Source organism: Sarcophilus harrisii, chromosome 2 (genome assembly GCF_902635505.1).
Source record: "Sarcophilus harrisii chromosome 2, mSarHar1.11, whole genome shotgun sequence".
In the NCBI taxonomy this organism is placed as follows: Eukaryota; Metazoa; Chordata; class Mammalia; order Dasyuromorphia; family Dasyuridae; genus Sarcophilus; species Sarcophilus harrisii.
The window spans coordinates 644,844,526-644,916,614 of NC_045427.1; the positions used below are offsets into that span (position 1 = coordinate 644,844,526).

The following is a 72,089-nucleotide window of genomic DNA, read 5'->3' on the forward strand; positions in this document are numbered from 1 at the left end:
TTCAAGACCAGGCCACAGCCTGCTTAACCTGCTGCTCCAGCTGGCTCAGGAAAATCAGACTTTCTGTCCCTTAGCTGATGCTTTCAAGGAATCAGGGAGGCCATTATGTCTTCCAAACTCTAAACCTGAATCCTGAACCCTTCAAACTGGAAACTGTGAAATTATTCTTTCCATCTTTTGGACTTTTTTACTCTTTGTTCATTCCCTCTCACCACGTTCTGCCTTTCTCTTCTCTCTTCTTTCTTTTGTTTTCTCTTTCTCTCTGTCTTCATCTTCACTCTGTCTCTCTCACATATACTTATACATGGAAAGTGACACAAATATACCACACTCACAAACATATATTATATTTATTATATACATACACATACCCATCTATACCACATCTAGCTATCTATATACACACATATATGTATGTATATATGTGTGTGTCTGTGTATGTGATACATATCAACTGCCCTGTTACTGACACAAGTGAATCAAGGATTTTTAAAAAAGAGATAAAGCAAAGCAGCTTATTAAAGCATCCTATGGAGAAAACAGAATCTGGCCTCATCATAGACTGGGCACTCAAACCTGATCAAAGTCAGAAGAGAGAAAGAGATGGAATAGAAAACCAAATTATGGCCCATCAGCTTCAATTAAATTTTGTCTGGCATGGGGAAGTATATGCCGGGGACTTATACAGACCTAGCTATAGGCTTCTTATTTTCAGCACCTTTCTGGCAGCTGGTACAGCCACTCTGATAAAGCCTGTCTGTCCTCCTCCCACTCTCTCAGTCCTTTTCTGATTAGGATTCAGTTCATATAAATTCTGATCAGTTCAGTTCAATTTAAGAAGCCTCTATTAAGAGCCTTCTATGACAGGGGATTTCAAGGGGGAAAAAAAATGGAACAGTTCCTGCCTTCAGGGAGTTTGCATTCGTTTGGGCATGGGGGTGGCAGCAGTGTAGCCCATCCTGGTTTGCATGATTGCTCTGAATTCCCTCTTCTCCTTAAGCTTTGGTGAACGAGAAAGAAAGGAGTCAGTCCTTGAACACATATGGATAGAATAACTGCCCCATGCTAAGTGTTACTGGAGGCAGAACACCATGGAAGGAATTCTTATTGCCTCATTGGAGCCTCATTTTGCCTATTTGGGGAGACTTGGTATACAAGGACAGTGAGATAAGTGCTGCTATAAATTGAAAAAGGATGAGGATTAAAGGCTCTTTTGCAGATTAGTGCTCTTGGAATCCAGAGAAAGGAGAGGTCATATAGGGTTGGGACAATAAGGAAGATTTTAGAGAGAAAGTAGAATCTGACTTTGTCAGGAGTAAGATATTTTGTTAATCAAATAGAATAGCTTTTTAAAACATGTCAATAAATGCCTTTCCCCCGTGCCTCAAAATATGGGGCACACTCTCCCCCAAATACATAAACCATCAGTCGGAAGAATGAACACACATAGAGAAGATGTGGCTAGGATATGTTCACTGAACGGTGCATACAGAAATCATATTAAGTCCAGGTGTGCACGTGGAAGGATAATTCAAGCCCTTGATGTTATGAGAACAGGTTCTCTTCTGGTGATATCATCAGACTGTCTTTTCCAAATCAGCCTTTTGATTGGTTTCTTGTGGCTGATGTATTCTCCTGTAGTCTAGCTAAGTCCCTTTCCAGCCCTATTTACCGGGTAACTCTCAGTGTATCCTAATGTCCTGTGACTACTTCTGGCCATTGTAAGTGAACCATTTGTTCAGCTTCTCTGCTTTTAGTATCTATTTTCAGCTGGAATAATTGCTTAGGATAGCATTTATCAGCATGAGAAGAATGGACTCTGCCATGCTTTTTTAGCTTGGAGTCCAGAAGTTTTCTCCAATGCTTTTAGAAGACCAGAAATCTTTACCACACTAAGCCATTAAACTAGGGATCTAGGAGAGTAACCAATCAACTAACTTTCTTGGGAGTTTCCCCTTAAGGATCCTTTTGCCTGCTCCTTTTGGTGCTTGGACTAGTACAGGCTTTTCTCTTTCATCAGAAAAATCTCTGTCCTAAGGGCTACACTCTTTAAAACACAGAGTAATTTAAAATACTTCTTTGGGAGATAAGTAGGCTTCATATATTCTTAAGCTAAATATCCTTTTGGAATTGAACTTTTTGGTTATCTGGGTTTGCCTCTCCATTAAGATTTATTTCACTTTTAGTTTATTCCTTATATTTCCTAATTCTCAGCTCTGAAGCCTAGACTTATCTAATTAGTAGAATTCTGCCATCCTAATGAAAGGCCACAGTTTTCAGATGATGGGATCCCCCACTTACTCAATCCCCAATCCTATTCAATTCTCCTATGTAGAAGAATGAGTGGCTGGAGTTAGGATCAAGGCATAGAGGCATAATTTTAAGGCTAATTAAGCTCTGGTAAAGTAATTAAGAGATGATTCCTTCTTTTACAATATTTCAGTGTTCTCTTCTTCTCTACTGGAAGTTCAGGAAAGCAGAAACTTTAGAGTTTTGTCTTCTGGTCTGTTTTATTGTAGCAGGGTAGCTTCTGAGCTTCTTTATGGACCATGGTGGGGTAGTAGCAGTTGTCACTGAGCAGAGCGGCTTTAATTCACCTTGAAGATTCCTTACCCACTCCTTCTGTGTGGGAGACTTCCCCACCCCTATGGCCTTTAAGATCATCTGGCTCAGAACTAGAAATGACCTCATAGCCACTAAGAATGACTTTCCATTGTTACACTCACAGCCTGTGCTTCAGCACCTAACTCTTCCCACAGACCTGCATTAGGCTCTTGAGGTCTGCAGATAATTGAGACTCCAAGAGGGCTCATTTCATTGGCTTTGCATGAATGAATCTGGGGATTCAGGACCTAAGTCTCTGGCTACCTTCCTTGCTTCTCTCCCTCCTGTGAGTCATGATTAGAATGATTTCCCATTTCAAAACACCCAAGTTTGCCTCTCTAGAGTAGAGTTCTAGGCAGGGATTCACACCTTTATTCATTCAATTTATCAGCAAATGTATTACTGGGGGCCATCAGTTGTCCACATCTGTGTTTTGCCATTGGGCTTAGAAGGCTCAGGAGGAGAAACTGAGGCTCAAGATTTTGAACAGCCCTCCCTCAGTTAACTCCAATTCACTTGCATGTTATGGCCTCACCTCCCTAATGAATGATGTCATTAGTCTACTTTGAGAATAAAGGATAAACAATAATCTGTAAGTGGTACTAGCTGCTCTTTGGGGACCCAATTGGCCACTTCCAGTTGTTCAAAGCAGCTCCTTCCTTCCTCCTTTCCTTTTCTTTTTTCTTCCTTTCTTTTCTTTTTCTTGCCTAGCCTCCTTCCTCTCCCTCTATCCACGTGGGGTATCATATCTTGACTAGTGGGTACACTACTCAAAGAAACAAATTTTGAACCCTTAAATCTTGCAAGGTATTTTGGGATTCACAGACTAGATTTCTTTTTTAAGGACCATGTCTTAAATCCAAATCACTATAACTCTCATGATTGGTCGACATTATGTATCAGCTGCCTCTGAGTAAATAGTAACTGTTTCTCTTTTGGCCAGAAACTCTGAGGATCTTCCCCTCCCACGTTGATTTTTTTTTTTTTTGACTAGATAAAAGAGGCCATTCTTTACCTCATTTCTTACTTAGCTTTAATGACCAAATGGATATCTCCTCACTCAAACTGAAACTTGGGAAAAATCTTAGTTTAAAAAAGGCCAAGGAAAGTCTCCCACTGTATCCAGAGCCATCTCTAGTCATCCTGATCTTTATCTTACCATTGGACCCAGATGGCTCAGGAGAAGGAAGTGAGAAATTGGTGACTGTGTACAGCCCTCCCTCATTTACATCAAACTTATTTTCATGTCATGGAATCACTTTCCTGAGGTCATGATCCTCTTCTAGAACAAAAGACAACAACAATCCATGAAGAATAGCTAGTGTAGGATATACTGTGACGTATTTAACATGTATAGGATTGCTTGCTATCTGGGGGAGAGGGTGGAGGGAGGGAGGGGAAAAGTTGAAACAGAAGTGAGTGCAAGGGTAATGTTGTAAAAAATTACCCAAGCATGGGTTCTGTCAATAAAAAAGTTATAATTATTACAAAAAAGAATAGCTAGTGTTCTGGCTGGCAGGATAAGGACAAATAATTTTTTACTTTCCCTTTATTTTATTTTTTTGCCTTTTTCCTGTTAGGACTTGTCCTGACAAGGCATGCTCAACTAGACCTTAAGGCAATAATTACTTGCCATTTTCCTTTAGAAAATAGATACATATAAATCTAGAAATTTAGATCCCAGAGCTCATCTAGTTCTTGTAATTTTACAGATGATGAAACTGAGGCATCATATTAAGGGGATATAACCTGCCCAAGGTCCTATTGATAGCAAATGACAAATTGGATTAGAATCCATGTTCCCTGCTTCCAAATTCAGTACACTTTTCAGTTTCACAATGCCTCCCAATAATTGTGTGTGTGCCTTAAGGGTTATTACTAAGAATCGTGTTTTCATTACATAAGTAACATTTTTGACACTAAGCTAGACATTTTTCCTGGTGGTCCACGTACTGGTAGATGTCAGTTTAAATTGAATTATTGAACTAAGAATTTCCCATGAGGCCAGTGTGCCTGTTAAATCTCATGAAATAACTCTCTCTCTAGAGCAGGAGTTCTTAATCTTTTTTGTATCATGCACTTATCTCATGAAGGCTATGGACCTTTTTGCAGAATAAGGTGGTTTTTTAAAAAAAAAAAGATGTAAGATTAAACACACAAGATTACAAAAAAATAAAATGTATTGAAATACAGTTATCAAAATATATCTAAAAATGTTCACAGATACTAGATTAAGAAGCTCTGCTCTAGAAATAGAAAGCATGTCTTTAGTGGATTCAGAGTCAAGGTATTCTCTTGAGCTCTTCTGAGAAGACCCTGGGCATAATATCTCCAACAACTTTGGGAGCTGCACACTCATGGGGTCATGGAAGATGAGACATAAAAGACTCTACAGGACTTATATAGTTCAAACTACACCTGCAAAAGAATCCCCCTTACAACTTTCCCAACAAATTGTCATCTAACTCTTGCTAAGAAGACTGAGATGGTGCCTTTGAACACTATTTTTCTTTCTTTCTTTCTTTCTTTCTTTCTTTCTTTCTTTCTTTCTTTCTTTCTTTCTTTCTTTCTTCCTTTCTTCCTTTCTTCCTTTCTTCCTTTCTTCCTTTCTTCCTTTCTTCCTTCCTTCCTTCCTTCCTTCCTTCCTTCCTTCCTTCCTTCCTTCCTTCCTTCCTTCCTTCCTTCCTTCCTTCCTTCCTTCCTCCTTTCTTTTCTTCCTTCCTTCCTTCTTCCCTTTCTTTCCTTCCTTTCCTTTCTTTCCTTCCTTTCCTTTCTTTATTTTCTTTCTTTCTTTCTTCTTTTTTGTTATAGTCTTTTATTTACAAGATATATGCATGAGTAATTTTATAGCACTAACATTTGCCAAACCTTTTGTTCCAATTCCCCCCCACCCCAGATGGCCAGTTGACCAATACATGTTAAATATGTTAAAGTATAAGTTAAATACAATGTATGTATACATATCCATACAGTTATTTTGCTGAACACTAATTTTTAAAGGACTACTTGGTACCTGTGTTTACCTCATCTGTCAGAAACAACTGTGCTTAATACTTAATTAAATAATAAGAAACTCTCAAATGATCTGATACCCCCTTATCATTCAGGAGCTCTCCTGTGGCCTATCTTTTAGTGGGAATCCATCCAGTAGAGACCCCATGGTGTCCAAGATTCGTAAGTAATATTCCCCTACCAAAAAAATCCCCCTGAATCAAATTTGTCTTTGAAAGCTGATTTGAGAATAAAAAGTGTCCATAGCTATCTGTGATATTTAACCAGCCATTACGTCTTTCTTGCATAACCCAATGTCACGCATCCTTCTTCAAATACACAAATCAGAGGGAAGAACAGAACTTAGCTGAACATTTCCCCTCCCTCTTCAGCTTGTCATCAGCTCCAAAACTGACCATCTGAAGTTCCAACCTGTTTAACCAACTCGTAGCACAGCTATTTCCTGACATCTCTATTTATATTCTTAGGGGAATAAGGCCATCTCAAGGCCTGGCAAACACTTAAAAAAAAAAAAGCAAGCAGGAGGAAATTGAACATCTTAAGTGGAAACCCATTTTTATGAGTGCCTCAAGTTATCAGAAAATAACCTTTAAAAAAATGTTCTTGTTCCTGAGACTGCTAGCTCCTTGACACAGACATGAGTCACCTAACTACTTCCTCTTCCCTGGGCCATTGTGCTTCATATTTGTAGTACAGTATTATTTGTCACTAAGTACCTTTTACCGCTACATGGAAACAACAGAGCTGAAGGATGGATTCTCGGAGCTGTTTCCCCAAACTCACACTTAGAGAATCATTAGGTATTTCTGCATGCTCCCCTAAGAAAATGAGGCACTAAAGATGCTATTCAAAGAGACAAGGTTGGTCTGTGTTGTCTGAGATCATAATCATTCCTGATATCAGTGTTTGGGAGTTGTATCTGAGCCCAGATGAAGATGGAAACAGATGCTTCTAATACAGACAGGTATTAAGTCTATCCCCGGGCAGGCAATAAACACCCCTTAAATCATTATCGTAAAAACAGTTTCTGGTTTCAAATAAAAACAGAGCTGAAAATAAGCCCTGTGAAAGAGGTCAGGAAAGTTAGGGTTTTGTTTCACCTTTTTCATTGCCTACCTAAGTCATCTTAGATGAGTCACTTACTTTCTGAATCAGGTCTGTCTTTTTGTTGAATGACTTTCCTCAGAATTATAATAAGCAATGGGTAATTGAAGATTTCTCTTAGATGGAGACATGCAATGTGGAAGTTACTTCTATCCCATAGTGGACCCTCATTGGCTCATACCAGGAGAAAAGACCATCCATAGAATATCCCCCTCACTCGTACATTGTTGCCCCTCTCCTGGAACCCCCCCTTTCCTCTGCTTTTAGCACCTTCTAAGGCTGCAGATAGGGGGGTGCCTTGACCATGTAGTGAGGTGACCTTTGGTATTATTTCCCTGTGCAAATGCAGGGGTGATTGGTCTTCTGTGGCATTCTTCACTTTAGCCCAATGAAATTTGCAGCAAGTGGAAGAATTTCCAGTTCTATCTCTGAGGGTTTTTCCCTAGAGAGGAGGTTCAGTGTTAATGTAGCCAGAATTCTGCTTGTGAAGGCATTTAATTGGTTTGGGAGACTCAGATGATGGGGAGGTAGGGTGTGACATTGGAAAGAGCACTCACCTTGGAGGAGAAAAAAGGTTTGAGGCTGAATCTTGGCTCAGCTCTGTGAACATGGGTAAATCACCTACCCTATCTGTTTCTTCATCTGGAATAGGAAGTTGGAGTAGAGATGATTTTTCTTGGTCCTTTCAGCTCTGAATCAATGATCTTATGGATCTATGAATTCTACCAATGGGTTCTAATTCATGGGACTGCTGAAGGACTTGGAGCTGGAAAAGACCTTAGAAAGGTAATATCATGGAATGGAAAGAGTCTCAGAAATCTAACCTTAGTCTGTAACCTTAGTCTGACTTTGCCACTTATTGCTAACTTATCTTAGACAAGATACTCAATGGGCAGACTATTTGATGGAAGGAAGACCTGAGTTCCAATCTTACCTCAAAACCTACTGACTGTGTGACCCTGGTCAAGTGACTTAATCTTTCCACCTCAGTTCCAAACATGTGCCGGAGTCCATAAAAGCTCCTGAGAGCTTGTTGTTAAAATTCTAGTGTGAGCATTCACATTGCAGAAATTGGCAAACATTACAAATCAGGACTTGGTTTGTTGATGTGTTAAATTCCTAAAAAAGAGGTAGAGAAAAATGTGAATATTGTAGATTAAACTCAAAAGTGTGTCTTAAAGTTTCAGAGAACTGGTTATTAGCCTATCACAGTTCAGTTTCCAAATTGCATAATTGGGAGTGGTGATAGCATATTTTTTTACAGGGGTGTAATAAAGATCAAATGAAAAAACTTAAATAGAGTGCTTTGAAAAATGTAAAGGGCTATATAAATACTAGTAGTGTTGTTTTTAGTATCACTATTATCAACCTTTCAGGGTATCAGTTTCTCATTTGTTAAGTGGAGATGGCCTCTGAGGTATCTTTAATTCTCTGATCCCTTGAGGTTATTTAGTAGAACCCCATCTTCTGACAAACAAGGGAAAAAGGATATGATTTATCTCAATTCATGCAACTAGTAAGGGGGAGAGCCAAGATTTGTGCTCTGGTCCTCTACCTCTAAATCTACTTCTCTTCCTCCCAAAGACAGTCCAACATAAAGCATTTATTAAGCACCTACAAGGCCTCCCATGTACTCTGTGACTGTGTGGTCCCCATTTGGGAACAAGTTCAGCTCCCCTCTTGGGAGCAGACTGATTAGGGGAGAAGCCAGCTCTTTACCAGTGGCAGAACATAATCCTATCAGAGAAAGCCCAAATTACTGGAGGCTTGGTTGCATTTGCAGCATTTACAAGCCTGGAAATCTGCATTAAAATGAAAAATCACCTGGAGCCAGAAAAGAAACAGACCTAGCTTCTTAAAGCCACAGCAGCAGTTGAGGTCCTCTTGGTTGGGAGCAGAAATGAAAGTGACTTGTGCTGGAGACTAGAGGGGATTCAGTGGCAGCAGCCCTGCAGATCCTGGGAGGGATATTTCACAGCTCAGCTCAAGGCACAGGTTCTTTTATATATGATGGTGTATCTCTTCTGCTTTAAAGAGAATGTCCCAATGAAAAAGTGACAGCGTTTTCTCCTACAGAAATGGGACTGTCCGAAAAAGTCAGCACAGGGAGGGACAGGGGATTTTGAAAGGAGGTATCGAGCTGATGTTTGTTCAATCAAATTAGAGGTGGGACCCAAACTTCCCTTGTTTGGGAGTTCCAGGCTGAGATGAAGTCAAAATATCCACATAGGTAGGAGAAAAACCTATGGAGTCAGTTTTCCCATTAGTCCCCATACAATATCTTCAAGATGGATTAATCTTGGCTACATCATAAATCCAGTCTTGCTTCCCCATGTCAACCATCAGTCAGTCAATCAGTCAGTTAGTTACCGAGAATTTATTGTGAACACTATATTCTAAAGCATTGTGGGTCTGATTTGCTTTCTCTTACTGACTCTTGGTGGCAGAGTGATCCAGGGTTACTTCCAAAGGGATTCCTGAATTGTCAATATCGTAGAGGTCCTTGAGAGTACATCATAATTCTATTCTACTTGACAAATTACATGACAAATAAATGACAAATTTATTTATTTTTAATTTATGGAATAAAACTAGAATTTCCATAACATAGCATAATAAAAAAGATGATTGCACATGAAATTGTAATTCTATTATGCTCAATTTGCTATTGCTTTAAAATATTTAACAATTATCATGCAAATGTCTTTTTTGTAATCTTCCTTGTAATTTTAAAGAATCTGTATAGATACTTTTTGTTGATTTATTGATCAGTTGTGACAGCTCTGCAACCACAGAAAAGTGATCTCATTGGAACTTATTCTGTCTACAATCCTGCCTTTGTCCCAATTTGTGTTCATTCATTGAAAATCCACCTGGTTTTTAAGGATCACCTCAGTAACTCATCTCATCTGGGGACTTTTCTGTGATGTCTTTCTATGATCTCTTCCCCTCTCTGGGGAGTTTAGTATCTTCCTCATACCCTTTTCTGAATCTAGTTTGGAGGGGAGTTTTGGAGCATTGGGGAAATGTATCATAAGGTAGCATAAAATATGGGATATCCAAAGGTAGGAACTGAATTCAGATCCTCACTCTGCCACATCCCACCTGTGTTTCCTCACACAAGTCACTTAAGTGTTTCTTGATTTTACTTTCCTCCTATGTAAAATGAAGAGGTTGGATTAGATGGTGGTTCTCAAAGGGTAATCTGGGTATTTTTGAGTGTCCCTGAGATCCTTTCAAGAGTTTGTGAAGTCAAAACTATTTTCATAATAATATTAGGGTGTGTTTAGTTCTAATTTGGAAAATACTGATGGAGAAACAAAAACTCCCTGAGGAAGGTCCTCAATCGTTTTTATGTGGGTCCAGGTGACTTGAAGCCACGAAAAATTATAAGATCCTTGAAGTTTCTTGCAGTTCTGGTTTTGATGATCAAATCTTTTTTCTAAGTACATCATAAATTGTACATCTTTATCTTGCATGTGGTAAGCACTAACTCTACCATTTAGGAAGGGAGGCTTGTATTCTAACCAAGAGGATCCTTTTATCCCCAAAGTGGATTGCTTCTTTTCCATGCAGTATGCTTTCATAGCAGTATTCCAAAATCCATTCGCAGTGTTCAGTGATGCCTTGAGGATCCAGACTGCAGAAAGCTCCAGTGAGGCAGTAAGCCTGTGGAATGGATTGAGCAGGAAAGATGTCTGGGGGAAAGTGGATGGCAAAATCCTGCATTCTATAAACAAATTCTTAGATTGCTGAAAAGGAGGAAAGTCTAAAGATTATTTATGCTCCAATTCACACCTGTAGGTGGGACTTATTTGGAAATTCAAGGAACAAGCAATCCAGGAATCGCGTCGGTAACCAAGGAGTGGGAATCAGGGCTTTGTTTCAGAGTAGCAAAATGCTGAGAGGGCAAAAATTTAACCTAGCTGCTCCATCAGTACAAAAGTCAGTTAAGAATACCATCAAAAGAATCTGCTAATTAGTTCTTGTTATTTTCACATTTTTGACTACAAAGTTGATTTCATGGTTCTTTATGTTTCATGCCCCCAGTACAAAAATGACTCAGAACTCTGAGGGAACAGAATAGATAGTGAAACAGATGAAGGTCACTCCTCTATCTGCCTTACTTCTTCTTGCCTTTTGAATTGTGATGGAGATAGCGGCAAGAGATTCCAGATAATAGGATCAGATGCTATTTCCAAGACTGGGTAAGGCAAGGTTGTGGTCTCACTTTGCCTTAGGGGTGGGAGACTTACTCTAAAACTGTCTTTAGTTTGGGTGCTGGGACTATCCTTCTAGAAATCCCAATATCAGTTCCTTCAGTGGTCCCCTATCATTACGTTCCCTATGGTGACTTGATATTTTGGCCATAGGCATTTTGCTTATCCCTTTATAAGGATGAGAACTAGCCCCTAGTATACAGATACAAAAATATTCTTAATCTCTGTAGCTGAGCTAGAGTTAGGATTTTAAAGTAGCACATCATAAATTGTACATCTTTATCTTGTGTGTGGTAAGCACTAACTCTACCATTTAGGAAGGGAAGCTTGTATTCTAACCAAGAGGATCCTTTTGTTCCCAAAGTGGACTACTTCTTTTCCATGGAGTAGGCCAAAGCCCAGACAGTGTTCAGTGTGTCTTTATAGGTCTAATTAAGATGCACTGGGGATCCTACAGAAGAAACAAACCAACCAGTGATGCTGTGAGAACTTTACTTGGCACATTTTAGCACACAGAATAAAGGTTCTTAACTAGAGCCATGTAGAAATAGAGATATATAAGCATTCAGGGAAGGGCAAGGATACGTGCAGCCTCTTAAAAGACAAGGGGGCTAGGAGTTAATCATAGGCCCCAAGTATACCAGGGGCCTTGGACTAAGCTGATATGGAAGCAAAGGGGAAAGAGAAAAGATGATTGCAAGAATCTTCTTATTTTAGATTCCATACCTCATTTTCCATATCTTCAAGATGCCATGGATCCTAAAGTTCCTTTCAACTCTCCATCTCTAATCCTCTTGGTGACCCTGGGAGCTAAGTTAAGTCCACTTGTGGCTCCTCTCACTGTTCTTTGTGGGCACAGCTGGTTTGTCCCCCCACAAACATTGTGGAAGAGGCCCAGGTGCTTTCCAGAGAATGGCAGAGTCTTGCTTAGATGTGTCTGGTTTGATTCCTTTCCCTGTTGTCACTGACAGGTAAGTTGTAATGAACTGTGAAATTGCAAGTTTCCAATTAAGACAGATTCTAGAGATGAGAGATTCTTGAGACTCAGCCGGATGGGAAAACCAAGCAGAGGGAGGGAGGAGACATTTCTGACATAGAGAGGTTTTGAAAAGAGAAAGCCAGAGATTTTTCAGACTGTCAGACTAACTAAACATGGATACTCATTGATTTTCCCACTTAATTCTGAATCATTGCACGATATAGGGGAAAGAGAATAGGACTTGGAATCAGGTGATCTTGGAACAGATGCTGGCTCTGTTCTGTCCCCTATGCCTGGATACTCATTGATTTTCCCACTTAATTCTGAACCATTGCTTGATGTAGAGGAAAGAGGACTTGGAATCAGGTGATCTTGGGATGGATGCTGTCTCTGTTCAGTTCCTTATGCCTGGGATGCATTGTTTTCTCACTCTCCCCCCTCCTCTAAAATTCCTCTCCTTCAAGATGCAGCTCAAATGCCTCCTTCCACAGGAAGGTTATTCAAATCCCCGAACTACTGCTACCCACTGCCTAGTTACCTTATATTTAATTACCTTATAGTTATGTTCATTTTACTCATTTTTATTCTATTTATGACAAAGTGTCTTTTTAGTAGGAAGTGCCTCATGAATGCCAGATTCTTGGGCATTGTATTATTCATCATACTTGGATCTCTTCTACACTTCTATTGGACAAGAGGGCCTTAATAAGTGACCAATGATTGATTGAGTTGTGTGATTTAGGGCCTGTCAGATTTTTTCTTTTGCATTCAGTTCCTTGTCTATGAACTAAGAAGGTTGGATGCCATCAACTCCTTGCAGATCTAACCTTCCCTGATGTCCACTTTCTAAGTTTTATAGTTGACTCTAAGTATATCTCTCTCCCCCTTCCCAATTTTGTACCCAATTCCATAACTTGCCCGGTTCCTTTATGCGCCCATTTTGACCCAGCATTGGTCTGTCCTAAGTCCATGCTTTACATTCATGAAATATTGGGTGTTTAGAATTTAAATCTTTTCATGCTCTATTTGGTCCTTCCTATCTACCAAAGAGTTTCTCCTGTGCGGCTACAGATATGGTCATAACGAACCCATAAAGATGCAGATGCCATACTGATTTATTTCCCAAACTCTGTCCTCTTGAAATACATTGAGTGAATCAGATTTCCACAGATATTTGATTACTGTACTGGAAATGATAAGAAGCACAAGAGTTATTCAAGCACAGATATTAAAATAGCCACACTGCTACAGGCTCTGATACTTGAACTAGCTTCTTTCCTTCTCAGGGAGTGAGACAATGTATGTACTTGTGTGGGGAGTTCGATGGGGAGGAACAGTAGGGAGTATTTAAAAAAAATAAGTATGTAATGCACATCAAGCTCTTTGGAACTCATGGAAGCTAGATTTTATAGCATTCTCATTATAATAGGATAATAGATCTAGAAAATTAGAGGTCTAGAAAATCTAGATCTAGAAAATCTGAGGCAATTGGGGTTAAGTGACTTGCCCAGAGTCATATAGCTAGAAAGTATTAAGTGTCTGAAGCTGGATTTGAAATCAGGTCCTCCTGACTTCAGGGTCAGTGCTCTACCCACTGTATCATCTGCCTCTAGCTCCCTCATTTTATAGCTGAGGAAACTGAGGCTTAAAGAGATGGGGTAGAATTGCCAAGCAAAGGTCACCCAGATAATAAATAGATGGCAGAGTTAAGATTTGAACCTAGGATATCTGGCTCCTAATCCAGCATATTTTTCACTCTAGTATCCTTCTTACTTTGAAAAATCTGGAGAGGCCATTCAGTGGCTTATGAATGGAACTTACCTTGGGGTATATTTCCTTTTCTGATATAACAAGTATAGTTATTCTTTTGTGACTTTGATGAACCTTGTTTGCTTGGCTTTATTCAATTCTTATTGAAGAGACTTTGCTTAAGACAGTGACTGAGGGCTGAGTTTCCAGGCACAGTACTGGCCCTGGGAAAAGTGATAAAGTGGGCCAAGATTGGCTTTCCTGTCCATCTCAGATGTTTCCTTTGTCCTCTTCTACCTGCAGACCTGGTCATTCTTTGCTTTGCTTCCTCTTCTCATTGAGGCATCCCTTAGTGCCATTCCATTGTTTAAAAATGAACTGTCTATACTCCTTGACTCCACCTTCTGTCCTTTTACTCATTTCTGAACCCATAGGGATCTGGATTCTAATTTTACCATTCTCTAGAAGTGGTTGTCTCCAGAGCTTGCTGATCATTTCCTGAGATTACCTACCCCTGTGTCTCCTGTACCTCACCTCAGCTGCTTTCTGTTTTTTTTCCAACAGCCCAAGTTTCCCTTTTGAAATTATGAGTTCAATTTTATAGATTTCAATGATATTGATTTTTCTTCCTCCCACATCCTCCACAAATGAAAAAAAAGAGAGAAACAGAATGTTTATAACAAATATGCAGAGTCAAGCAAAATAAATTCTTGCATTGAACATGTCCCAAAATATGCATCTCATTATTTTGTACTTAGTTCAATCATTCCTCTGTGAGAGGTGAGTAGCATGAACATGTTTCATCCCAGACCTTTGGGACCATGGTCACTCATTGCATTGATCAGAGTACTTTTGCCCTTCAAAGCTGTTTGCTTATTCAGTACTGATATTATTATGAGTTATTATCATCATCATCATCATTATTATTTATTTCCTTACTTCCCAGTGCTGTTGTGAAAAACAAATGCAATCATTGTAAAGTACTTTGCAAATATTAAGAATTCTCTTCAAAAAAGGCTGGCTATAATTAATTCAATTACATTGTTATATATATAGCATGCAATAGGCTATTATTTAATTTTGGATTGAGTGAATTATTATTATTACTTGACAAAAGAGCAATTTGGAAATGCTACCTGGTTTGCCAATTATATTGTGAAATTTTGTTTTAGGCTCAAAGAGTAAGTCCTTAATGGAAGGAACACATCAGTTAAACTTGGGTCCAACAACCCACCAGAGTTGAGAAAATAACTTTAAGGATAGAATTCAGGACCAGGAACAGGAGTAGGGAAGAATTAGGATTAACTTCTTATTCCAAAACTAGTGTAGATTCTGGCCAAGTCACTCAACCTCAGTTTCTTCTTTTGTAAAATGGGAATCACAATAACTGTAGTATTTGCTTCACAGGGTGATTTTAAAAGCAAATTAATAAGAAAGCACATATTAAGCACCTACTATACACTGAGAATTGGGGAAGTGATAAAAATAAATCAGTCCTTCTCTTGCTATATTTCCAGTGACTTTGTCAGTATTCAACTCCTAGTATGGAGATTTCCTTTATTGATCCAAGTCCACAACTTCTTGGTAATTTATGGTTTCAGAGAGTTGCCTGAGGACATGGAGTGGTTTAGTCTTTGTTGAGGGTCTCACAGCTAGTAGGTATCAGAGATGGAATCAGAATCTAGTTCCACTTGACTTAACAGTCCTGCACTCTCTTCCCTATTGCACCACCTTGCTACACATTTCTAGCCCCATGTAAATGTTAGGCAGCTGTTTTTTGAAATGTAACATCCCCTAAGTCTGATGGAACACTGCCTGTGACCTTTCTGAAGGTAAATGATTCTTCTTTTGTCCAAAAAATCTTAGAAAACAAACATTTAGAGGCCTGCCAGGGCTGCTGAACATTGTTGGATTTGTGATGGTCAAATGGAGATTTGGCACTTAGAATTATGGCATAGAGAATAGAGATCCTCCTTTAAACTCGGGGAACCTGGGCCCAAGTCCTGCCTATGATTAGAAGAGATTCTGGTTAGGTCATTTAATGGAGGACAGGAATGGGTTCATTTGGAAAGGATAATTTTATTAACTCCCCTCCTCACCCCATTGAGGAGTAGGTACTAAATATCCTAAAGCAGGCAGTGCTTTAAGCTCTAGTAAATGTGGTGGCTATAGCACACAGCTTAAAGTTGGGAAGCTTTGGGTTAGAATTCTGTGTGGACCTGAGCAAGTCACTCCGCATCTCTTGACCTTTGTAAAATGAAGGGGTTGTACCCAATGACTTTTAAAGTCTCTCCCAGTTGTAACTTTAAGATTCTATGGGACGATGCATGCTTACAAAGCATCCGCAAGGTCGAGTTACTCCTTATTTCCATGTGGGGATATTTGGAATGTTCAACATTTCCCAACCATCCTCTCTAAGCCTGCCAGTATCACATTTGCTTTGGGGATTGGTATTCTTTGAAGTTGAACTTTTTTAGAAAATCTGTGAACTTGCTTTTGGAGTTTATTTTATGTATTGATTGTCAGTCTCTATTTTATGAAAAGATGGCTTTTTAACTAGGGTTATGGTTTCAATTTTCTACTTTTTATTATGTTTTATTTGAAATAACCTACAGTTTTCCATTTTTTCTCATTTGTCTGACCAGACTTCTTTTAAAAAGAGAGAACAAGGTTAAGATAGGAACTTGCATGAGACATCATCTTTTTTTTCTCTTTAGGAGACATTAGCTGGTATTTCTTCACACAACTTCTATGGCTGTTGAGGCTTGTCCAGCCATATAGTGGCAATCAACTGTAGTCAATAGAGATATATCAAAGGGAACAAACAGGATAATGGAATATTGTTGATTGTAGCTTAAATATTTAATCAGAAAAAAATGGATGAAGGGGAAGATAACACATAGAAGGTGAATCATAATTGATGTTCAGTTGGTCAACAAGTCAGTTGTTGATAAGAACTAATTAAATGCTTACTATGTACAAGGCACTGATCTAAGCATTGATGATATAAATACCAGTTGGTCAGACAAGCCTTGCCTTTGGGAAGCTCAGAATTAATATCTATGGAGGCTTAGAAGGTAATCTCAGAGGGAAAGTAGTAATAATTGGAGTAGTTTTGGGGAAGGGGAATGGAAAGATCTCTTCACAAAGAATGAAGAGAAGGTTTAGGCATACTGGGGTGCAATAAGAGATAAGATGATATTAAATGATTACAATCATGTAATGGATTTTCAGAATCCTTAATCTTGGAAATGGAATAGTCATTGATGATCAGAAGAACAAAACTAAGGCCTTCCCTTATAAAGCTGAAGTAGAGTAGAAACAGGTCATGGAAGGTGAGTAGATTTAGGAACTGAAAAATTAGGGAACTTCATAATGTATGTTAATTTCCCCTAGTATACGAGTAGGAATTGGGTTCGAGAGGAAGATGGGTACTAAACTCATTGGAAAAAGAGAAATATTCTGGGGGTTGAGCAATGAATGTCACAAACATCTGGATTTGTTGATGCTTTGGATGAAGGGAAACTCAAAAGAGGGATGGTTACTTAGTGATGGAGGGAGATGAAGAGTCCAGATGTGAGAACAAAGAACAAGGACTGCCCCTACTCTTGCATCAGGACCAGTGAGTTGGGGTAGGAGGACAAAGGCAAGGCTATTTTTTGAAAAGCTGATTTAGCATGCCTTTGAGACAGTACCTTTATCAGATTCTAGATGCTCGAACTTTTTCAATCTAGGGTCATCCTTGTACAATAAGGAAGAAACAGAAGATAAATTTTATGGATAAGTTCTTAGTCACTTATGATTCTGTGCTGCTCTTAAGCAGAAAATCAGATATGGCAGTGATTGTCTTGCATTTGGGATCAAAGGATTTAGATCTCAACCTCAGTTTTGCTCCTAGGGAAAGGCTACATATACATTATAGCAGAGGAATTACTGGCTTTAGCGTTAGAGAACCTGGGTTCCAGTTGTGCTTCTGATACTTGTTACCTGGATATTTTTCAGCATGTTATTAAACTTCCTTTAATGACTATTGTTGGGAATATCATATAAGGAATTCTCTATGATTTTAGTTATCCCTTTCAACTCTTAGATTCTATGAAATAATTCCTCCTTTCTTTGACTACAAGACATGAAACTAACATTTTTCTCAGATTACTGACAGATACTAATTGCTCCGTAGCCTACCAAAGTTTCATGGGGACATTTGATGGGTAGAACATTCTAATTCGCTTAAGGTCTTATTGAACTGTACAATGGTAATACACTTTGATGGATAATTCAAGGTTTAATGCTATATCAACTGTTTATAATCCTAGAGGCTCAAACAATAGATGACAATCAATAGCTTGAACATTAAATTTTATGTAGGTCCTAAAGACATTTAGATGTGGTTTATGATATGTATTCCCCCTTTATCATCATGAAAATCAATATGTGGTTATGGAATTAATTTGACTCCATTTTATGTTTTAAAAAGGTTGAGATGGGACTATGTCTTGGACAGAGCACACTCCGTACCACCAGTTTTTTGGAAATACATAGATGGGAACATGAAGGGACATTTAAAAATAATATTTTTGGGCATAGTATGTAGTAGTAGTAGTAGTAGTATGGGGCATGATGTTATACACCTATCATCTTTGTTATGGGGAAGACTGAAACAGGGGGATCACTTGAATTTAGGAATTCTAAGGATTAATGTTAATCAGTTGTCCACACTGAGTCCAACATCAATCTGGTGAGTCCCTAGTTGTGGTTTAGCCACCAGGTTGCCAAGAGGGGCCATCACACTATAAATGGATCAGATTAAAGTTTCCTTGCTAATGAGGCTTGGGTATTGTCAATTGCCTGTTAGACTGCACGAGATAGGAAGACCCAATCTCAAATAATAAAAAAGAAACAAAAAATTGAAACAGAAAAAAGTATTTTTAAAAAAAAAACAGCAACTTGATTCTAATTGCAAAGAAGCCTAGAAATACTATTTAACCTTTTTAATAATAACTGAAGTAATATGCAGTAACATGAGTTTGATCTAAGCATTCATAGGGAGAAAAAAATAGATAAAAATGTCTAACATAAACAATTGGGTGAACAGTCTATAAATTTGATAATCTTTTTATCTATTTATAGAATTGATTAATTTACCTATATTAAATTGCCTATATGAATAAACCTATCTCTTATTTTTTTCATGTTATAATTGTATCAGTACATATACCATTGAATTTCACAAGTATCCAAACTTGATAGATATTAATTAATGAATCAACTCCAATGCCACAGAGTACTTAGGACTGAAGTTTTGTAATATGGTTAGATATGATTTTCCCCCTGAAATGTTAAATTTAACTAAAAAGATATTTAATGAAATAATTTGCATGTGAATGTCTAAGCAAACACACAGGCCACCAATATTACCCTTGCAGTGCAATGTTTCAGGCCATCTGTTTCTTTCAATCAGCTATTGGTAGTTTGACACCCAAATTAGAAGTTTAAATAAACTTTGAAAAAAGGGCAATTAGCTGGGACCAGAACTGAGTAACAGGATAAAAATTAGGCTGCATTACATTTGGGAAATAATGTAGAATTTTTGTGATCGCCAACTGCTCATTACTAGAAAATCTCATCTCTTTAAGTCCACTATTCTCCCAGTGATGCTACATTTCTACAAATCATGGATTGCCATTCTCTAGAGAAACTAGATTACAAATAACTGAAAATATGATGAAATGATGTGTGGCATGTAAAAGGAAGCTGGGACATGATCTATCAACAAGACTGAAATAGAGGAAAAGACACCTGAGTAGATATCGGGTATGGGTAGTGATGAAAATTGCTAAGGGCTGGCTTCATGAGACACATTAGGAAATGACACATTTCTATCTTAAGTTGTTATTTACATACTTTACCAGTTTAGCACAAGATTTATCATGGAAAAACATTTTCAAAAGCAAAATATTTTGAAATTAGTAAATACTTGCTTAAAGATATTATTATGGTTAGTAGTAGTAGCAGCAGTAACAGTAGTATTAGTGTAAATAAGTAATGGTAGTAGTAATGCTGGTGGTGGTAGTGGTAGTAGTGATAGTAATAGTAAAGTAATAGTAATATTAATGGTGTTGGTAGGTCCCATTTGGTATGAATAATGAATACTGTAAATATTCAAATGAACAATATTTGAATTTGTGATGATATAAAATATAGTAATTGGTTCTAGCCCATTGAAATATATAGTGTAAATTTAAATAATGTGACCATTATTGCCCATTTCATGGGATTCATTATTCCAATTAATAGAAGGACTTCGCTGTAGTATATTTGGAAGCAAGAGCCTTTGTCCTTATTGAAAAAGGAAGTAGCAATTTGAACAGATGCTAAATATGTTCAATGAGTGTCCTTGTTTAAAGAGATAAAAGCAGGAAATGCTGTATTTCTTAGGACAACTGGAACTGGGCAACTGATGTATGCTTCTTTGACGGATATAACTCTTATGCAAGTTTCATAACGGAATATTGGTGACTTTTAAACTTTTAAACAATCAGTAATTTGTTAATGAATTACTTTGGGTGAGGCCCTGTGCTAAGTGAAGAAAAGGCAAAGAAAAAGTCAAGCCTTGGTGACCTTGACAAGCTTACTTTTTAATGAAAGAATAATATGTACAAATGAGGATATGTAATTAGCAGGAGGACAAGTTTAAGGAAGGAAGTACTTGCAAGGAGTCAGGGTTTCTGAGAGCAAAGGTGAAGAAGGGATCCATTCCAGGCAAAAGTTTGTGAAGATTCCAGAACATCCAGTTTATAATATCCAATTATTGGTGAAGTGGGATTTGAGTTCTAGACAGAAATTATAACTTAGCATAGTGTCTGACACATAATCATTGTTCAGCCATGTCTAACTCTTCATGATCCCATTTGGATCATCTTGGCAAAGCTAGCGCAGTAATTTGCTATATCCTTTTCCAATTCATTTTGTAGATGAGGAAACGGAGGCACATGGGTTTAAGTGTCTTGTCCAGGGTCACCCAGCTACTGTCTGAGATTGGATTTGAACTCAAGTCTTTCTGATTTCAGGCCTGGCTCTCTATTCATTGTACAACTTAGCTGTCCCAATTGCTATTATTGACACAGAGTAATATACCTGATTAATTCTGCATCTATCTATGTATCTATTTTGTGTCTATGCATCTACTACCACCATACAAAAAAGGGCATTGTGGGCAAAAAGAAGCTAACTAGCTTGTTAATTTGCATTTATATTTAATACATAGAATGTCAAGATTTGGACCCAGATCTCCTCATTCAAACTCAGTTCTCTTGCTATCTTTTTGACAAAAGAAGAAGCATTCACGGCCATACCTGGTACATATTTATTTATAGAAAAGTATTTGTTTTTCACATTTTCTTGGAACAGTCACTGATTTCTAAAGTGACACAGAAAAAGCAAATTGAATTTTTTTCTTTTGCATTTTTAGGAAAAGTTCAAAGAATTTGAGGGATCTAATTATAAGTCCATTAATTCTAATTGGATTGGAGATTTAGTTAGTCAATCAGACAACAAACATTTATTAGGCACTTGCTGTATGCCAAACTCAGGAACAAAGGATCCAAAGAAAACCAATAATCTAGTTCCTTTGCTAGAGGAGTTTACAATCAAATGGGAAGACACAAAACACAAATGATGACAAAATTCTATTTACCTATCTGTCTATCTACCTATTTATCTCTTTGTATATATCTATCATCTAGCTCTTTCTATTTACCTATCATCTTCATCTATCTCTTTCTATATCTATCTATCTCTCTTTCTGTTTACCTCTTTCTATCTACCTATTTACCTATCTCTGTCTCTTTCTATCTATCTCTGTCTATCTATCTATCTATCTATCTACTTATCTATCTATGTCTATCTCTTTGTCTGGCTATCTATATCTTTCTTTCTATCTACCTCTCTATTTATATCTTTCTTTCCATATATCATCTACCTTTCTCTTTCTGTCTATCTGTCTGTCTGTATATCTATATATCTATGTCTATCTCTTTCTATCTATATCTTTTTTTTCTATCATCTACCTATCTCTTTTTGTCTGTTTAGCTATCTATATCTATCTAATTTCCAATTAGTCTTTGCATACATAAATGTGTATATATATACATGTATAGATATATTCATACACACACACATACACACAGAGAGTTGGATTTCTTAGACAGGACTTCAGAGGACATCTAGTCTTGAATCCTCCTTTGATCTTTTGAAGAACTGAAGTTAAATGAATTCTTCAAGTATTCTAGCAGATGGATAGAACACTGGCCCTGGATCAGGAGGACTTGAGTGCAAATCCAGCCTTAGACACTTGATACTTACTATTGGGTGACTCTGGGCAAGTCACTTAATCCTAAATGCCTTGACAAAAAGTTCCCTAAGGGAATTAGGGTAAGGAGCAATATTTGAATGGAGATCCTTTGATGGAGAAGCTAGTACTTTTAAAAACATCATCATATATCTCTTGGAGACAGAACAGAAAGAAAAGCAATTTCACTATTCATACACAGTAAGTTTATGAAAGGATCAGTTAGACTGTAAATTTCTTGAGGGTAGGGTCTATACCCAATAACTCTTGGAGATCATCTATACTACCCAACCTAGGACTGTGCACATAATAGAGGGTCATTTAGTAGATATTTCAGATATATTCAATAGTAGAATCAAATCAAATCGGTTGCTTCCTTGAACCATACCATTAACCTCTCTTTAAGAAAAGAATAAAAAGGTTCCTTGAAAAGATTGGATGGAGAAGGACATTGATCACCTTTCATATGGCTTTGACTTGGTTGGGAAGAGTTTTTCACCTGGAAAGGCTGGCAGAAGGACACTTAATTCCAGAATGGTCCCAATGGCAGAATAGGATATCAAGTGAAAAGTGAGATTCCAGCTGGAAGAGAAGTCCAAGAACAGATTTGTTTTTTTTGTGCATCTTGTGCTTTTATTTTTAGCCAGACCTTGTGTAATATGTCTATATTTGAAAGGAGAGAAGATAGGCAGACTTTTTTTTTCATGATGCCAATTGCAATAGCTCATAGTTCTTTTGTATTTTACAGTTTACACAATGCTTTCCATATATTTTGATCTTTGAGACTCAAAACAGCCTCAAGAAGGAGGCTTGAGCAAAAGTACCATTCTTCCCATTTTATAGATAGAATCAGAGATATGTAGTGATTTTGTACAGGACAGAGCTTTTGAAAGTTGAAGGAATCCCTGGTGGCCACTAATCCATTAGTCACCAAGTCACCCAAAATGAACACTTACATGTTTACTATAGGTACCTGGTGGTAGAAGGAAATCTTTGGCCCTCACCTGGGCTAATATGTAAAAATTTGTTAAGTACACCCTATATGATAGGTACTCTGTAAAACACTGATAGTGAAGTCATGCATATCCTCAAAGAGCTTATATTTTAATGTAAGAGGTAAGCTATGTCCTAAAGTGTTTTTTAAGGAAAAAACATGGGTACCTGGGGAAAAGAAAGGACTATATATAGAAGGTGGCTCTTGATCTGAGTCTGGAAGGAAATTCAACTTTCCTGAAAGCAGAGGAGAAAGTTCTAAGTACCAGGGCAGCCAGTACAAAGGTATGGTGCTGGGAAATAGAACTTGTGTGTTAGAGCCACATTTCTAGTATAATTGAACTGAAAAGAACATGAAGTAAGATAGGAAAGGGCCACATTGTGACTGGTTTTATATACTTAACAGAGCAGTATATTCTCTCTCTTTTTTTTTATTTAATAGCCTTTTATTTACAGGTATATGCATGGATAACTTTACAGCGTTAACAATTGCCAAACCTCTTGTTCCAATTTTTCACCTCTTACCCCCCCACCCCCTCCCCTAGATGGCAGGATGACCAGTAGATGTTAAATACATTTAAAATATAAATTAGATACACAATAAGTATACATGACCAAAACATTATTTTGCTGTATAAAAAGAATCAGACTCTGAAATATTGTACAATTAGCTTGTGAAGGAAATCAAAAATGCAGGTGGGCATAAATATAGGGATTGGGAATTCAATGTAATGGTTTTTAGTCATCTCCCAAAGTTCTTTCTCTGGGCGTAGTTGGTTCAGTTCATTACTAGAGCAGTATATTCTCAATCTGAAAGGTAATAGGAAACCACTAGAGTTTATTGAGCAAGAGTGTTACATTATTATACTTGAGATATATGAAAAAAAATCACCTTAGAAGATATGTAGAGGGTGGATTAGAGAGGGAAGAGAATTAGGGCAGACGGACCAATTGGGAGACTGCAGTAACAATCTTAAAGAAAGATGGTGAGAGTCACAAATCCAAAGCTTTTCTGCACATGAATCTGTTAGGGTTAGAGGAAAGGATAGAGATCACACAGAAGAGGAAAAACTCTAATCAACTACTAAAATACTTGCCTGCACACTTTATAAAGAAGGAATTTTTAGTACTGAATATGCTTCTACTCAGAACTGACTTCAGAGAACCATATTTTGAGATTTTCTAGGAAACTGTTACTCAGAATCCTTACCTTTCTAAAACTTTTCACTTATAATTCTGGTGAGTTCTGAAATGTAGCCTTTATATTTCATTACTGATTAATATCCTTAATTACAGAATCCACTTAAATCACTGAACCAGCCAAGGAAAGAAAAAGCCATAGGAAGGCATCCTGTGAATAAGAGATTCCAGTTATCTTGAATCTAGAGAGACCTCTGATGCTTATAGGAGACATGAATGTCTTACGTGCATGCACTTAACTATAAAATGACACAGCTTCTTGAAGGTCAAGCAAGAGCTTCAGGGACCATTTGTGTTGCTTGTACCCAAACTCAGTCACCCAACTCTTTGTTATGCAAAAGCTTCCGAGTGAGAGAGAAAGCACCAACTCTTGAGGCAGCCCATTAGATTTTGGAATAATTTGGATTTGTCAAGATATTTCTCCTTACTTCTGGCTTAAAGTTGCCTCTTTGCCTCTTCCATCAATGAAACCTTGTTCTGCTCAACAAAGTCAAACAAAATGACTAAAATCACCAGATCAAATGAAAGTGCCTCAAATGCTAGATACACTCTTTTTGATTTTTCTCTTCTTCAGGCTCAATATACCTTATTCTTTCAATTGTTCCTCATATGGTACAAACTCAAGATCTTTTATCATCCTGGTTGCCATCCTATGGTCTTCTAGTTTATTTCCCCATGTATATATATATTGTGTCAAGAACTGAACGTAACAAGATTTGATCCAATCAGCATCAGAGAGACTATTACTTCCTTATTCTAGAAGCTATGTCATTTTTGGAGATAGAGCACTGAGTTTGGAGTTAGGAAGACTCATGTTCCTGAAATCAAATATGGCCTCAGACACTTATTGTAATGTCCGAACTAGCTCACTGGTAGGCCTCAGAATCAGTCACAGTAAGGATCAAAGTCCTTGGTGTTTAGGAGGAGAAGTGAAGGAGGCAGGCAAGCTGCCACGTGACTCATCAAAGGTGGATCCTGAGCTCTGGAGTCCAGAGGCTGAAGTCTTCCCTGCTGAGCAGGCTGCAGCAGAGAGACTCTGACTCTCTCCCTCAGTTCTCCAATCCTTCCCTATGATTACCTCACCACAACACATTCAGCAGGCACCAATCATGACAAGAGCCATCACATCATCATATCATCTATGTATATGTTTATAGAACCTTTATCTCACATTGAGTAGGTACTTAGCCTTAAGTACTCTGTTGTCTTAGATTCAAGTACATCTTTTTCAGAGTTCTAGCCCTCTGCAATTTTTTTTTTTATTTAATAGCCTTTTATTTACAGGATATATACATGGGTAACTTTACAGCATTAACAATTGCCAAACCTCTTGTTCCAATTTTTCACCTCTTACCCCACCCTCCACCCCCTCCCCTAGATGGCAGGATGACCAGTAGATGTTAAATATATTAAAATATAAATTAGATACACAATAAGTATACATGACCAAAACGTTATTTTGCTGTGGAAAAAGAATCAGACTCTGAAATATTGTACCATTAGCTTGTGAAGGAAATAAAAAATGCAGGTGTGCATAAATATAGGGATTGGGAATTCAATGTAATGGTTTTTAGTCATCTCCCAGAGTTCTTTTTCTGTAGCCCTCTGCAATTTACTAATTATGTAACAATGGGCAAGTTACTTAATCCAATTTACCTCAGTTTCCTCATATGTAAACTGAGCTGGAGAAGGAAATGGCCAACCACTCCAGTATCTTTGACAAGAAAAATGCAAATGGGGTTATGAAGAGTTAGATATGATTGAAAAATGACTGAACAATAGCAAAATATCTTTCTTACTGTAGCACAATATTCCATAGCTTTCTTGGATTCCATATCAAATTATTGACCTATTAAGTCTGTGGTCCACTAAAGCTCCCAGATTGTTTTCAGATGAATTGCTGTCTATTGCTGCCTTCCACATCTTAAACTTATAAAATTGAAGAAAAAGAAAATTCAGATGTGGCAATTTCCATTCATCTTCTTTAATATTGATTTCTGTGTTCTAGTTCAAATTTTGGGTCAGTCAGTGGGTCAGTTCACACTAAGTGTGCAATAGGGGATATAGGTCTGTACTTGAAGTCAGGAAGATCAGGTCAAATTCTAGCATAGGTCACGACTAGCTAACTGACCTTGAACAAGTCATTTAATCTCTTTAACTCAATTTCCTTAATTATATAATGAAGAGGTTGAAGCCACTGGAGAGAAAGGTCCTGTTTAGGTCAGCATCTCTTATTCTATTATATCTAAACCGTCTAGCTTAAAAAGCCCCAAACATCTTCAGGCTTACTGAGCATGACATCTATTTTTAGATAATTAATTAAAAATATTAAACAGTGCAGGGCCAAGTAGGTGTCCTTTACTGGAGACTTCCTTCCAAGAAGGAAAAGATAATATCTAAATAAATTTCCACTTACAAGATGCATACAGACCAGGAAAAAGATAGACCAAAAGTCTATTAATAGGGCACTGATACCTAAGTTACATAAAAGAATATCTGTGGCTTTTGGCAAAGCCAGGTCACCCATCCCAACTGATATTCATCCTTAGGGATCAAAAGAATTACTGGGTGTGATTACTAAACCAGGTGCAGTGATATTTGTAGGATCTTTGAGAAAGGAGAGCTGCCTGAGGCCTGGAAAAAAGAGATATATTGCTTTGATTTGTAAAATAAAGAAGAGAATAGACTCTATAAACTATATACAAGTAAGATTGATTGATTCATGTCACAATTTCAGAATAGATTATATTAGAGGGATGGAGAGTAAACAATCCAAAAGGGAAACAGTCATCACAGAGACAACAAGACTCCATCATGGCCAGAGCATGCCAGATTAATTTTATTATCCTTTTTTATTGATTACTTAATGAGACAAGGAGTATGTAAAATTATATAGCTTTAATTAGCAAGATTTTAGTAGAGCATTTAATGAAGGTGCTCATTTTATGGAAGGATGGAGTAATGTGTTTTATACATTTATACAGATAGATTCAAGACTGTTTGAATGCCTGGAACCAAAAGAGTCATAGAGATCTGGGTTCATGACTTCTGATACATACTGTCACCTTAGACAAATCATTTGCTTTTCATTGTTCTGGGGACTCTTTATGACTATAAATGCAGTAAAAGCACAGATATGCATTGTTGGTGGTGGTTTTCTCACCAAGTGAAATCTCAGAGATAGCCCCCGTTCAGATCTACCCAGGAATTGAAATTAAACAGGATTGGAATCCATGTCTATAGATTCCATGTCTACAGACCCTCTGTAATCTACTACTTTTATAATGTCAAATCCAAAACTTTCCACTATTCCAAGATGCTTAAAAAGTTTTATAGTTTCATTAAAAAAAAAAAAAAAAGGATTATGTCTGTAGGAAACTCCTGGGGAGAAATTCCACCAATGCAGATCACTTCCACAATTATAGACATAGATAAATATTAGTAAGCCTGAGAGGTAAGTGACTTGTCCAGGATCACATAACCAATATAGGGGCACTGAGAGATTAAGTGACTTCTTGTCAGGCATCATATAAATAGTAGGTGTTAAAAGTAGATCTTGAACTGAGAACTCTTATCTACTAAGCCACTCAGTTTCTGTCTTACCTCTCATTTTATGATTTTTTTCACCAAAGCATCATAGATTTAGAGCTGAAAAGGGCCTTAATTATCATCCCGTTCAATCTCCTAAATTATAGGTGAGGAAACTGAGGCCTAGGGTAAGTAACTCGCTTGACTAAGATTATACATAGAGGAAGTGACATAGACAGGATAATTACAGACATCAGTGAAGCAGAAGACAGAGATTTTTGGTGTCTCAAAAGTATCTTTTTTCACACCCAACGTTGTACCCCACAGATAGTTTCCATCACCCATTTCTGTGCAATTCCAGTCTTGGCCAAAAAAATGTTCACTGGGCTTATTGCCCACTGCTCGATGCGTCAACACCTGGCCTTCTGGCTCCTTCATATACCACCTGTTCTTTGGGTATTGTTATTGAAGATAGAATATGACAAGTTGAAGAGAGTTTGCCAATTGAACATACTACTACAGAGAAAAACTGAAAAAAGGAAGAGAAGTAATCTATTTTTAGATCAAAAAGGCTTAAATGTTCTACTTCTAATTAATGCTCTCATCTGATGCATCCTACTGGGTATCAATACGTATAAGTGCCTCCAAAATGTAACACACAGTCCTTATAATTAAAGGCATTTGACACTGCTCCTCATATGGATGTAGGTTTTTTCTAATGACCATTTCAGTGAGAGCTGATCCATTTTTCAAAGTTTTTTTCTTTTGGCAGGAGTCACCTGGGATTTGCCTAACAAGTGATTGTAGAACTTTTAATTGGGAAAGCATGGACAGAGCCACTTTTCCTGTCCCTGTTATAACAAAAGGCACTATGGATTGTAGCAGAAACAGACAAACTGAAGAATGTGTAAGTATTCTGGGTATTTCCTCATTCTGTATTTAAAGGGACAAGTTTGAAATTTATGTCTGAAGATTTCTCTAGGGAACAAGAAAGAGAGATTATTTTCTAGGTATTTCCTAATGCTACCTTGCTAAATTTTAGTCTCAAAACTAAAAAAAAAAATGTATTTGGGAGAATTTTGGCTCTAGTTGCTTATTCACACTTGGGATGAAATTACTTTTACTTATTAAAAACCTTAAGGGGAATACAGAAGTCCTAACCCTCTGACTTCCTGATCTCCATTTTCTCTTGGCATGATGTCTGTCTTCATTTCTCTCTTACCATTCCACTGATAAAATTACTTTGGGTAGGATCACTCCATTTAACCAACCTTTAGTAAATCTCTACTCTCTACAGTGGTGTGATGTAATGGGAACACCAAAAAACTTGCTAGATCAAGAGCCATAAGATGTAGATTTGAATCCTGACTCTGAAGCTTAATACCATTGGGACTCTGGGCTTTAGCTTCCTCCTCTGTGAAGTGAGGGCATTATGCTCAATGTCACTCTAGGGATAATTCCTGGCCTAAGTATAAGATTGTATGATTTGAATCATTTAAACTCTCTGGATCTTGGTTTCATCATCTATGAATGAAGTTTGACCCAGATGAATTCTGATATTCCTCTGGACTCTACATGTATGACTCTTTGATCTCTTGGCTTCTAAGATCTCTTCTATCTTTAAACTATAATGTTTTTCATGTTTAAGATGTATGAGACTGCCTGCCATCTAGGGGAGAGGGTGGAGGAAAAGAAGGGAAAAGTTGGAACAGAAGTATTTGCAAGGGTCAATGTTGAAAAATGCATATATTCTGTCAATAAAAAGCTATTAAAAATATAATGTTTTTTTCTTTGAATTGTTTTGCACTTTGATCCATCCTGGAGATGAGTTCTCTCCATGTCTGTGCCAGCCCTCTTTTTCCTCCCAGATTCCAATTATAGGTCTCCTGTTAAGCCTTAATGTTAACCTATTCAAATATTTACAATAGTTACAAAATTTACAATGGCTAAGCTCTTCTTCAGTAATGAGAAATAATTGATCAAATTTTGGTGACAGATGATAATTGTTACATACAAAGTTTATGCTTCCATTCATTGCTTGAGGTAGCCAATGGATTCCAATCTTTCATGTCTCGAGTTGCTGACTTTGTCAATATCTGTGTTGTTTCATATTCTAGAGTTCTGGGTATCAGAAGTAACTGGGTATACAGAAGCAACAAATCAATGGATATATTAGTGAGTGGAGGGAGACTGCAAATGGGGAAATTAGTTAGGAGTCTATCTCAATGACCCAAGTAAGAGGTGATAAAAGGTCTGAACTGGCTTAATAACTCTGCTTTATGACTGGATAAATAACTTATCTGTATCAGTTTCCTCATCTGTTAGAATGTTAAAATCTGAATAGTTTTATTGTGAGGATTATATCATATAGTGTGCATAAAACACTTTGCAAACTGCAAATACCTATATAGTATACCAATGAAAGATAATTTGCATATAATCTGCATACATGTATACCAATGAAAGATAATTTACATATAATCTGCATACATGTATATGTGCAGATATGTACATGTGCAATAATATGTATATATTGTTCAGTTATTCAGTTGTGTCTGACTTTTTATGGAGTTTTAACTTGGCAAAGCTATCGAAATAGTTTGCCTTTTCCTTCTCCAGTAGATTAAGATAAATAGAAGTCAAGTTACTTGCTCAGAGTCACACAGCTAGTAACTCAGGTCTTCCTGACTCTAGACCTAGCACTCTATCCACTAAGTCATGGAGCTATCTTTACATACATACACACACAGACACACACAGACACATTCTGTTTCTGTCTCTGTCTTTCTCTGTCTCTGTCTCTCTTTGTCTTTGTCTTCCACCCCTTCTGTCTCTGTCTGTCTCTTTCTGTTTCTGTCTCTCTTGTCTGTCTCTCTCTCTATCTCCCCATCTTTGTCTATTTTTCTGTGTCTCTTTCTCTATTTCTGTTTGTCTGTCTGTCTTTCTATGTAAATTCATGTCCTTTCAAAAGTCTTAATATAGTTTTGAGTTGTTAAAGTTTAAAATTATTCAAGACCGAGACACCTAATACTAAGTATTGTCATTATTTCTCTGGTACATTGTTGCTGAAAAGACAACATATTTCTCATTAGAAGACCCATGTTGACATTGAGTTTTTGCCACTAATGGCTGTATGGTTCTGGACAAATAGCTTAACTGCTCTGGACCTCAGGGGCATCATTTGTAGAACAGAGTAATAAGCAATATCAACCCTTATTTTGCAGGCCAGAAAGCATCCCAGAAATAGGAGCAGTCCTTGTGTGGATGGGTAGTTTGTATCGTCAGTTGCTGCATACAACCATAATGAAAAATAAATGGAACACTAAGGCAAACATAATTAAGGAGGTAAATTGGTGACAAAAAAAAAAAAAGAGCAGACAGTGCTTTCTACAATGTAATAAACATTTCTTTTAGATTATTCACACCACTGCTCCCATCTATTAGTCCCTATAATTGAGAGATGACTGAAGTTAATATTGTAAATTTGAAAAATAAAAGATTAAAATCAGAAAAATACATTTAAAATGAAAAAAAAAGTTAAAGAAGGGCATTACTTTGTTTTTTTTTTTCCAGGTAAAACAAAATGTAATTTTCTTAGAAGCAATTTCATTTTTGGTTAAATCAAATTTATTTGAAATCTACATGACATAATACTCTCTAATTCTAGTGGATTCATGATTCCATTATACTGGGGATGTTCCCCTTTGGAGTGGATTGTAGTCACTTATCCTGCACAATTTTCATTTGAGTTTTTTTTTTATTTTGGTCAATTCACATTAATAATTCATCTGAAGTGCTAGCAGTCTTCCTCTGGTTCTTTTAATGTCACTAGGGTACCAATGTTGCATTTAGAATGCCCATCAATGCTCTCTTGTTCTTGATAATAAGGAGCACAGCACTCTTTCTGATGGTAGGTGTCCTTGATGATCTCTTTCCTGTCACTCTTCATATGTAAATCATTATTAATGATATTGCCACACATCTCTCTGTTAGCCTTTTAGTTGCTTGTAATTTTTATTCTTTCAAGATTATGCTGCTTGAATGATTTCAGAGATGCCAGAGAGACTTACATGAACAGATGCTAAATGAAATGAGCAGAACCAGGAGATCATTATACATGGCAACAACAAGATTATATGAAGATCAATTCTGATGGACACGGCTCTTTTCCACAATGAGATGATCCAGGATAGTTCCAATGGTGTTGTGATGAAGAGAGCCATCTACACCCAGAAAGAGGCCTGTGGGAACTGAGTGTGGATCACAACAAAGCATTCTCACTCCTTCTGTTGATGTTCACTTGTATTTTGTTTTCTTTCTCATTTTTCCCTTATTGACCTGATTTTTCTCTGCAGCAAGAGAATTGTATAAATATGCATACATATATTGGACAACATATTTCTATCATGCTTAACATATATTGGGTTACTTGCCATCTAGGGGAGGCGATGGGGAGAAGGTGGGGGAAATTTGGAACACAAGGTTTTGTAAAGGTCAATGTTGAAATTGTATTGTATTGTAGATCCATGCGTATGTTTTGAAACTAAAAAGCTTTAATAATTTTTTTAAAAAAGATTATGTGGCTCCATGACTTACAGCTACATCATAAGTCCATTTGATGATTCCAGGGGAAGACCTTTATTGGAAGGAGTTGATTTAGGATCATTGGAAGTACTTGCCCATTATTTCATATGTATAATACAGTCCAATCTCCTGATCATTCTTGGCCTAAGCTCTTTGTCTGTCTGAAATGCTTGTTCAAGAGATTTAAGGAGGAAATGAAGTGAGAGAGGTGGCTAATTTTGGAATTGGAAAGACCCAGATTCAAATCTTCTCTGATACAAATTAGCTGTAGGGTCACAGTGGGCAAGTCACTTAACTTGGAATGCTAGACAACTGTCAATCAATCAATAAGAATTAAGTGGCAACTATGTATTAACCATTGTTATAGGCTCTGGGGGCATAAGAACAATTTATAGAGTTTATATATACTATATGTTTATATATACTATACATAAAATATATGTACTTAACTTAACTTGATGGAAGGATAAGAGAAAGGCACTAGTACTTAGCAGGATTGGAAAAAAGATGCCTCAATTTAAAAGAAGATTTTAAGAGATGGAAGTATAAAAGGAGAGTATTCCAGGAAAGAATTACAGCCATCATAAGGCATGGAGATGGAAGAGGGATTGTTTTGTGTACTAGTAAGTCGTCACTTTTGGCTGGACTATGGTTAATGTAAGGAGGAATAATATGTAAAATATCTGGAGATGTAGAGTGGGATCCATTTGTGAAGCACCTTAAATGCCAAAGGGTTGGGATCAAATCCTTTCTAGGAATGCTAAGGGGGGGCCTCTGGTCATTACTAAGAGAGTGACATGGTCAAACCTACTATTTAGAAAAATCATTTCAGCAGCTCTGTGGAGGATGGGTTGGATTTGGCAGAGACTTGAGGCAGGAAGATCAATTAGAAAATTATTGTAATGGTCCAGGCTAAGATGGTAGCCATGTGAGTGGAGAGATGAGGAAAGATGCTGTGGAGGTAGAAATGGCAAAGATTGGAAAGGTAGCAGATATATATGGTACGTGAGAGGGAGAAGTTGATGTACTCTGTATGTACTCTGTACTCTGGAGAGGGGTGAAATAGGAAAATTAAAGGGGAATTTCTTAGAAAAAAGATAAGATTAATCAATAAAAGGCAGTTATTAACTGTGTGATAGGGATACAACTGTGACAACTGAAACAATGCCCCTCAGCAATGGGGCTTCCATTCTAATGGGGTAAACAATAAGGACATATAGAAGTAAATGCATTGTAAATATGAAGTGAATCAATACAAAATATCCCAAAATTCTTTGTGAAATTTTAAACTTTTTTTTGGTTGTTTAATTATAGCTTTTTATTTACAAGTTATATGCATGGATAATTTTATAACATTGACAACTGCCAAACCTTTTGTTCCAATTTTTCCCCTCCTTCCTCCCACCTCCTCCCCCAGTGGCAGGTTGACCAATACATGTTAAATATGTTAAAGTATAAATTAAAAATTTAAGCTTTTAAAGCTTAAAAAACTACCAAAGTTTTAACATTTCCCTAAGACTTTTGGAAGAAATATAAGGTAGATGAGGAGACTTCATAAAGAAGGTGGTACTTGGGCTACATTTTGAAGGAAAAGGGAGATTTCAGGAGGTAGAGATGAGGAAGGAGATGATAATCATTCTTGTATGGCTTTCCTCACAGTCCCAAGAGAATCACTTTGTCATTCTCGGAACATCATAGAAATGGGATCTTTATGATAAATTATAAAGAGGGCAGCATGATTCAATGAATGGAGTGTTGCAAGTGGCTTCTGGAAGTTTGGTTCAGATAATGTTTTGGCACTTGCTAACTAACCTACCCTGTACAAATCTCTAATGCTCTCAGAGCCTGTTTTCTCATCTCTAGAATGGAAACAATAGTATCTGCCTCAAAGGACAACTGTGTCCCAATGTGATAAAATATATCAAGTGTCATGGAACTTTTGAAGACAAATGAAAGTTATTAATATTATCGCCTCAAAATTTCATTATAAAGAGAGTTCTTGTAAGCCCCAAATTACCAAGGAAATGTAAATTTGTTCTTATTATTAGATAAAGACTGCTTCCTTTAAATGCTATAGGGAAATCTAAATATTTATTTGTAGTCAGCTGAATTATCCTCTGAATGCTTCCGAAATGGAAGATCATCTATTACTTTATTTACACATAATTTAATGGTTGGATTTTCCAATCACAGTAGTAACTTTTTAAGGCAATCTTTTTAAATGCAAATTGCATAGATTTGTTGACAAGCACTTTGGGGCAATTGGAAAGTCCTTAATATGTCTTATGTACATATGGATCAGTATTAAATAAAGTGGAAAAATGCTAAAGATTTTGGAAGAATCCCCAAACCAAATTTATTGGAAAATCATTTTCATTTATTGAATTCTCTGCTATGGTTGGTGTCTGAATTTAACTCTTAATATGTCTATCTGTCTCTCCTTTCTTTTTCCTCTCTTTTAATGAATAAATATCCATAATAGCTATTTGCATACATGTATCTACATATGCATTCGTGTACATATACATGCATCCACAATTAGATAACCTTGTACACAAACTTATTCATGCTTCTCTGCTAACTACTACCATATATTTGTGTTTATATACATACATACAAGCACATATATATACATGTATATATATGCATATATACATATATATTTATGTGTATACATAAATAAAATCAATATTTTTTTTATTGACGACATAATCGAGTATCGTGATATACATTGACAATCATGTTGCATCTTAGGGAAACAAAGAATTTCAAGAGCTCCTTTGGCCCACACCCTACCTTCAGGTAGGCAATGTGTTATTGTTTCCATTGAGAGGAAAAACCTATCTAGGCCTGGATTCACAGTTTTATGTACTATTTGACACTTCCAACTCTTCTTATCCCACATCCACATATCCTTACAGTCACCAAATCTTGTCACTTTTACTCTGATAAATACTCTCTCTCTCTGTCTCTCTCTCTGTCTGTCTCTCTTTCTCTCTCACATTCTTTCTGTCTCTGTCTCTCTGTCTCTGTCTATCTCTGATTTTATCTCTATTTACATGGTTCCTACTCTACTTCAAGCTGCCATTGTCTCTCTGTTTAGACTATTGTACTGACATCTTGATTGTTTTCTCTACCTCCCTATTTTCACTCCCATCTGTTTTCTGCACAGTAGTGAAAGGAATTTTCCTGAATTTTTGGTTTAATCACATCACTTTCTACTCAATAAACATTTCTAATGGCTTCCTATGATTTCTGGGATCAAACTCAAAATCTCCTATTTTTCATTTTAAGCTCTTCCTAAACTGACCCCATCTTACTTTTCCAACTTTATTTTCCACGATCCCTATGCATAAATTCTACATTCCAGCCATACTGGCTTTCTCTCTGCTCCTCAGATTATGGTCAGCCTTCTATTTTTATGCCTTTGCACTAGCTGCTTTTGTTAAAATAATCTTTCTCCTTTTACTCCATACTCTCTCTTGCTTCCTTCTAGGCTTAGCTGAAGTATCATCTTCTAAATGAGTTCCTTGGTCTCCCCAACTGCTAATGCCTTCCATTCAAAGGTTGTCTTGTACTGATTTGTTTATATTTTGCATATATTTGTATATGGCGGAGTTGTCTCCAATCCATGCTAAAATGTCAGCTCCTTGAGAAAAGAAAATGTTTGGTTGTTGTTTTGGTAACTCCAGTCCCTGGAAAAATGACAGGTACTTAATATTGGTTGATTAACTTGCTTGAATCATGTAGCTGGAATGGTGTGAGAACTTAATTTTTATTTTTAGGGTAGTTTTTTCTTCCCCACCACAAAACTTTGCTTTTCAAAAAGTCAAGCGTTAAATGACTTCTGCAAAGTCACATAGCTAGTTAATAGCTGAAGTAGGACTAGGATCCAAGTTTCCTAGCTCTCAAAGGAATGTTCTTGTGGTATTTAATGGTTGTATCCATACAGCTGTAATATTCACAACGCACATTCTGTAAAATGATTTTGAAGCATGTTCCTTACAACAACTTTATGAGGCTGATGATGCATGTATTATCTTTCCCATTATAGAGATGAAAACACTGAGACCCAATGAGATCAAATAGCCTGCCCAGCATAATCATTTCATTCAGGATTTGAAGTCAGATTCCATCTGCCTCTAAATCTAGTGATTTTCTCTATAAACTATGATCAAGAACATAAATGTAAAGTCATTTCTTTTGCTTTGAGCCCAAGGTGACTCCAGAACCAAAGTCAGATCTATGATGAAGTAACTAGATTCATGGGTGTTTTCTAGCTAGCACTAATTTATCCAGAAGCAAATATTTGTGACAATTCAATCTTCTAGGCCCCTGGCCTTTTCCATCCCACGAATCCCACCTAGAAAGGGTTATCATTAAGTTGAATCCAATAATCTTTAAAATCCTTTCTCCATTTCAACTCAAAAGAACCTTTCTGGCTCTAAGAGATAATCTAGATCATAGATATAATTATTTGAAAAGACCTCAAAAGCCATCTAGTCCAATTTCCTTATTTTATAGATGAGGAAACTGAGACTTAAAGCTCCATATGATTTGCCCAAAGTCATATAATCATTAAGTCCCAAAGAGAGGATCTGAAGCCAGGTTTTTTTCACCTGAAAGTAACAGTTCTTTCCATTGTCCTAAGTCAATGCAATCTTCCTAATTCTATAGGGTTTTAGGTTGACATCCATAGAGGGGAAATAACTTATTTAATAAGTTATATTGAATAATTAATATAAATAATATCATCATCATTATTATTAAATAACTATATTATATATGATTAAATATAATCATGCTAAGCACTGTGTCTATGAATGCAAAAGTGAAACAGACCCTGCCCTCAAGAATCTTCCAGTTGGATAGAGGAAACATCATACATGCATTCAAATATATTCAGAAAGAATTCAATGATCTTTGGATAGGAGATATTAGCAGTTGAGGAAACATGAAAGGGGCCACGAACCTCCTTTATGAGCCTTTTCTCTAATCTAAATTCCTTAACAATTGGGGTCTTCTTACTTTTTTTGGATCCTTGGCATTTGGCACAGTGCTTTGTACATATTAAGTGTTTAATAAGTATTTTTTATTCATCCCTCATGAAGAAGAGAAAACTTGAGCAAAATTATCTAGCTGTTGAATGATAGAGCCTGGTCTTTTGACTCAAAATATGATACTTTTCTTTATACCGTAGGCAACGAAAATCTAAGAAAGGAAAATTTCTCTCCATCCTTAGTAATGTGATTTATAAAGAAAAGGTAAGACTTTGGAATAGCGTTCGCTGCTTTATAGCATTTTAATATCCCAAGGAGCAAGTGATGTTTTTGTAAGATGCCCATGAGGGATGCATTAAAGTGTGATGGGGGCTTCTCTTACTGGGGTTATTGCTTTCATTAAAGTCACAAAATTCTCTGTCATAAATTTGGTGTGCTTTGTGTTTTTTTTTTTCCAGGAAGCTATTACATTATTCTTGATTCTTTGAAGTAGATTTTTAAAGTATGCATTCTAGATAGAAAAGTGCATCTAATCAAGCATTCCAGTGATGCCGGTAGCTTGAATTTGACTTCTCTCTGTTCAGTGACAAGGCTCCTGTGAAATCTGCAAAGGTTTGAAGGCTCCAATTACTCAGATACTAACACTCTAATTGATGCCCTGGGTTGAGTCTAAAAAGTTTCTCAGGGAAAGAATCCCAACTCAAACACTTGTTTCTTGTAAATTGATACTACTTTATGGGGTCTTGGGAAGTCATTACTCTGTCTTTTTGCATTTGGGGTTTTTTTAGAATGAATGGGGAAAATAATAGTACTGTAGACTTCAGAAATGTGAAATCAGAGTTGGAAGTGCCTTCTTCTTATGAGCTTGGGATATAGACAAGTGTGTGTTTGTGTTTGTGTATGTGTGTGTGTTTGTGTGTGTGTGTGTATGTGTAAAGGTTTTTTTTTTTTTTTTTTCTCCTTTTCTCCTCCCTTTCTTTCAGTTTATTGATAAGGTATTTCTCTCTAGTACAAGTGTTTATCACCCACCTAATTCTCCATTGATGGGATCAAATAAACAAGCACTTATTAGGTACTTACTATGTGTCGGGCACTGTACTGAGTGAAAGAAATAATAAAAGAAAAAATAAACTAATAAGGGTTTCATTCCTGATGGAGGATTGCAAGTCTTTATTATTGCACTGAGTCACAGCTCTTGTCCATTTCCATGGAGAAACAGCACACATGCACCATGGGATCAACCTTATTATTTATGTAGAGTTCATTACAAACCTTAAAGTGCTATAAAATGCCTTTTTAATTACTGTCTCTTTTCCAGGATTTTTGTCATAATGAATTACTGGGTGTATCTTAATTTTTTTTCTTTCATTGTACCTCCTTTCCATGACATTTATCTTGACTAATGAAGTGAAGCCATTAGATCTGACAAATCTTGAGGAGTTTTTGGTCACATCCTAGGTATTTGCTCTTGGAAGATGGGAGAGGAATTATCACCTCTGTACCCCTAGTATTACTTTTTTTTTTTTTTTGCTGAGACATTTGGGGTTAAGTGACTTGCCCAGAGTCACACAGGTAGGAAATGTTAAGTATCTGAGATGAGATTTGAACTCAGGTCCTCCTGACTTAAAGGCTGGTGTTCTATCCACTGTGCCACCTAGCTGCCCCTGGTATTGCCTTTCAAAGTATCCCAAGATTTTATTGGCTTTTTTTTTGTTTGTTTACAACGTTCTACTATTGACTCCTATTGAATTTACAATCCAGTAGAATATACACACTATTTTTTTAAAATAGTATTTTCTCCCCCAATGACATGTTAAAACAAATTTTATCTTAAAAAAAAGTTTTGAGTTTCAAACTGTATCCTTCTTTCTCTTCCTTGCCACCCCCTACCTTGAGATTATATATGTATAGTCAAACAAACATTTCCACATTAATCATTTTGTACACAAAAAGACTTGAGAAAAATAAGATTGAGTGAAAGGAAGAAGAGGGAAAGCAAGAAAGTGAAAAATACTATGCTGCAGTCTGTACTCAGACAATATCAGTTCTTCTTCTGGAAGTGGATAGCATGTTTCATCACGAATCCATTAGAATTGTCTTGTATTTCTGAGAATAGCTGTCATTCAGAGTTCTTTACTGTACAATTTTTTTTTGTGTGTATGTAGAATATTTTCTCGGTTCTGTTCATTTCATTGTGAATATTTCCAGGTTGTTTTTTTTTTCCTGAAATTGTTTGTCATTTCTTATAGCACAATAATATTCTTCATAATTTTTTTTTATTATTATTTTTTTTATTTAATAGCCTTTAATTTACAGGATATATACATGGGTAACTTTACAGCATTAACAATTGCCAAACCTCTTGTTCCAATTTTTCACCTCTTACCCCCCCCTCCTAAATGGCAGGATGACCAGTAGATGTTAAATATATTAAAATATAACTTAGGATACACAATAGATACATGACCAAAACATTATTTTGCTGTACAAAAAGAATCAGACTCTGAATTATTGTACAATTAGCTTGTGAAGGATATCAAAGATGCAGGTGTGCATAAATATAGGGACTGAATTCAATGTAATGGTTTTAGTCATCTCCAGAGTTCTTTCTGGATATAGCTAGGTCAGTTCATTACTGCTCCATTAGAAATGATTTGGTTGATCTCGTTGCGAGGATGGCCTGATCCATGGATGTCATCATCTAGTATTGTTGTTAAGATATAATGATCTCCTGGTCCTGCCATTCACTTAGCATCAGTTCGTGTAAGTCTCTCCAGGCCTTTGAAATCATCCTGTTGGTCATTTCTTACAGAACAGTAATATTCCATAATTTTCATATACCACAATTTATTCAGCCATTCTCCAACTGATGGACATCCATTCAGTTTCCAGTTTCTAGCCACTACAAAAGGGCTGCCACAAACATTCGTGCACATACAGGTCCCTTTCCCTTCTTTATAATCTCTTTGGGATATAATCCCAGTAGTAACACTGCTGGATCAAAGGGTATGCACAGTTTGATAACTTTGACATAGTTCCAAACTACTCTCAAAATGGTTGGATTCGTTCAACCCACCAACAATGAATCAATGTCCCAGTTTTCCCACATCCTCCAACAATCATCATTATTTTTCCTGTCATCTTAGCCAATCGCAGGTGTGTAGTGGTATCTTAGAGTTGTCTTAATTTGCATTTCTCTGATTAATAATGACTTGGAGCATCTTTTTATATGACTAGAAATAGTTTCAATTTCTTCATCTGAGAATTGTCTGTTCATATCCAACCATTTTTCAATTGGAGGGAATGAGCTTTTTATAAATTAGGTTAATTCCTTATATTTTGGAAAGGCCTTTATCAGAACCTTTGACTGTAAAAATATTTTCCCAGTTTATTGCTTCCCTTCTAATCTTGTCTGCATTAGTTTTGTTTTGAAAAACTTTTCAGTTTGGTATAATCGAAATTTTCTATTTTGTGATCAGTAATGATCTCTAGTTCTGCTTTGGTCATAAAACCCCCTTCCACAGGTCTGAGAGGTAAACTATCCTATGTTCCTCTAATTTTAATAATTTCATTCTTTATGCCTAGGTCATGAACCCATTTTGATTATCTTGGTGTACGCGTTAAGTATGGATCAATGCCTAGTTTCTGCCATATTAGTTTCAATTTTCCCAGCAATTTTTATCAAACAGTAAGTTCTTATCCCAAAAGTTGGGATCTTTGGGTTTGTCAAAGACTAGGTTGCTATATTTGTTGACTGTTTATCCTTGAACCTATCTATTCCACTGATCAACTAATCTATTCCTTAGCCAATACCATATAGTTTTGGTAACTGCTGCTCTATAGTATAGTTTTAGATCTGGTACAGCTTTAGCCACCATCATTTGATTTTTTTTATTAATTCCCTTGAAATTTTGACCTTTGTTTTTCCTATGAACTTTGTTGTTATTTTTCTAGGTCATTAAAATAGTTTTTGGGAGTCTGATTGGTATAGGCTAAATAAATAGATTAGTTTTAGGTAATATTGTCATCTTTATTATATTTCCTCGCCCTATCCAAGAGCATTTAATATTTTTCCAATTGGTTAGATCAGACTTAATTTGTGTGAAAAGTGGTCTGTAATTTTGCTCATAAAGTTTCTGAATTTCCCTTGCAGATAGATTCCTAAATATTTTATATTATCAGTAGTTACTTTAAATGGAATTTCTCTTTGAACTCTGACTGTTGGATTTTGTTAGTGATATATAAGAATGTGATGACTTATGTGGTTTATTTTATAACCAGCAACTGCTAAAGTTTGGATTATTTCTAATAACTTTTAGCAGAATCTCTGGGGTTCTCTAAGATAACCATCATGTCATCGGCAAAGAGTGATAATTTGGCTTCCTCATTGCTCTATTCTTATTCCTTTAATCTCTTTCTCAGCTCTATTGCTATAGCTAGCGTTTCTAATACAATATTAAATAGTAACGGTGATAGGGCAACCTTGTTTCCTCCAGAATCTTATTGGGAATGGTTGCAGTTTGTCTCCATTACATATGATGCTTACTGATGGTTTTAAATAGATGCTGCTGATTATTTTAAGAAAAGTCCATTTATTCCTATACCTCAAGTGTTTAATAGGAATGGATGTTGGATTTTATCAAATGCTTTTTCTGCATCTATTGAGATGATCATATGGTTTTTGTTAATTTGGTTATTGACATGGCCAATTATATTGATAGTTTTCCTAATATTGAACCAGCCCTGCATTCCTGGTATAAATCCCTTGATCATAGTGTATTATCTTGGAGATGATTTTCAGTCTTTTTCTAATATCTTATTTAAGATTTTAGCATCAATATTCATTAGGAATTGGTCTATAATTTTCTTTCTGTTTTCAGCCTACCTGGTTTAGGTATCAGTACCACGTCTGTGTCATAGAAGAATTTTAGGACTCCTTCATTCCCTATTTTATCAAATAATTTATATAGCATTGCAATTGTTCTTTAAATGTTTGTAAAATTCATGTAAATCCATCTGGTCCTGGGGATTTTTCTTAGGAGTTGTTTAATTGTTTTCTATTTCTTTTTCTGAATGGGACTATTCAACAATCTTCTTTCCTCTGTTAGTCTGGAAGTCTGTATTTTTGGAGGTAGTCATCCATTTCACTTAGGGTTATCAAATTTATTGGCATAAAGTTGAGCAAATAACTCCTTATTATTTCTTAATTTCCTCTTCATTGGTGGAAAGTTCTCCCTTTTCATTTTTAAGACTACTAATTTCATTTTCCTCCCTCCTTTTTCTAATCAGATTTATTAAAGGCTTATCTATTTTATTGGCTTTTTCATAGAACCAACTCTAGTTTTATTAATTAGTTCAATAGTTTTTACTTTCAATATTTTTAATTTCTCCTTTTAATTTTAGAATTTCCAATTTAGTATTTGATTGGGTTTTTAATTTGGTTTTTTGTTTTTAGTTGCAAGCCAATTCATTAATCTTTTCTTTTCTGTTTTATTCAAGTAAGTCTAAGGATATAAATTCCCTCTTATTACCCTTTGTGCATCCCAAATTTTGGAAATATGTTCATCATTGTCATTATTTTAAGTGAAATTATTAATTGTATCTATAATTTGCTCTTCCTAATCTTCTTTAAGATGAAGATTTTTGTTTCCAAATTTTTGTCTATTTCCTAACTTTGTTGAATGGTTTTATTGCATCAGATCTGAAAAAGCATTTACTATTTCTGTTCTTGCATTTAATTTTGAGATCTTTATGTCCTAATATATGGTCAATTTTGAATAGTTCCATGAACTGCTGAGAAGAAAGTATATTTCTTCTATCTCCATTCAATTTTTCCAAAGATCCAACATACCTAATTTTCTAATATTATATTCTCTTTAATTTCTTTTTATTTGTTTATTGGTTTGATTTGTCTAATCTAGAGTGCAAGTTGAGATTCCTACTTTACAGTTTTTGTTCTATTTCTTCTTGCAACTCTCTTAACTCTTTCCTTTAGGAAGCTGAGTGCCATACCACTTGGTGCATATATGTTAATTGATATTGCTTCGTTGTTTATGTCCCTTTGCGGATGTGTTTCCTTCCTTATCTCTTTTAATTAGATCAATTTATTTTGCTTGATCTGAGATAAGGATGGCTACCCTTTTTTTGACTTCACCTGAGCATAATAGATTTTGCTCCAGCCTTTATTTTACTCTATAGTATCCCCTGCTTTAAATGTGTTCTTGTAAACAACATATTGTAGGTTGACTTTGATCCAGTCTCTATCTGCTCTCTCTTCTTTATGGGGAGTTCATCCATTCACATTTAGTTGAATTCAAATCTGTATTTCCTGCCATCCTTAACCTGATTGTGCTTTATTATTCTTGCCTCCCAACCCTCTTTTCCCTTTTAAACTTATGTCCCTCTTTATACGATACTTATCCTCTTTATAATCCCTCCCTCCCCTTTGAGTCTTTCCCTTCCTTCCCTTATTACTCTTTTTTCTTTTCCCTTTTCCTCCCGTTTTTAATGAGGCAGGAATTTTCTAAAACAAATGTCAATTATTTTCCTTTGAGAACTCTGATGAGATAAGATTCACTAAATGTTCCTCCCCTCTCTAAATTCCTCAGATATGATAAGTTTCCTTAGCCTCTTTTTTAGGGTGTGGTTTCCCTTTATCCTCCTTCCACCTTATTTCCTCATCCTTTTCCATTCTATTCCCTTTTTATTTATATCAGTACTATCAATTTTATGTATTTTTTTTGTATATCCACAACAGAGATACAATTCTCAAGATTATTTTACCTTTTCTAATTCGGGTTCTTTCTTGGAGATCAAATTTTTTGTTTAGTTCTGGTTTTCTTCAGAAACAAATGGAATTCATTTGTTTCATTAAACGTCCATCTTCTTCCTGGAAGAAAAATGCTCACAGCTGGTAGTTTATTCTTGCTGCATCCAAGTTCTTGTGCCTTTCGGAATTATCATATTCCAGGCCCTTCTTTCCTTAATGTAAGGCAGCCAGATCTTGGTGATCTTTTTGTGGCACCTCTATTTAAATGGTTTTTTTTTTGCTGCTTGTAAATTTTTTCCTTATCTGATAGTTCTGAAATTTTGCCACAATTCCTTGGGGTTTTTATTTTGGTTTCTTTCAGGAAGTTGTTCGATGAATTCTTTCAATGCCTATTTTACCTTCTGATTCTATTACATCTGGCAGTTCTCTTTATGATTTCTTGTAAAATAGTATCTGTCTTTTTTCATCATAGTTTTCGGAAGTCCAATAACCTCAGATTATCTCTCTAGATCTATTTTCCAAGTCTGTCATTTTAGCAATGATAATTCATGGTTTTCAGTTTGTCATTTTTTTGGTTTTGCCTTGACTGATTCTGCTGTCTCAATGCATCATTAGTTTAAATTTGTTCAGTTCATTTTAAAAATTATTTTCTTCATTAGCTTTTACTTCTTTCGATATGTAATTATTTTGAATGTATTGTTTTGGTTGGGAATTTTTCCTTTTCAACCTAATTTTTTTAGTGAATTATTTCTTTCCAACCACAGATCCTACTTCTATGAATTCCTTTATTTTTCCAATTCACAACTCTTACTTTCCTGTGATTTTTATTTTTTCCAATTCACCAATTTCACTTCCTGGGATTTTAACTTTCCAATTCGTATTTCAGGAAGTTGTTGCTCTCTTAAGGCTTCTCTTTCCTTTCCCATTATCTTCTAACCCTTTTGAGACTTAATGGTCTCTTCTATGGGAATTATAAGGGACAGTTGAGATTTTGGTTTTAGGCCTTAGTTGTTACTGTCTTTTCAGTAGAAACTTCGATTGTTCTTTTCATCTTTTTATTCATGTTTAAAGCCTTTAGGTAGGTCTCTAGGCAAGGGTTACAGCTTCCTCGCAGCGGAAGATGTCTGTTTCAGGAGTATGGGATGCTCTGGTGAAGTTTTCCTTCCCCAACAGGAAGTGGATTGCATGGCCAGCTTAAACTGTAGTAGGGTGAGTGGATTATCGATTGCCTCAGAGATAACGGTGAAAGCACCCAGGCCACCTCTTATGGGACTGTGATAACCCAGGCTGAGCGCAGCCGCAGAACCGCAGACAGCCACAAACTCTGCCCATGTTCTGCCTGATGCAAATGGCCTGAAAAGTCTTTTTGGAGTCCCCTGCTGAGATTGAGCTACCGGGCTGCTCTCTGTGCAGGATCAATGCCCCAAGGAAAAGCCTTTATGCGGTTGGGTGCGCGCTTTGCTGAGATCTTGCCTTCACCCTGGGTTTGAGACTCTCCTGAACATTTCTTTCCCATTGCCGATCTCCCCCGGCCCGAACCTTTTTCAACTCATTTTCTTGACGGTGAGTTTTCTCTTTCTTGAGTTCAAGACTATTTTTGAGGCTCGATATAATATTGATAAAGAGGGTAAGAGAAGAGCTTAGAAAGACGCGTGTGTCTTCTCCGCCATCTTAGCTCCGCTCCCTATTCTTCATAATTGATGGATATCCCCTCAATTTCTGATTCTTAGCTACCACCAAAATAACTGCTATAAATATTTTGTACAAATTGGTCATTTTTCCTTTTAAAAAAACTCATTAGGATACAGACCTGATTATTGCTGAATCAAAGGGTATAAACAGTTGGATAGTTTTGGGGGGCATAATTCTAAATTACTGTCCAGATCAGTACCAACAATGCATTAGTGCATTAAGTTTTTCCATATTCCCTTCAATATTTAACATTTTCTTTTTTTGTTATCTTAACCATTATGATACATGGGAACTGATATCTCAGAGTTGTGTCATTTTGCATTTGTCTAATCAATTTAGATTTAAAACATTTTTCATGTGACTAAAGCTATCTTTGATTTTTTTCGCACATATTTTTTGAGTCCAAATGAATGACTTTCCATTAATCAAATTTTAGCTTTTTAGGAACAACCCATAATAACAGCAAACCTTTAAATGATTTTAACATTTGCAAACATTTTATATATTAATCTCTTCTGAACCTTATCTAGTGAGGCTGGAGCTATTATTATCATCTCCACTTTACATATGAATAAAGGCTGAGAAAAATTAAAGTGATTTTCCCTGAGTTGTTCAGTTATATATGTACTTGAGGGAGACTTTGAACTCCTATTTTCCTGACTCCCAGGGCAGTATTCTATCCACTGGGCCTCCTATCAGCAAATTATGCATAATTCTTTTGACCGTATACTCATTCCTTTATTCCCACAAGCCTGGCTGACACTTATAGAAACAATTTGCCAAAATGGTCAGAAGTAGAAAATATCAATAATGAATCTTTAAAATTATTTTGATGCTCTTTTTAAAAAATTATTATAAATTTTTATTGACAGTACATATGCATGGGTAATTTTTTACAACATTATCCCTTGCACTCACTTCTGTTTTGATTTTTCCCTTTCCTTCCTCCACTCCCTCCCCTAGATGGCAGGCAGTCTCATACATGTTAAATATGTTACAGTATATCCTAGATACAATATATGTATGCAGAACCAGACAGTTCTCTTGTTGCATGGGAAGAATTGGATTCAGAAGGTAAAAATAGCCTGGGAAGAAAAACAAAGATGCCAACAGTTTACACTCATTTCCCAGTGTTCCTTCTCTGGGTGTAGCTGATTCTGTCCATCATTGATCAATTGGAACTGAATTAAATCTTCTCGTTGTCAAAGACATCCACTTCCATCAGAATACATCCTCATACAGTATTGTTGTTGAAGTATATAATGATCTCCTGGTTCTGCTCATTTCATTTAGCATCAGTTCATTAAGTCTCCAATCTCTTGATTCATCCTGCTGGTCATTTTCTTACAGAAAATAATTTCCATAACATTCTTATACCACAATTTAAACCATTCTCTGTTGATGGGGCATTAATTTTCAGTTTCTAGCCACTACAAATGGGGCTGCCCAAACATTTTAGCACTTACAGGTCCTTTCCCTTCTTTATTCTCTTTGGGGATTAAAGCCCAGTTGTGGCAGTGCTGGATCAAAGGGCACACAGTTTATACCTTTTGGGCATAATTCGATTCTCTCAGAATGGTTGAATTTGTTCCAAACTCCACCAACAATCATCAGTTTCAGTTTTCCCATCCCCTCCAACATTCATCATTTTTTTTTCCTGCACCTTAAATCGCAGTGTTGTGGATCTCTGAGTTGCTTTAATTTACATTTCTCTGATCAATAGTAATTTAGAACACCCTTTCATATGAGTGGAAATAGTTTCAATTTCATCATCTGAAAATTGTCTATTCATATCCTTTGACCATTTATCAATTGGAGAATGGCTTGATTTCCTATAGAGTCAATTCTATATATATTTTGGAAATGAGTCCTTTATCAGAAGTTTTAATTGTAAAAATGTTTTCCCAGTTTGTTGCTTCCCTTCTAATCTTGTTTGCATTAGTTTTGTTTGTACAAAGGCTTTTTAATATGATGTAATCAAAATTTTCTATTTTGTGATTGATAATGATCTCTAGTGCTTCTTTGGTCACAAATTTCTTCCTCCTCCACAGGTCTGAGAGGTAAACTATCCTATGTTCCTCTAATTTATTTATGATCTTGTTCTTTATGCCTAAATCATGGACCCATTTTGATCCTACCTTGGTATATAGTGTTAAGTGTGCGTCCATGCCTAATTTCTGCCACACTAATTTCCAGTTTTCCCAACAGGTTTTGTCAAATAATGAATTATCCCCAAAGTTGGGATCCTTGGGTTTGTCAAAGACTAGATTGCTCTTGGTATTGACTGTTTTGTCTTGTGAACCTAACCTGTTCCACTGATCAACTAATCTATGTCTTAGTACCAAATAGTTTTGGTGACTCTTGCTTTATAATGTAGATTTAGATCAGGTACAGCTAGGCCACCTTCATTTGATTTTTTTTTTCATTAATTCCCTTGAAATTCTCGATCTTTTGTTCTTCCATATGAATTTCGTTGTTATTTTTTCTAGGTCATTAAAATAATTTCTTGGAAGTCTGATTGGTATGGCACTAAATAAATAAATTAGGTTAGGGAGTATTGTCATCTATATTATATTCACTCGGCCTATCTAAGAGCCTTAATATTTTTCCAATTATTTAAATCTGACTTTATTTGTGTGGAAAGTGTTTTGTAATTTTGCTCATATAATTTCTGACTTTCCTTTGGTAGATAGATTCCCAAATATTTTATGCTATCGACAGTTATTTTGATTGGCATTTCTCTTTGTATCTGTTGTTGTTGTATTTTGTTGGTGATGTATAAAAATGCTGAGGATTTATGTGGATTTATTTTGTATCCTGCAACTTTGGTAAAGTTGTAAATTATTTCTAATAGCTTTTTAAGAATCTCTGGAGTTCTCTAAGAATACCATAATGCTTTTTTATTTTCAAAACATATGCAGATATAATTTTCAACATTCACTCTTGCAAAACCTTGTGTTCCTTCTTTCTCCCTACCCCTCCCCATTGGTAAGCAATCTAATATATGTTAAAAATGGGCAATTCTTCTATACATATTTCCACAATTATCATGCTGCACAAGAAAAATCAGATCAAAAAGGAAAAAAAAAAGAAATAAAACAAAATGCAAGCAAACGACCACAAAAAAGGGAAAATACTATATTGTGATCCATATTCAGTCCTTACAGTCCTTTCTGGGTGCATATGGCTCTCTCCATCACAAAACCATTTGAGCTAGCCTGAATTACCTTGCTGTTGAAAAGAGCTATATAATGATGGATCTTTTAAAGAGGAGCAGACCAATAGTCCTTGATCCTATATTCTACCCTAGAATATCTCAGCGATTTTCCTTATCCTTAAAAATCACAAGAAAAATTCATGGGCAAAGAAAGTTAGGGAGGGAACAATATTTATAAGATTAAGAGCAAGAATAAAAAGGTATCAGTAATTAAAGTATATCTCCAAACAGGAACCTGAGAATATTCAAATCAATGGACTTGGGATGGAGAGTGAAGGGGAATGGCAGATAGAATTCCAGATTAGCATATTTCATATCTTTCTTATTTCACTCACCACTGACAAAAATAGAGGAGATTCATCTCCATACCCTGAGTGGCCTTTTTAATGACTGAAAAAATGTCTGTGCTATATAGCATAGGGGAAAAGTCAGCCTCTCCTTGTGTCTAGTCAGACTGGACTCAGGGCCCAATGCTCTCTTCTGTGCTGTGTCCTGACAGAAATCTTTTGAAAGATCTGAGAGATGTCAAAGGAGAATAACCAAAGTGTTCCTGAGCATAAAATAGGAGAAAGGGCAAGATTGATGCAGACATTTTTTTAGGGAAAAGCAAGTGTAGTTTGGCTGACAAACCTTTGATAGGAAAATACGGTTTCATCACCCCATGAGGACTTGTGTCTTGAAGAAGTGAAATGAAAGAGCAGGAAATTTTGTCAGAATGTGGAACTAGCACAGTGAGGGAGGAAAGACTTCTGACATTTTTACTGAAACAGTCTACTGAGGCAAGCCAAGGGATACTTTTTTTTTAAATGATATTTTTTTCTTTCAATTACGTGCAGAAAGCTGATGGATTCTTAAGATCTGATGCATTTTTGAGATGAAGAAACCAATTATAGAGTTGCATGGATTACGAAGAAATCATGCATGGAGGCTGAAATGGATTGAATGTTGAAATTACAGACAACAAAGTAAATGAAAGTTCTTATTGTATTTTACTTTCTTTAAAAAAAAACTGGCTTATTGAACTGTAATACTTATTATAAAATGGGAGAGGACCAGATATATTGTCATATTTAAGTAAAATTTTGATCTCACTGACTTATGGGTTCCCTCTGATGATTCACCTTTTAAGCCACCTGTGCCTGCAAATCCTGTAAAACTCTCATTTCTCTCCAAAGGTCACCACAGGCAGTCCACCCAATGGGAAAAGTTTTTCTCTACTTTCTTCTAACATCTTAAGGATTCCAGAATTACATTTTGGTCATGTATCGCCTTCCCTAAATCTTATCATATGGGTAACCCTTCTTCCCTTTGTATCATACAATTCTTGATGACATCCTTTATTTGTGCACTTCTTTAAAGTTCCTCATTAATCAAAAGTTGCAGCCTGTGCATCATCCCCTTATTGCTCTCCATTGCCCTCTAGGTTAAGCTCATCTTTAGTTTTCTCACAGCAGTGGTGATGTAAGTTTAATGGACATACAGAAACACTGGAAAATTTATTTGCTTTGGGGCAATGGGCTTTTGTTCTTATTAGAAGAAGGAGAGCAGTAAAAGTACTTTGTAATTTTCCAAAAGCCACCCATTCTTCTTTTCTTCTTCTTATCCACTCTGGGCCTAGCTCATTGTCTTTTTGTATCAACTGTCTCAAATATACATCCTGGACAAGTTCTATAGGATGTCCATTTAGATGAATGTTGAAATCTGGGCAATCAATTGTGTCTGTGTGGTCTTTCCTCTGTGGATAAATAGTTCAACTTTCTTTTAGTGATTACAGATCTTCTGAAGGAGAATAGCATCTTCCTGTATTATGCCATCAATATAATCTCATCCAGAAACAAGGAACATCTGAAGGATCTCATCATCCTCCATCCACAAGGGAATATGTCCTCTAGTAGACTCCACTGCCAGGTATCCTACATTATGGTGGTCATTATCCATCATTTGGTATATCTTCTTGTTTTATGCCCCAACTGATGAGGCATAAAATTCATCAGGGCTATTGCTGTTATTATATCTTCTAAGGGATATCACACAATCTTGATGTATGATTGGGAGATATTTTGTTGTTAAAAGAAAAACACCGTTATGTGGTATTTTGTTCTATCTAGCTAAAAGCTTTGTCATTTCGACAAAGAACAAACAAAATGGAAAGCCATATTCTTTATATATTTTAGTCAGGTGTATAAAAATGGTCCATTGTTAAATATTGTTTGCTATACCTTTCTTGCTTGTACCTAAATCATCAAAGATGCTCTAAATTCACTTATAGATGGCTTTGACATAAATGGAAGGAGTGATGCTTTGTTTTGCTATTGGTAAAAATTGAGACTGATTTTTTCTCGTCTTTAGTATCCCACCTCCCTTAAGATCCTTCAAAAATTTGTCCCCTGAGTGTCGTCACTATTCCATTGTCTCCTTTACATGTCTCCTCTATGTATATTTGATCAGGTCCAGCAGCTAGATCTGTTTTTATATTCCTTAGTGCTATTTCTAACCCGTTTTGAATAAAGTCAGGGTTCAAGAGATTGAAGGAAAAAAGCCTAAATTGGCAGAAATTGTGATTTTTCATTTAAGGGAACAGGAATGTTTTAGCCCTAAATAATGCATAGATTTTGATTGGTTGCATAAGACTTCAAGAAGACCAATTTGCTACTCTGATGTATCTAATCTGAACCACTTAAGGGTATAGGAATATTAAATAACTGGAACGACACCAAAGTTGTGGTTAGTCTTCAAGAGGGCAAAGATTGAGGATAGCAGGGAAAGCTCCAAGCTCCTGTCAGATGATCAGAGGCTAAGCAATGGGTGAATGCTAGAGGCTAGGAACAGAAGGGGCATTATTTAGACAAATTGTAGAGGGCTTTAGAGATAGTTTAATATACTATCTCCCATTTGTTCCTTTTATCCCTGGAAAACTATTGGCGCAAGTATTGTCTTCACTTGTCAAATGAGGAAACTGAGATTTAGGGAGACTAAATCTAGAAAACATGGATATTCTAGGTAGATTGTAGACTTGAATGTAGGTTTTCTAACTGAAAATTGCTGTTATGTGGGGCAGCTATGTGGCATAGTGGATAGAGCATCAGCCCTGAAGTCAAGAGGACCTGAGTTCAAATTTGTTCTCTGACAGTTAACACTTCCTAGCTGTGTGACTCTGGGCAAGTCACTTAACCCCAAGTGCCTCAGCAAAATATATATATATATCTGTATGTTTTGCTAGAGCCACCACTTTCTCAGGGGTCTTAAGTGAAAAATGAAAAATGAATGCCTTCTCAGTGTTAGAAGTATGCTACAGAGAAATTGTAACACAATGCAGATACAAAAATACCCCGACTATTATTATTATTATTTTTGCTGAAGCAATTGGGGTTAAGTGATTTGCCAAGGCTCACACAGCTAGGAAGTGTTAACATACCCAAGAAACTAAAAGCATAATTGCCTTAAAATTGTTCTTCAAGAAGCAATTAATCATAGTTTCATTTATTTATATTTAAATAAATAACTTATTTGAAAAAAGTTTAGCTGGAAATAATTTTAGTTGTGAAAAAATGAAGAAATCAGAGCTACAAATAAATTAATCCTTAATACCAGCTATATCATTAATATCAAGTGGATACTGATTCAGGTGAAAATTGTTGAGTTACTGCCAGTAGGCACCCTTTTCCTTTGGGAGATTTGAAAGTTTGCAAGGCTGGGAGAGGTAGAAGTCATTAATTATTCTTTTTCATGAAATAGAAGCCTTCCAGGTCTTCATATTGCCCTGAGCCTACATCCTGAAGGTTCCCTGCCCACTTATCTCTCCTACTGATGTTCCCTGAGGATTCCTGGACCTTGATATCTTTTCATTTCCAACATACTTATGGCTTCCAGGCTTTTTCATTCACCTTGCAGATGAAGTTTATTTTATGTGAGTCATCCCCAGTGAGAGAATGTCGAGCTTTTTTTGCTTGTATTCTCAGAACTTAACTAACACATATTAAGTATATAACTGCTTTAAAAAAAAAACTCTTTGTATGTGTCTCTCCATCCATCCATCCATCCATTGGTTTGGTGCTCTTTATATATTTCCTAAGCCAACAGGACAGGCTGCAGTCTCTTGTCACAGAGGTTCTTGGATAAAAAAGTTACATCTAGTTGGGAGGGGAAAAAGGGAAATGCAGATGCCAAGAGATTCTAACAAGCTTGCTGTGGGAATGGACTTGACTGTTAGCTTTGCCAATTAAGATCCCCGAAATGTACAAGGCTTTAACATGAGTTAAATCAAGAGATCTGGGAGGAAGGGCAAAGAATAACATGTCAGCGAGAGATCACACTGAGAATTTCTAAGCCTATGAGAATGACTCGAAGGAATTTACTCGAGGCTTTCAGCAGAGTGAATTTCAAAAATCTTTCATGAGCTTGCGATACACAGTGGGATCCAAGAGAACTAGGGTCAAAGAAACACACTCTTAGCCCCGAGCTGCCCCTGTTGTGAAATATATTCCCTCATCATCTCTGATTCTTGGTGTCTCGAGTTTTCTACAAAGCTCAGATTAGGCAACACTTCTAATGAAAAGCCATTCTGCATCTCCTTTCTTCCTTTCCTATTTGTAACTACCATCCTGACATTGTATTTACTTTGATCTATTCCTGTGTGGTACCATGTAGAGGACAGCCTTGGAGCCAGGAAAAACTCGGGTCCAATCAGTCCTGCTTTGTGACACCTAGTGACCATGTGATTGCCAAAAGATATTTTTCTTTCTCAATAGTATTTGATTTTTCCAAATTTATGTAAAGATATTTTTCAACGTTCCTTTTTGCAAGACTTCCTGTTTCAAAATTTTCTCCCTCCCTCCCTTATCGTCCTTCTCCCCAAGACAGAAAGTGAACTGATTTATTAAATATTTGTAGTCCTTTTAAACATATTTCCATATTTGTCATGCCATGTAAGAAAAATCAGACCAAAAAGGGAAAAAAACATGAGAAAGAATAAGCAAACAAAAAAATTAAAATAACTCTGCTTCGATCCATATTCAATCTCCATAGTTCTCTCTCTGGATACAGATGGCATTTTCTATCCCAAGGATAAAATTTTCTTGGATCATCACATTGCTGAGAAGAGCCAAGTCCAGCACAATTAATTATCACACAATATTGCTGCTACTGTGTACAATGTTCTGCTGGTCTGATGACCATCACTTTTTGCTTATTTTAGGAAGTGAAGAAAGGAATATTTTCCTGGGAAATCCCAAGTTATTATTTAGCTTCTTAGTTCCAAGTTGGGCTGGAAATACTTAACAAATTTTTGACATTATCAACGATTATCAGCTTTGTTTGTGAGCAGGATGGAATTTGAGGGAAAAGATTGGTTTACTTGTTTTTTGGTTCCCTAGGTCCTAGCATATAGCAGTAGACTGCTGGATAATAGGATTTAATGAATACTTGGTGGCTGATATATATATATATATATATATATATATATATATATATATATATATATATATATATATATATATCTGATAATGCTTTTGACAAGGGTGAGATTCAGGTTGGCACAGGTACTAGAGAATTGGTCTCAGGTCCAAGAAGAGCTGGCTTCTAACTTCTAATTGTGACCCTGGACAAGACATTTAACCTTACTGAAGAGCTCTCTAAACTCTTAAGCTCACTTAAGAGCAGAATGTTTTGTTGTTCAGTTATTTCTGATTCTTCATCACATTTAGGGTTCTCTTGGGAAAGATACTGGATGGGGTTTGCCATTTTCTTCTCCAGTTATTTTTTAGATGAGGAGACTGAGACAAATAAGGTTAAATGACTTGCCAGGGTTACCCAGGTATGAAGTATCTAAGGCCAGATTTGAATTTTGGATGATGAATCTTTCTGACTCCAGGCCCTGCCCTCTTTCCACTGCAGCACAATTTACTTCCCCTCAGAGGAGGAACTAATATGAAAAAATGGAAAAACTAGCAAGTGCTTCCTCTAGTTGCAAGAGAAAGTATATTAAAATTGTTGTTTTGAGCAACAATGATAGAATTGAGAGTTACCAGATCAATCACAGATTAAGATTAGAAGGGACCTCAGTTCATGGAGTTTGGCCTTTCCATTTTACAGATAAAGAAACAGGGGTCTGAGAAACTCAGTGCTTTATCCAAGGTAAAACAGATACCCTGTGGCAAAGATGGGATTTGAACCCACATTTTCTTTTTTTTTTTAATTATTGTTATAATTTTTTATTGACAGAATCCATGCCAGGGTAATTTTTTACAACATTATCCCTTGCACTCACTTCTGTTCTGATTTTTCCTTTCCCTCCCTCCACCCCTTCCCCCAGATGGCAAACAGTCCTATACATGTTAAATATGTCACAATATATCCTAGATACAATATATGTGTGCAGAACCGAACAGTTCTCTTGTTGCACAAGAAGAATTGTATTCAGAAGGTAAAAGTAACCTGGGAAGAAAAACAAAAATGCAAGTAGTCCACATTCATTTCCCAGTGTTCCTTCTCTGGGTATAGCTGCTTCTGTCCATCATTGATCAGTTGGAACTGAATTAAATCTTCTCTTTGTCAAAGATATTCACTTCCATCAGAATACATCCTCATACAGTATCATTGTTGAAGTATATAATGATCTCCTGGTTCTTCTCATTTCACTGAACATCAGTTCATATGTCTTTCCAGGCCTCTCTGTATTCGTCCTGCTGGTCATTTCTTACAGAACAATAATATTCCACATATATATTCATATACTTATTCATATACCACAATTTCATATACCACAATTTACCTAGCCATTCTCCAACTGATGGGCATCCCTTCATTGTCCAGCTTCTGGCCACTACAAACAGGGCTGCCACAAACATTCTGGCACATACAGGTTCCTTTCCCTTCTTTAGTATCTCTTTGGAACCCACATTTTCTGACTCCATCACTAGTGTTCATGTCACCATAACATGTGATTTCTCAACATCACTGGTATGAAAAATCACTACTGTATTATCCTGATTGAAAACAATGAGCCATGAAACGTTATGATAAAACATGAATATATGTTTCTCTAAGATGGACTTGGCATGGAGCATTATAATTGTCAATTAATCTGTATTGTATTTTCATAATCTGTATCTATGAGCATTCCCAGAGATAATGGCAAAGCTCCAGAGTCAATATGGACTTAGGACAATATTTTCTTTCTTTTTTAAATCAATCAATTAATTTTTAAAAACTTTATTATTTTCAAAACATATGCACAGATAATTTTTCAACATTGACCCTTGCAGAGCCATGTGTTTCAGATTTTCCTCTTCTTGCCCCAACCCTTTTCCCTAGATGGCAAGCAATTCACTATATGTTAAACATGTTTAAATATATGTTAAATCTAACACTTGTAAACATATTTTTACAGTTTTCTTGCTGCACAAGGAAAATCAGATCAAAAAGGAAAGAAAATGAGTAAGAAAACAAAATGCAAGTGAACAACAACAAAAAGAGTGAGAAAGTTGTGTTATGATCCACATTCAGTTTCCCACAGTCCTCCCTCTGGGTATAGATGGCTCTCTTCATCACAAGATCATTGGAACTGGCATCAATCATCTCATTGTTGGAAAGGCACATTCATCAGAGTTATCATCGTATCAATCTTTCTGTTTCCATGTACAATGATCTCCTGGCTCTGCTCACTTCCCTCAGCATCAGTTCATGTCAGTCTTTCCAGGCCTCTCTGAAATCATCCTCCTGATAATTTTTTACAGAACAATAATATTCCATAATATTAATATATCATAACTTTTTCAGCCAGTCTCCAACCGATGAGCATCCGCTCAGCTTCCAGTTTCTTGTAGGGCAATATTTTCAACTGGAAAGGCCATTATACTTGTAAGAGGTGAAAGCCCTGATGACTTTCATTCACCCCTCTTTGCATTTTAGGCTCTTGTCTGAACTCAGCTTGTCAATTTTTGTTGGATGAATTAGTTAATGTTTTCCTATGGAAGCACACCCTCATCCCCTAACTTTATATTTCTATTTTGAGCTTTTTAGATTTTCTATATGCTCTGGCATAAGACCATTGAGTATCGAGTAGCTGATTGTGCCAAGAGGAATTAGTTTTTGGGAACCATCTTGAGTTAGGCTGATGGGGCAAAATTATGACTTTGAAGCCTGAAAGGGAAGATGAGGCCAGATAATAAATAGATAAAGTGATAGCAAGGAGAATAATGAGGATCCTGAAGGGCCTCAAGACCATGTCATGTGAGGACAAATTGAAGGGAATGAGGAATATTAAGAAGATTTATAGAGGAAGTAATAAGTAATAAAGATCATACAAGAATGCGATAGGATCTATGTAAGACTTTAAGGTTTGTAAAACAATTTATATATGCCTCATTTTATCCTCATACCAATCCTGATAGGCAGGTGCTATTATTATACATATTACAATATATTTGTTATAATATTATATACTTTTATTTCTGAAGTTTAGCATTTTTTCACATATGAAAGTAGGCAAATGTTATTATTCAAAGGGCCCTAGCTTCACCAGATTAACAAAGGGCTTCATAACAAACAACAACAACAACAACAAAAGTTAAAAGTCCCTAATCTAGTCTAGATCTTCAATTTATAGGGAAATAAGCCATTTTCAGAAAAATGGCTTGCCAAAGGACACACAGATAGCCAATGGAAGAACTAGAATGAAAACCCAATTTTGTGACCCCAAATCCTGTGTTCTTGCTATTGCACCACACTTCTAATAAAGGACATGAGGTCAACAGTCATTAGCCTTCTAGTCTTGTATGCTGTTGGTCATAGTTTTTGTTTTTAATAGGTTCTTTCATGGGAAGTTACAGTATTACAGACATATCCCTCTAGGACCAGAGTGCCTCTACAAATACTGATGACAGCCATAGTGGGCCAGGTCCCCTCCTGAGCTCTCAGAATTCCAACAAATTATATATTACATTTGCTGAATCGATTAATTTTCAGTCTCCATCATCTCCCTTCTGATCTCATATCTTTCTTATATGAAGTGTTTTTAGATATCATTCCCCAAATTCAATCTTAAGCACATTTGTTGTGGTTGATATTTTTATGTAAGAGTAGCCAAGAATCAAAGAAGTACAGTTAGAGTGATAATGGGATACTTATGATTATACACTGTTTTGAATAAGCAAATGATTAGTGAGATTTTACTTTCTCTTTTTCAGAACTCAGAGCAAAGATGCCATGCCAATCAATAGTCACTTAGTCTCTAAAAATACTTTCTTTGCTGAACATTTATGCTCCTCATTTATATGAAAAACAGATGATGAAAATTGTTATCAAAAGAGGTTTAAAACAGGAAGGAAAATAACAATAATGACAAGCTATTTACATGGAATAATTTTTTAATAAATATGGTATAGTTGAAAGAAAGTCAGATGGGAAGACTGAAACCTATTTTAATCCCTGTCCATCAATAGCTATCTTGGACTTGGGCTTACTCCTTTAACTTCTCTGAGCCTTTGTCTTTTTAAAATGAGGGGGATGAACTAGATCACTAATTCTTAGGAAGAGACTATCACTCAAAAGGACCTCTAATTCTAAATCTGCTACTTACTACCTCGGGGTGAGTTTAAGTAGCATGTCCTCCCTCAGACTTCTCTTTTCTAGGCTAAACTTACTCAGTGTCCTCAGATTATCTTCATAGGGAATGATCTGGAGGATTTTCACCATCATGGTTGCCATCTTCTTTATGTTATTGAGTTATCCATGTCCTTTTAAAAGGGTAGCACCCAGAATTGAGCACAGTCCTCCAGATGTGGTCTGACCAATCAATTATCTGACCAACAAGCATTTATCGACTACTGGTTTTCTTACATCATCTTGATGTAAACCCAATTCACATTTTCCTTCTTTGCATGTCCATGATGGTGTTGTTTTATATTGTTTGGGGCAGTGAAGTGGGGGGGGGTTTAGGGTGCTGGATTTGGAGCAAAAAAAAAATCTTAGGTTCAGATCCTTTCTAAAAGTACTTACTATAATAGCTATGTGTCTTTGGGCAAACCAATTTATCTCTCAATTCCTGTTTCCTCAGAGGCAAAATGAGAGATTTGGAATTGAATGGACTCAGGTACCTCCCAGCTCTTTGTTCTACTGTCTCATTATTCTTTTTTAGCCTCTTTTTCTAGTATGTTATCCTTCTAATCTTTTCTCCCTCCCTCCCTGCCTGTCTTCCTCCTCTCTTCTTTTCCTCTTTCCCTCCCTCTCTCTCTCCTCTCTTCTCTGTTTCTCTCTTTGTCCCACTCTCCTCCTTGATTTCTTCCTTCTTTCTCTCTGCCTCTGTTTTTATGTGTCTCTCTGTCTTTCTCTCCCCCCTTCCTAGACACTTCACCAGTTCCTGTGGGTTCAGTTATCATTCTTATGCAGATGAGTACCAAAGATTTCATTTCATGTTTCCTTCTCAGAAACTTGTCTTCATCACTAGCTGCCTTTCTTTTTGGTTTGGACATTTCCAACTCTATCCTTTAGGCATCTGAAACCCTGCTTGTCCAAAACAGAACCCTTACATCCCAAACCCTCTTCTCCACCAATTTTTTTTCTGTTTTTTAAAAATTTCTTCTCATTCTTCTTAAATTCCAGGTTCTTAATCTCAGCATTTTCTCAACTTCTTACTCTCCCTCACTCAACACTTACTAGTGAATCACTTGTCAAATCTGTATTGACCCCCCCACTTGTCTCATGCCCTGATCATCCCTCAACTGATCTACTGCAATGATCTCCTGATTGTTCTCACTGCCTTGAGTTTCTTTATATTCCAATTTCTTCTCCAGAAAACTGCAAAGTGATTTTATGTAAACACAGATCTGACCATATTGTTCCCCTACTTAATAAACTCCAGTGGTTCTTTGTAGGATAAATAGAAACATATCTGTTCCACTTTTAAAATGGTTCACAGTGTAGCCCAGAACTATCTTTCCAGCCTCAATATTCATTCCTCCTCTTTTGTGTCCTTTGATTTTGCCAATTGGCTTTTTCTCTGTATTTCATAATCAGTTCTCCATCTCCCATTATTGTGTCTTTTTATTAGCACTGACTATCATGGTGAGTACACTTCACCTCTGACTCTAAGAACCTTTACTTCCTTTGAGACTGAGCTCACACACTACTTCTCTCAAGATGCCTATTCTGGTGCCTCCAATTGCTACCATTTTTCTTCTCTATCTTTTATTTAATTACCTTGTGTTCATTCTGTATGCATTCATTCTGTATATACTTGCATAGGCATGTGTTAATTTCCCTAATGGGATATAAATTCCTTGAGACCAGAAATTGTTTCAGTTTCTATATTTGTATTTCAAGTTCCTCATATAGAGTGCCTGGAATAAGGTAGTGACAATAAATGTTTGTTGATTGGTTTATTGATAAATTTCTGATTTCAATAACTTATGCAGTTTTCAATTCATTAAAATCCTGATTTTTTTAGGGTGGGGGAATCTGTATTGAATACTTGAACTTGGGAATTTAATATTTTGAATGAAGCAACTCTACATTAATCCATATTAAATTTTATTTCTTAAATTCAATTTCATATTCCAAATTATTTGAGTCTTTGTGAATGTTGACTTTCTCATCCAGTGTGCAAGCAATCTCTTCCAGGCTTAGGCAGTTTACATAATTTATAAGAATACCTGCCATCTATATCTTTATGGAAGCCATTCATAAAAATGTTAAGCTCTATATTGCTAAGCAATTCAGCTTAAGACTTCCTTCCCAGCTGACAGGTGGCTATTAGTGATAACCCTTTTGGTTGCTGTTTTTAACTAGTTATGAATCCATCCAATTTGATGATCCCCTTAATCAGCACCCTCTATCTTTTTCATAAAAGCATATCTATAAGTCACTGTCAGTGACTTGCTCACCCATTGAATCACTAGTTATTTCTGTACTATTAGGTACTTGAATATGGTAATTTGCTACCTCAGGGGGGGTAATCTGGTTCCTTACTTATGTTGAATTTCAAGTCCAGAATACCCAATTTTTGGTCAGCCCTTTCTCTTTGGCAGGGAAAGTAAAAGTAATGGATGTATAATATATATGTCTGTCTGTCTGTCTGTCTCTCTCTCTCTCTCTCTCTCTGTGTATGATTTTCAATAATCTCTGAACTTTAGTTTTAAATTCAGTACACTTATTAACCACCAACTATATGCTAAGCATTTTGATAGGCAATGAGGAAACAAACTTTAGTAAAGAGTTTACATTGAAGAGTTATGTGTCATAGATAAGTAACTACAAAGGATATTCAATTATTTGAATTTCAGTAATTCAAGTTTTATGATGTTAGATAGTGCCTATATCAAGCCTTTTCTGATTTTCCATAAGAAAAGATTCAAAGTATAAAGTTTCCATTTCAAGAAAGCTTATATGATAAACAGTATACATCATATTCAGAGCTGTCCATTTTTTTTTCTTTGCTTCCTTGTAGGTTTTCTTTTGTTATTTGCTTTTCACTTTTTACTTACCCTCCCCCCCTTAATCCCTGTCCATCCAAGAAATTACAGTTAAGCATGGGTATAAATATACAAATAAATATGCACAATATACATACATATATATACACACATTTGTAAGCATACACAAACATATACATACATACACATATACATATAGATGTCTATAACCATACATACATTCATATGTACTTATATAAGACTATACCATGCTTGTTTCTTTGAAGGTGGATAAAAATCTTACTTCATAAGCTCAAGACCTTCCATATTTTTCTAAATCCACCAACTCATCATTTCCCATGTCACAGCAATCTTTCAATCTTACACTCTCTAGTTATTTTAAATAGTCTAAAAGTAATTTTTATCCTCTTCTGTTAATCTGGGCAATTCATATTTTTGTAGGTATTCCTCCATTTCAGTTAGGTTGTCAAATTTATTGGCATAAAGTTGGACAAAGTAACTTCATAATTGCTCTAAAATCCTCTCTATTGGTGGATAGTTCTCCCTTTTCATTTTTGGGACTAACAATTTGATTTTCCTCTTTCCTTTTTCTAATCAAATAAACTAAAGGTTTATTTTGTTTGTTTTTTTCATAAAACCTACTTAGTTTTATTTATTAATTCAATTTTTTTAAAGTTTTAATTTTATTGATTTCTCCTTTTTTTTTTTTTTTTTTTAGAATTTCAAGTTTGGTATTTGATTGGGGTTTTTAATTTTTTCTTTTTCTAGCTTTTTTAGTTGCAAGCCCAATTCATCAATCTTTTTCTCTTTTTTTTCAAGTAAGCATCTAGAGATATAAAATTTCTCCTTATTACTACTTTGGCTGCATCCCACAAATTTTGGTAAGTTGTCTCATTATTGTTATTCTCTTGGATGAAATTATTGATTGTGTCTATGATTTGCTGTTTCACCCGTTCATTCTTTAGGATGAGATTATTTAGTTTCCAATTGCTTTTTGCTTTATTTTCCCTTGGCCTTTTATTGAATATGATTTTTATTGCACAGTGATCTGAAAAAATGCATTTACTATTTCTGCCTTTCTTCATTTGATTTTGAGGTCTTTATATGATTAATTTTTGTATAGTTCCATGAACTGATGAGAAGAAAGTGTACTCCTTTCTGTCTCCATTCAATTTTCTCCAAAGATCTATCATATCTAGTATTCTATTTACCTCTTTAACTTCTTATTTACGTTGTGATTTGATTTATCTAGTTCTGAGGGAGGAAGGTTGAGGTCTTAAACTATTATATTTTTGCTATTTATTTCTTCTTGCAACTCTCTTAACTTCTCCTTTAGGAATTTAGAAGCTGCACCACTTGGTGCATATATGTTTACTATTGATATTGTTTCATTATCTATGGTACCCTTTAGCAAGATATAATTTTCTTCCTTATATCTTTTAATTAGATCAATTTTTGCTTTTGCTTGATCTGAGATCAGGATGGCTACCACTGCTTTTTTGACTTCACCTGAAACATAATAGATTCTGCTCCAGTCTTTTACCTTCATTCTGTATGTGTCACTCTTCTTTAAATGTGGTTCTTGTAAACAACATATTGTAGAATTCTGACTTTTAATCCAGTCTGCTGTCTGCTTACATTTTATGGGAGAGTTCACCCCATTCACATTTACAGTTATAACTACTAATTCTATATTTCCTGCCATTTTATTAACCCCAAATTATACTTTTCTCTTTCATTTTCCCCTTTCCATCTTCCCCAGTATTTTACTTCTGAGCATCACTTGCCTCAAGCAGTCCTTCCCCTTTAGAAACCCTCCTTCTTTCTTATACCTTTCCCCTGCTATTTCTGTTTTCCCTTCTTTTTAAGCCTACCTCTACCCTTTTTACCTTTCCCCTGCTTCTTTTCTATAAGGTGAGACAAGTTTCTTGGTGAAACCAAAAAAATAGCTAATATTCTTTTTTAGAGTCAAATCTGATGAGAGTAAGATTCACACAATATTTGTCACCCTCCTTTCTTTCCCTCAGTTATGATAGGTTTTCTTTGCTCTTCCTGAGATATAATTGCCTTCATTTTACCTCCACTTTCCCCCTTTTCTTTCTGTTACAATCCCCATTCTAACTCTAGTTTCTTTTTATATTATACCAGTAAAATCAGATTATATATATATTCTTTTTTTTGTTTGTTTGTCTAACTCTTTTTTTTAATTATAGCTTTTTATTTACAAGATATATGCATTGGTATTTTTTTCAGCATTGATAATTGCAAAACCTTTTGTTCCAATTTTTCCCCTCCTTTCCCCCTTACCCTCCCTCAGATGGCAGGTTGACCAATATATGTTAAAGTATAAGTTTAATTATATATATTCTCTGTTCTTTTCATCAAAAATAAATGGAATTCACCAGTTTCATTGAATGTCCATCTTCTAACCCCAAAAGAAAATGCTTAGTTTAGCAGAATAATTTATTTTTGGCTGCATTCCAAGTTCCTTCACCTTTTGGAGTATCAGATTCCAGGCTGTTCGATTCTTTAAAGTGAAAACTGTTAGGTTCTGAGTAATCCTTGTTGTGGCTCCTCAGTATTCGAATTGTTTCTTTCTGGCTGCTTGTAATATGTTTTCCTTGTTCTGATAGTTCTGAAATTTAGCCACAATATTCCTTGGGGGTTTTAATTTTGGGGTCTCTTTCAGGAGGTGTTCAGTGAATTCTTTCAATGGTCATTTTACCTTCTGATTCTATGACATCCAGGCAATTCTCTTTGATGATTTCCTGAAAAAGATTTCCTAGGCTCTTTTTTTTTCCATCATGTATTTCAGAGGGTCCAATAATCCTTAGACTGTCCAACTGTCCATCCTAGATCTATTTTCCAGGTCAGTTGTTTTCCCAATTAGATATTTTACATTTTTTTTTGTTCTGCTTGATTGATTCTTGTTGTCTCATTGACATTCATTTCTATTTGTTCAGTTCTGAATTTTAGTGAATTATTTTCTTCATTTACTTTTTTTACTTCTTTTTGTAATTGTTCAGTTGAATTTTTAAATGAGTTGTTTTGCTCTATGGAATTTTTTTCCCCATTTCATAAATTCTGTTTTTTAAGGAGTTATTTCCTTTTCCTGTTTCATAAATTCTGTTTTTCTGGGAGTTGTTTTCTTTTTCCTTTTTATCAAATCTATCTTTTAATAAGTTATATGCCTTTTCCAAACCCCTTGCAAAGTTTTCCTTTCCTTTCCCCATTTTTCTTCTAGCTCTCTTTTAAGATTTTTTAAATTTCTTCTAGGAGAGCCTTGTGTGATGAGAATCAGGTTATATCACCTTTTGGGGCTTCATCTGGAGACAATTTGCCTTTAGTCACCTTAGGGTTTGTTATCTGTTCTTTTCTTTCATCATAGAAGCTATTATCATAGTTCTTTTTACTTTTTTACTCATTTTTTAAGTTAAGGTCTGATTTTAGGGCTGCACTGGGTCAGTGCTGACTCACTCCCAGTCCTGGGTGGGTGTGGCCAGGGCCCGTGAGATTCTGGCATTTCAGGGTTCACTATTAACCTTTGTGTTTGAGTTAGATGTTTTCTAACTTCTCTGTTGATCTACTGGATTGAAGCCAAAGCAGAGTAGCCAACACTGCTGTGGATTTCTCCCCATAGATTCTCTGCCACTGGAGTCTGCTCTGCCATGGCTCTAGGCCCGTAGATTCTGGCATTTCAGGTTCCTAACTTGTTTGGTTATGTTTCTCTTCCTCTGTTGATCTACTGGATTGACCAAAGCAGAGTACCATGCTGGAGATTTCTCCATAGATTATCTGCCACTGGATTGTCTGCTCTCCCAATGGATCTTGCCCTGTCTGCTGGCAGTGTGTTCAGACTGTATGTTGTAATCTAGCTTCCTCGATTTCAAAGGTCAGAGAGACCTTTCGAGTTTCCAACATTATCTGCTCACCTGGTAATTTGTCCCTCCAATATCTTTGGGTTCATGCGTCAGTCTAATTCAGTATAGATTATCATAATGCAATTGTAAAGGTCAATGGAAATGTGGTCATCTCCACCATCTTGCTCCCCACTACGGGTTTCCTACAGTATTCTTTCACGTTCTCATAAGTCCTTTCACTATCAAATCAATTCAACCATCCTAATTGTGGGATCCTCATTTCAGTATCGTTTCTCAAGGAAGGCTGCTAATGGTTTTTCATAATGGTCCTTTGTCCAAAAATCTTCTTATGGATTCATGCATGTATGGGATTGTCAAGTCAAGGTATTAGGTTTTTATTTGCTTTCCAAAATCTTAAATGGTTGAACAATTTATAAGCTTTAATAAAATCATTAGTTTTCATCTTTTGTTTCCATTTAAATTTGCATTTTAAAAGTAATTAAACTTTGTTTTATCTTTTATTTCACTAAATGTGATTTTAAATATTTTACTTTTTTATACTCATATTGATATCATTTCTTTATATATATATATATATATATTATTATAAGTTTTTATTGACAGAACCCATGCCAGGGTGATTTTTTTTGCAACATTATCCTTTGCACTCACTTCTGTTCTGATTTTTCCCTCCCACTCTCCACCCTCTCCCCTAGATGGTAAGCAGTCCTGTATATGTTGAATATGTCTTAGTATATCCTAGATACAATGTATGTGTGCAGAACCAAACAGTTTTCTTGTTGCACAGGGAGAATTGGATTCAGAAGGTAAAAATAAACCAGGAAGAAAAACAAAAATGCAAACAGTTTACATTCATTTCCCAGTGTTTTTTATTTGGGTGTAGCTGCTTCTGTCCATCATTGATCAATTGAAACTGAATTAGGTCTCTTTGTCAAAGAAATCCACTTCCATCAAAGTACATCTTCATACAACGTCAATTGTTGTTGATGTATATAATTATCTCTTGCTTCTGCTCATTTCACTTAGCATCAGTTCGTGTAAGTCTCTCTAAGCCTCTCTGTATTCATCCTGCTGGTTATTTCTTACAGAACAATACTATTCCATAACATTCATATACCACACTTTACCAACCATTCTCCAATTGATGGGCATCCATTCATTTTCCAGTTTCTAGCCACTACAAACAGGGCTGCCACAAACATTTTAGCACATACAGGTCCCTTTCCCTTCTTTAGTATCTCCTTGGGGTATAAGCCCAGTAGTAGCACAATGCATTAGTTTCTAATTTTCCCCACATTCCCTCCAAAACTTGTCATTTTACTTTTCTGGCCTACCAATCAATCTAATAGGTGTGAGGTAGCATGTCAGAATTGTTCCAATTTGCATCTCTTTAATCAATAGTGAGTTAGAACACTTTTTTCATATGGCTACAAATAGCTTTGATTATTTTATCTGAAAATTGTTCATATCTTTTGATCATTTATCATTTAGCAAATGGCTCCCATTTTTTTTTATAAATTGGACTTGAGTTCCCTATATGTTTGAGAAATGAGTCCTTTTCAGAGAAACTTGCTTAAAATTCTTTTCACAATTACTATTGCTAAATGTATTCCTCTTTATTCTATTCTCTCTCTCCTTTCATCCTCTCCCTCCTCAAAAGTGTTTTGCTTTTGATCATTCCTTCCCACAATATGACTTCATATTCCCTTCCCCTTTTACTTTGCTGAAGAGTAAGATAGATTGCTTGTTCTTATTTTTAAAAAAAAATCTCAGTCTCTCTCATTTGATTTTTAAAGTCTTTTGGGGAGTTCTTCTATGAATTCTTTTTGTATAGATAACCACATGGCAATACTTTTGGGGGTAGAAGCTAGAGATTTTAAGGAGAGGAGGGCTTCCCAGGAGCACCTGTTTAAAAACTTGACGACAGGAGAGAAATAAAAATAAATAAGTCAGTCAATTTGACAGGAACACAGAGTACTCTTACTTAGTAATATGATATTCTAGAAAGACAGATTTGAATCAAACTGTGAGAGGCTATAAATGCCAGCATAATGTTTTTGTATTTTACCTTATGGGCAACAAAGAGTCATTGAAGATTTTGGAGAAAGGTTGAGAGGAATTTGATATGGTAAAATCTGTAATCTCAATTTCTGGAAGATAAATTGAAGAGAGGAGAGCCTAGAAGCAGAGAGACCAATTCAGAGGCTATTGTAATAGTCCAAGTAGAAGCTGGGGAAGATTTAAAGAGTGATGAAAAATGAGGGTTGAGAGGAGAATGAGCATTAAAGCTCCTTCATGTTCTAGTATTGTAGGATTCATAATTTTAGAAGTTCAGATAATTAAGGACTGGATGAAACTTTAGAGACCATCTTGGACAACATCTTCATTTTATATCAGAAAATTGAGTCCAGAAAACTGACTCCACTTTGCTAACTTTGTGATGCTTAACTATGAATCAGAGTTTACCCCAGTCTCACACACTGCCTCAGCCTACCCAGAATCTCACTCAATCAACTTGATTTTTGAACTTTTACAAATCTCAAAACCACAAGCCCAAATAAGGTATTTAGTTTGTTCAATTCAGTTCAATTGGAAAAAAAACAATGGGCAATTGTTTTCTCTTTGGCTCCCTTGATTCTGATTCATTTTAGCCTTGCTTGTGTTTTTTTTTTTTTTCTTCTAAACAGACTTGTTTCCTATCAATGTCTTTGCTTCTCTTCCAATTTGATTCATCCCATTTTAAGGCTGATTTGTTTCTTTGTCTATAACTGGCCTCCTGCCACAACCCTTTATTTCTCAGAAACAGTGAAGTAGGTGACAAGTGAGAAAGAAAGGGATGATCAATGCCTTTTCTGAGTTTGAAGCTTAGTATCGGGTGAGCTGGGATTGTTGTCAGATCATTCACTGTGACTTCTAGGTCAGACGTTGTCCAGCTGATGCTTTTGCTCTTGACATTGTGTCTCGATGAGAAATCATCAAATGGTTTTCATTGCTTGCTAAATTCTGTTGGGGAAAACTCAAGTATAGATGCAACACATGTCCTCTGACTAAATCCCACACAATAGTTGAGAATTTCAGGATAATTGTCAGTTTTGGTCATGACTGCCATCTTTTTCTTACCCTGTATTGTCTACCCCTCAGTCAAAGGAAGAGCCACATTATATTTTGTGAGGGATACAGTTGCCTTCCAGATCTTCCTAATCATTTCAGGACAGCCATCCTAAACCAATAAAATAGTGAATCTGTTTTATGTACTAACTGCTCATCACTGTGAGAAATGCAAGAGGCTCATAGAACCTTAGAGTTAGAAGACACTTGAGCAACTATTAAGCCCAACCTACACCTGAAAAGGAATCCATGCTGTTGCCACAGTTGGCCATCCTGAGGAAGAACTGACCACTTTAGGATAGTTCTAATTTTTAGGGCAGCTAGGTGGCACCATAATGCCCAGATCCAAGACTTGGAGTTAGGAGGACTTCCTGAGTTCAAATCTAACCTCAGATACGTCCCAGTCACAGGATCCTAGACAAATCACTGAATGCCATTTGTCTCAGTTTCCTCATCAGCAAAATGAGTTAGAGAAGAAAATGGCAAACGATTCCAGGATCTTTGCTAAAAAGACCCCAAATGGAGTTATAAAGAGTCGAACACACACGACTGAAGGACAGAAATGGCTAGTAGTGCTTTCTTGATATTGAGCACAAATTTACCTCTCTTTAACTTTTGTCTCCTGTTCCTAATGTTAGCTGAGTCTAAGTAGAATAAGCCTACACTCTTGTGGGGTATGAAGACCATAACTCAAAATGATTACTTGGAGGCTTCTCAAAGTGAATGTAGAAAGTCTTTTATTAGATTCTCAGGAGAAGCAGGCAGTCCTCTCCTGGGAAGTCCAGTGCGAGGAGGCTGATTTCACAGAAGTGAGAGCTCAGTTAAATAAGCAAGCACTACCCAACCCTTCTCCAAAATCTCCTTATGCAAAGCTTTTAGTCTAGATTGGCTCTTGTGGTTACTTTTCCCTTATATGGCAGGTGGGGTGATGGGCTGACTAGAGATGAGGTAACTACATACAAAGTTTTATTCCTTCAAGTTCCCATGACCTAAGGCTTCTGTTACTTTAGCAGACAGTTTCTGACAAACCACATTGCTTGCCTTCCCCCCCCCCCTCTTACAAATGACAGCTCTTCATGTGCTCAAGAAAGCTCTTATGTGATCTGTGACATAGGGCAGCTAGTTGGTAAAGGCTAGAAATTAGGAAGATTTGAGTTAAATAATGCTTTACAAGTCACTTACCATATCTGCAATTCTGGGGAAAGCATTTAAATTCTGTCTGTCTGAGGCAGAATTTGAATTCATATTCCTGATTTCCTCTCTGGCATTGTATTTCCAATTTCACCTAACTGGATAATAGCAACTTTGATCATAGATAATATATAATATATATATATATATAATATATTATGACTAATCTTTGTGAGGGACTTTGCAAATCTTAAAGCATTATAAAATTCTGGCTATTAATAATAATAAAAATAATATATACTACTAAAAATAATATATACTACAGTATTACATAGTATATAATATATATAGTATATATAATGTATGTAATTGTAATGTAAAATGTAATGTAAATAAAATACTATGTAATACTATAGCATATAATATTATATAGCATATTAATATATACTAATACTATATGCTAAGCTCTGCGCTAAATGCTTTATAATAATCTCCCTTCTCCTCCCTCTTCATCCTTCTCCTTTTTCATTATTTTTCTTTTTTGGAAGTTAGATATCCATGGCAATTCAACCAATCCTCATATGAAATAAATAGACTCAAGGCTCCTCACAGTCCTATTTGCCCCCCTCCTAGTATCTGATAGCTTTTAATTGCTCTTTCTACATTATGGTACCCAAAATTGTATACAGAATTCCAAGTGGAGTTTAATCAGGGCAGAGAACAGCAGGCTCACATCTCCCCTTTTCTGCATAATCAGCCTCTTCTGACATAGGCTGCCCTCTCTTGTCTGGCTTATTGTACTCTAGAGAAGAGATGGAGTTCCCTGAGAATAGGGACTTTGCTATCCTAGCATATTTAGGTACATAGGACTCATTGACATATATAAAACCCAATCCCTGCTGACAAGAAGCTTATACTTAGTGGTGAGATCAGACTAAAACAGATGAAACTTGATAGTAAATAATGTAAATTACAATGACTGTATTATAGACTCTAGTTAAATATAACTAGAGTTCAGAGATGAAAGAAATCATTTGATCAACATGCATTTATTAAGCACCAACTATATATCAGCTTCTGTGCCTAGTAAGGTCAGTGAGAATTAATAGACTGAGAGAAACAAGTTATTTCTATAGTGGTTGCTTACAAAGTAGTTTCTCACAGCCTCTGATGCAGATACAAGAAATATCCCTACCTTCATCCTATTGATAAAATCTAGTTTCTTGGCCATGGTTACAAGGCCATTAATCAGTCTGAGGGGTTCATGGAGGAGGTAGGAGTTGAGTTGGGCCTTGATGGATGGCTATGGTTTGGTCAGATAGAGCAGAGCTAGCTCTGGGTTATTGTGAACTAAGAAGATTTTTCCCTTACACAAGATCCATAGAATTGTGTGGCATGTGAACAGTGTGGGGGCTGAGAGTCAGGAAAACTTGAGTTCAAATCTAGCCTCACATACCTACTAGCTGTGTGACTCTGGACAAGTCACTTAATTTTGTTTTCATTAGTTTCTTCATCTGAAAAATGAGCTGGAGAAGGAATTGGTCAACCGCTCTAGTTTCTTTGCCAAGAAAACCCTTGATGGGGTCACAAAGAGTCAGACATGATTAAAAATTACTAAACAACAACAACAACAATGAAGTTGGGTGAGGAGAAAGCCCCTTGTCTAGATGATAAAAATAAAATATGTAAGGATCATAGACACGCAATCTGCATGCAAACATGGGCAACTAAGTTACCTATCAGTATAAGCTCCTTCAGGGCATAACTGACATGGAGAAATGTTTCATATGTATGTATTGATTGACTGGGAGTTGGCTGACTGATGAAAATTAATCGATTGATCAATGCGTCGTTTCACAAGCAATGCCGAGAGCTTACTGTATGTCAGACAACAGACAATTGGGTACAGCAAGAGTCCCAGCTGAGTTAGGAACATTTGGGGTCAAGTCTTGATTCTGACACACAACAGCAGCAGAATATTGGGCAGGTTCCTTACTCACTTGATGCTCCAGGCAGTTTTCTAAGACTAGAAACAGCATAGGGGTTGATGAATTGTTTGGGTGAAAGAGTGTCTGGATCAGGGATCCCTCTACCAGTGAAATCCTAGGCTCAATTCAGAAAAAGGCAAACAAATAAAAAGGATGTATTGTCAGTTGTTATGCAAGGTATTGGGATATAGAACAAAAAAAAGAAACTGGATTTACTCTCTGAGAATTTAATATCTATCCTGGTTTATATATATATATATATATATATACACACATATAACCACACACAAAGTAATTACTCAGGAACTCTGAGGAAGGAGGCACTGACTGGGTGAGATCAAGAAGTGTGCCTTGGACTGACATGAATTGATGCTGAATGAAGTGAGCAGAGCCAGCAGAACATTGTACATAGTAGCAGCAATATTGTGTGATAATCAACTCTGTTGGACTTGGCTCTTCTCAGCAAGGTGATGATCCAAGATGATTTTATCCTTGGGACAGAAAATGCCATCTGTGTCCATTCAATCTATGGAAATTGAATATGGATTGAAG

At 36.2% G+C, this 72,089-nt stretch overlaps 2 long non-coding RNA genes across 2 annotated transcripts; both read left to right on the forward strand.

The window, feature by feature from the left end:
* Positions 1 to 2,766: 2,766 nt before the first annotated feature.
* Positions 2,767 to 37,556, forward strand: LOC116421193. Its single transcript, XR_004231492.1, has 3 exons — positions 2,767 to 2,890; positions 28,512 to 28,646; positions 37,524 to 37,556. It is a non-coding gene; the product is annotated as an uncharacterized LOC116421193 (long non-coding RNA).
* Positions 37,548 to 50,096, forward strand: LOC116421194. Its single transcript, XR_004231493.1, has 3 exons — positions 37,548 to 37,587; positions 37,782 to 37,935; positions 49,838 to 50,096. It is a non-coding gene; the product is annotated as an uncharacterized LOC116421194 (long non-coding RNA).
* Positions 50,097 to 72,089: the final 21,993 nt, after the last annotated feature.